The sequence below is a fragment of the Miscanthus floridulus genome, chromosome 7, assembly GCF_019320115.1.
Source record: "Miscanthus floridulus cultivar M001 chromosome 7, ASM1932011v1, whole genome shotgun sequence".
NCBI classification, from domain to species: Eukaryota; Viridiplantae; Streptophyta; class Magnoliopsida; order Poales; family Poaceae; genus Miscanthus; species Miscanthus floridulus.
The window spans coordinates 27,326,819-27,398,907 of record NC_089586.1 but is presented as its reverse complement, the minus strand read 5'-3'; the positions used below and the strand labels follow the sequence as shown (position 1 = coordinate 27,398,907).

Here is a 72,089-nt window from a genome sequence, read left to right as displayed (position 1 = left end):
AGCCACTGAGGGGGGCGGTAGAGGTCGATGGTAGGGACATCAAATTATACAATCTCCGAGCCCTGCGACGGCACATTGGACTAGTCAGCCAGGAGCCAACATTATTTGCAGGTACCATTAGAGAGAACATTATGTATGGAACAGAAAGAGCGAGTGAGGCGGAAATTGAGAATGCATCAATGTCCGCCAATGCACATGACTTTATTAGCAACCTAAAGGATGGATATGACACATGGTGTGGTGAGCGGGGTGTTCAGCTTTCAGGAGGTCAGAAGCAGCGCATTGCAATCGCCCGTGCAATCTTGAAGAACCCTGCTATCTTGCTACTGGATGAAGCTACAAGTGCACTGGACAGCCAGTCGGAGAAGGTGGTGCAAGAGGCGCTGGACCGAGTGTCAATTGGCAGGACTAGTGTAGTTGTGGCACATAGGCTAAGCACTATCCAGAACTGCGACCAGATCACTGTGCTTGAGAAAGGAATTGTTGTGGAGACAGGTACACATGCATCCCTCATGGCCAAGGGTCCTGCTGGAACATACTTTGGACTGGTTAATTTGCAACAAGGAAGCGGCCATCACTGAAATTTTGCAATTTGCATGATAACTAGGCACTATTTTCCAAATTTGTAGCCCCATTCAAATAAGTCGCTGATTTGGAATAACAGGCAAGCAAGAATGCTCAACAGACAACTGAAGAGCTTTTTTTCCCCTTTACCATCGTGATATCAGTAGTTCAGCACCTAGCAGTGTGTAAAACTTATAGTTCCTCAGTAGTGCTACTTGATATGTATTGCAGTGATGCAAAGATCAGATAATATGAGAGGAGATGTACAATAGGTTTTATTCTTATCATTCTGTGACTTTTGAAATTATAAAGCCTATTTGCCAAGCAAATAAGTAAATTTTTAAACCACAAACTGAGTATCGCAGGTAGCAGAGTGGATACCAACAAGAAAGATAACCACACAGAAAAACTGAGTATCGCAGGTAGCAGGTAGCAGGTAGCAGAGTATCGCAGTTATGAGTAAGATGTCTATGGCTCCATGCGTCTATCTACTTGAGGGAGTTTTTTACCAGTGGCATTTCTCAGGAGTTGGGATCGAAATATAAGTACATTCACTAAGGGGGCTGAAGGCTATATCATTAGGCAGGCACCATAGGTGAGCGAGTGAGGTAAGCTCCCACCCCCTTCCGCCGCTGCCAGCCACCCTGGCCCCGGCTTCCACCAGCCCTCGCCGCTGACCACTCCGATCGCGCCGACCACTCACGCATGGAGCGCGGCTTCCCCTCCCGCCGCTCCGGGGCGGACGAGGTTGAGGAGGAGGAGGAGGCTGCCCGGAGCTCGGTGAGATCCACCTTCCAGCACCTTCCTCTGCTTCCTGCCGCTGCCCACGCCACCCACGTCCTTCGGTCCAGCTCCCTTGACCCGAACGCGGAGCCTTTCTCCGCGTCTCCTGGGGGGGTCGGCGGGAGGGGGGTGGGGGGGGGGGGGGAGGCTGTGCTTCTCTCACTCCGAGGCATCCCTCGATGACTCCGACGCGTCGCCGCCCGTGGGTCGTGGGAAGGCTATCCGCCTTCTGAGGAAGCAGCGCAGGCGCCACCGTCTTCGCAACCACGCGAGTTTCATGGCCGACGCGGGTCGCGCCAACTCTAGGCCGCCATCTCCGCGTCCGCGCAAGTTGGTATCCATCGTCGTCCATCCTGCCCGCATGACCGCTGAGCCGAACTCGGGCGGCTTCAGGCAAGTCCACAGCCGCCGGAGTTGGCGGCGTGCTGTCGTGGCAAGTCGCGTCCGGTCCCCCTAGATCTGGTTATCGGTTGGTTGGTTCGTATCGTTGTTGGTTCGTGAAGAAGTACTGCTGGCTGGTTTGTGTGAGAGAAAAATATCGTTCCAGCTGAAAATTTACGATCATTTACGATAAGCCACAGCCAAACGAACAGGCTGTAAGTGCTTCAGCTGCCTGGCTTCTGATCACGTGCGCGCGGACTGCATGATGCCGTTGAAAGGTCATAATAGCTAAAGAGAGAGGGGGTGAATAGCCTATTAAAATTTCTACAATAACACTTAGCAAATATGTTAGACAATTAAACGGCGAAATAAGTGTTGCGCTAGCCTACTAAAAGAGCAAGCCACCTATCACAATTTTAGTGTTTATGATCTCTAAGCACACAATAGCTATGTCACTACACTAAGTTAGTGTGCTCTCAAAGACTAACTAAAGAGCTATACTAACCACTAGAACCGATACAAGCTTGCTCTCAAAACTAGTTATACTAAAGAGCGAAGCAACACTAGAAATGTAAATGTAAGATAGGGGATGTGATGATTATACCATCGTATAGAGGAATTGAGCCAATCACAATGATGAAGCCAATCAATCACAATGAATACCAAGAAATCATCGGACAAGATGACACAAGATTTTTTTACCAAGGTTCACTTGCTTGCCAGCAAGCTAGTCCTCATTGTGGCGATTCACTCACTTAGAGGTTCACACACTAATTGGCATCACATGCCAAACCCTCAATAGAGTGCCGCACAACCAACACGAGATAAGGATCACACAAGCCACGAGCAATCTACTAGAGTACCTTCTGACTCTCCGCCGGGAAAAGATCAAGAACCCCTCACAATCACCACAATCGGAACCATTGACAATCACTTTCATCCGCTCGATGATCCTCGCTATACCAAGTCGTCTAGGTAGCGGCAACCACCAAGAGTAACAAACGAATCCCACAGCGAAACACGAACACCAAGTGCCTCTAGATGCAATCACTCAAGCAATGCACTTGGATTCACTCCCAATCTCACAAAGATAATGAATCTATGATGGAGATGAGTGGGAAGGCTTTGGCTAAGCTCACAAAGTTGCTATGTCAATACAAATGGCCACGAGAAAGAGCTTGAGCCGGCCAAATACCTTTTATAGAGGCTCCATCGAAATAGAGTCGTTGGGCTCATAGAGCAGCCCAATTCGGGCTGTCGGACGCGCTGATCAGGTATGATCGGACATATGCCCCAGTGTCCGATCAACCATCGCTGTCCACGTGTCACCTCCATTCAACCTCGCGCATATGATTCCAATTGTCAAAATCAAACCCTCGCGCGTTAAGTTAAGACCGGATGCGCCGATCAGAAGCAAACCTCGCGCGCGCATGCCACGACCAAGACACGACTGGACGCACTGCTCCATATGGTAACCCAGCGTTAGGTCATTTCTAGAGATGATCCAGAGCCACCCAAACGTGATCAAATGTGTCAAATGCACCTCGACCGGACCTAGCCCAGCGTCCGGTCAGTTATTCTCCTCTACGTGCCAAACTGAGCGATTGACGTCAACGTACGTCACCTGTGACTGGACGCAGGCCCTGTGCGTCCGGTCACTTTTACTATGCTGCGTCCAGTCAACTAGTAGACTGAGCCCGAGCGCGCCAACAATTTTATAAATGACCGGACTCACCACCTCAACGTCTGGTCATCCCAAAGGCTGCGTTCGGTCACTGTTTTTCAGTGACAACCATCTCCTCCACTTCACCAACTTCTCCACCTTTGCTCAAATGTGTCAACCACCAAGTGTATCACCTTATGCATGTTTGTTAGCATATTTTCACAAAAATTTTCAAGAGTGTTATCTCTCCACTAGATCCTAAATGCATATACAATGAGTTAGAGCATCTAGTGGCACTTTGATAACCGTATTTCGATACGAGTTTCACCCCTCTTAATAGTATGGCTATCGATACTAAATGTGATCACACTCGCTAAGTGTCTCGATCACTAAACCAAAAAGTTTCTATCAAGTTTCACCTTTGCCTTGAACTTTTTGTTTTTCTCTTTCTTCTTTTTCAAGCCAAGCACTTGATCACCATGGTCACCACACCATCATCGTGATCTTCACCATTTCTCTACCACTTGGAATAGTGCTACCTATCTCATGATCACTTTGATAAACTAGGTTAGCACTTAGGATTTCATCAATTCACCAAAACCAAATTAGAGCTTTCAATCTCCCCTTTTTGGTAATTGATGACAACCCTTTCATAAACATATGAATTGAAATTCATTTGAATCCATGTTGCTTGCCCAAGCATATTTACCATGTGTAAAAGGATATGGACAAGTTTCATGAACCCCATTGGTAGCATTTGCTCCCCCGACATATGTGCTAAGAGTTTGGATTGAAGCTTGCACATATACATGGATTAGAAATGTGGGAAGGCAATATCGACCAAATGATGCTAAGGTATAAGAGATGAACCTTTGAAGCGTGATACCAATTGGAGTGCACCAAATATACCATCCTTAGCACCATTAATAACTAGACATGCACAAAAACTAGAATATCCCGTGAGATCAACATTAGAAGCAAGGGTCTAGTTTTTCACAATATAAACATAAGTCTAGTTACTCAACCTATTCATGCTAGTTTTTCATTTCATCAATCAAACATACAACTAGCATACACTACACAAGCATGGAATTTTAATTTAAAACTTGTACCATGCAAGCAAACATATGAAATGCACATTCAAATGCATCAATCAAGTTTATGAGCTTGCTCCCCCTACTTGTGTACTCCAAATTTTAATTGATCCCCTTACTTTTATATTTCATCCCTTATGTCAAAGTTCTCCCCCTTTGTCATCTTTTCACTATCTTTGTGTATTACTTCTCCTCCTTTATCATCAATGACCACAAAGGTTTAACTTTAGATAGGTTAAGATTATCAATGTCAATCAATGGGGTGAGGATCATTTTCCCAAATTTGGTTCAATCTATAATACTTGCCAAAGACATTTAACTCGGTTTGATTTAAGGACAAGCTTCTTCACACCTCCAAATAAGGTTATATTGTACCATGTTGAGTTAAATACTTATAGCTCATTTTCTAGATCAAACACTAGGTTTACAAGCACATAAACATGTCATATGCCACCACTAGATCAAGTCAAGCATAGAAGCAATAGCGATACCATACAAGTATCAAATTTATTTGATTTTCATGAATGAGCCTATTAATGTGAAAAATAACTAGATGCACTAAACATGTCCTTAGCAAAGGATGTATGCATGTCAATCAACTTTTACCTTGGATTGCTCAAAGGAGAGGCATGTCATATAAATGGGGGTGCATCAACACATATTTGAGAAATCTAATATGTTCAACTCATTTCTTAGCTTGCAAAACCTTTTCTCATCTAATGGCTTGGTGAATATATTGGCAAGTTGATCTTTGGTTCCTACACTCTCAATGCAAATGTCCCCTTTTTGTTGATGATCTGTAATGAAATGGTGGTGGACATCAATGTGCTTTGTTCTTGCATGTTGAACTGGATTATTGGTTAGCTTGTTTGCACTCTCATTGTCACAAAGCAATGGTGCTTTCTTGAACTTGATCCCAAAGTCATTCAAGGTGGCATTCATCCAAAGTATTTGTGCACAGCAACTATCAGTGGATATGTATTCGGCTTCAGCGGTTTATAATGCAACACTATTTTTCTTCTTTGATAACCATGAAACAAGTGATCTTCCCAACAATTGATATGTGCCTGAGGTGATCTTCCTTTCAACCTTGCATCCCACATAATCTGAGTCTGAGTAACCAACTAGCACGAACTTTGCTCCTTTGGGATACCACAAACTAACATTTTGTGTATGCTTATCTCAATATTCTCTTTGTAGCCTTCCAATGACTTTTTCTTGGTGAGGCTTGAAATCTTGAACACATGCACACACTAAACATGACATTTGGCCTTAATGCGGTCACATAGAGTAGGCTTCCAATCATAGAGCGATATAACTTTTGATCGACCATGTTACCACTTGCATCACTATCCAAATTGCCATTTGTTCCTATTGGTGTACTAATGGATTTGCTCTCATTCATGCCAAACTTTTTGAGCATATCTTTGATGTACTTGTCTTGACTCATAAATGTACCATTTTTCAATTGCTTGATTTGAAGACTAAGGAAGTAACTCAACTCTCCAATCATGGATATCTCAAACTCATTAGCCATCATCTTCCCAAACTCTTCACAAAAAGTCTTGATTGATTGATCCAAATATGATGTCATTAACATAGATTTGCAACACAAACAAGTCCTTACAAATCTTCTTGGTGAAAAGAGTGGTGTCAACCTTTCCCATAATAAACCCTTTAGAGAGTAGGAAGTCCCTCAACCTCTCATACCATGCTCTAGTTGCAAATACATCACTCTTGTCCACTAGAAAGAATGCCCAAGTGTATCTAGTGTAGTCATCCACTATCACAAAGCCATATTTGTTTCCACCAATGCTAGTGTATTGTGTTGGCCCAAACAAATCCATGTGCAATAACTCAAATGCCTTGCTAGTACTCATTATGCTCTTCTTAGGATGGGTATTTGTGGGGGAGGGGGCATGTCATATTAGTGAGGGTGCATCAACACATATTTAAGAAATCCAATATGTTCAACTCATTCCTTAGCTTGCAAAACCTCTTCTCATCAAGTGGCTTGGTGAATATGTCGGCAAGTTGATCTTCGGTGCCCACACTCTCAATGCAAATATCCCCTTTTTATTGATGATCTCTTATGAAATGGTGGCGGACATCAATGTGCTTTGTTCTTGCATGTTGAACCGGATTGTTGGTTAGCTTGATTGCACTCTCATTGTCACATAACAATGACACTTTATTAAACTTGATTCCAAAGTCATTCAAGGTAGCCTTCATCTAAAGTATTTGTTCACAATAACTATCGACGGATATGTATTCAGTTTCGGCGGTTGATAATGCAACATTATTTTGCTTCTTTGATGACAATGAAACAAGTGATCTTTCCAACAATTGACAAGTGTCCGAAGTGCTCTTCCTTTCAACCTTGCATCCCACATAATCGGAGTCTGAATATCCAACTAACTCAAACTTTGCTCCTTTAGGATACCATAAACCAACATTTTGTGTATACTTCCAGTATCTCAATATTCTCTTTGTAGCCTTTAAATAACTTTCTCTAGGTGAGGCTTAAAATTTTGCACACATGCACACACTAAACATGACATCCAGCCTTGATGTGGTCACATAGAGTAGGCTTCTAATCATAGAGCGATATAACTTTTGATCCACCATATTACCACTTGCATCGCTATCTAAATTTCCATTTGTTCCAGTGGTGTGCTAATGGCTTTGCTATCACTCATGCCAAACTTTTTGAGCATGTCTTTGATGTACTTGCCTTGACTCACAAATGTACTATTCTTTAATTTCTTGATTTGAAGACAAGGAAGTAACTCAACTCTCCAATCGTAGACATCTTAAATTCATTAGCCATCATATTTCCAAACTCTTCACAAAAATCTTGATTGGTTGATCCAAAGATAATGTCATCAACATAGATTGGTGAAAGGAGTGGTGTCAACCTTACCCATCAACCTTTGAGAGTAGGAAGTCCCTCAACCTTTTTATACCATGCTCTAGGTGCTTGCTTCAAGTCATACAATGCCTTCTTCAACTTGTATACATGGTCGGGTTTCTTGTTATCTTCAAAACCGGGAGGTTGTTCAACATATACTTCTTCATTGATGTAGTCATTTAGAAATGCACTCTTGACATCCATTTGATAGAGCTTGATGTTGTGGGCACAAGCATAGGCTAGTAAGATTCTAATTGCTTCCAATCTAGCAACCGGGATATATGTTTCTCTAAAGTCAAGACCTTTAACTTGAGTGTATCCTTGTGTTATCAATCTTGCTTTGTTTCTTACTACTATTCCATCTTGATCTTGCTTGTTTCTATAGACCCATTTGGTTTCAATCACATTGTGTCCCTTTGATCTCTCAACTAACTCACATACTTGATTTCTAGTGAAGTTATTCATTTCTTCATGCATAGCACTCATGCAATCAACATCCTTCAATGCTTCATAAAATGAGAAATACTCATAAAATGAAGCCAATCTTGATTTAGTTTGTACACCTCTAGAAATATCTTCAATTATAGTGTCTAATGGATGATCTCTTGCAATATTGGTTGGTTGGAATATTAGAACTTGGTTGCTTGCTCATTAGATTGAGATGATGTACTAGCCACTTGATCTTGCATATTGTCATGAGTCACTTGAACTTGCTTGATTAGTGTCAACTTGCACATTTGAGTTAGAGAGCACTTGCACTTGATCATCTTCTTCATCAATCACTTGCCTTGGCCTCAATTCACCAACATCCATGTTCTTCATGGCATTTGAAAGTTGAATGCCTCTAACATCTTCCAAGTTCTCATTCTCATCTTATGAACCCTTGGTTTCATCAAATTCAACATCATGTACTTCCTCAAGAGTACCACTCACCAAATTCCAACATCTATATGCTTTGCTTGTAGTGGAGTAACCAAGAAGGAATCCTTTATCACACTTCTTTTTAAACTTGTCCAATCTAGTGCCTTTCTTCAATATATAGCATTTGCAACCAAAGACCCGAAAATATGCAATGTTGGGCTTCCTACCATTCAAGAGTTCATATGGTGTCTTCTCTTTCAATGGGTGACAATACAAGCAGTTGCTACAATAGCAAGCCGTGTTGATAGCTTCGGCCCAAAAGAATTGACTCACATTGTACTCACTCAACATTGATATTGCCATATCAATCAAGGTTCTATTCTTCCTCTCAATAAGGCCATTTGATTGTGGAGTGTACTTGACCGAGAATTGATGTCTAATTCCAAACTCATCACATAACTCATCAATTCTAGTGTTCTTGAACTCACTATTATTGTCGCTTCTGACTCTCTTGATGGTTGTTTCAAATTCATTGTGCATGCCCTTGACAAATGATTTGAAAGTTGTAAATACATCACTCTTGTCCACTAGAAAGAATATCCAAGTGTATCTTGTATAGTTATCTACTATCATAAAGCCATATTTGTTTCCACCGATGCTAGTGTATTGTGTTGACCCAAATAAATCCATGTGCAATAACTCAAATGCCTTGCTAGTGCTCATTATGCTTTTCTTAGGATGGGTGTTTCCAACTTGTTTGCCAGCTTGACAAGAGCTACAAAGCTTATCCTTCTCAAACACAACATATTTCAAGCCTCTAACCAAGTCATACTTAACCAATCTATTCAATTGTTTCATTCTAACATGACCAAGCCTTCTATGCCATAACAAACCCATACTAGACTTAGTGAATAAGCATGTTGACAATTGAGCTTCACTAGCATTGAAATCAACAAAGTATAGATTCTCATATCTAAAGCATTTAAAGATTAAATTAGAGCCATCTACACTTATGATCTCTACATCATCTACCCCAGATATGCATTTTGAATCCAAGACCACACAATTGAGCCACGGATAGCAAATTAAAGTTCAAGCTCTCAACTAGCAAGTAGCAATACATTGGAAATGCTCATGTCATTTGATATTGTAATCTTACCAAGCCCTTTGACCTTGCCTTTGCCATTGTCACCAAATGTGATACTATCATAACCATCATTGCCATTGGTATTGAATATTGATTGAGTTGAACATTCTTGCATCATCGGTCATGTGTTGAGTGCACCCACTGTTAAGAACCCAATGCATTTCTCTGGTTTTGTAATTGACCTACAAAAGAAGATCAATTCTTTTTAGGTACCCAAACTTTCTTAGGTCCTTGAAGGTTAGTCACTAAGCTCTTTGGTATCCAAATGGCTTTCTTCTTTGAGCCCATCCATAGTGCACCAATGAACTTAGCCTTCACACCATTTGTACCCTTAGTAAGCACATAGAAAGAATCAAGCTTAATTGAGGATACATTGGCTTGAGGCTTCTTTTTCATACACTTTTTCTCTACATGAACAACTTGCTTACAACTAGTGCAAAACTAACCATTATTCTTCATAAAACTAGTCTTGTGAGGAGCAAAGGCCGCCTTGCCTTTCTTGGGGGTATATCCCAATCTCTCTTTGTAGAGAGAAGCTCTTTGGCTACCCAAGCACATAAGCAAGCGATCCTCACCACCATAGGCCTTAGCTAATGTGTGATTGAGCTCTTTTACCTCCTTCTTGAGTGTCTCATTCTCAACCATTAGTGAGGCATCACAAGTGAAACCATCACTATTAGATAAGATAGAAGTGGATGTGCTATAAGAAGGTTAGTGGGAGCAACAATGATAGACTTATAGAATGATTCATCAATTATATCACAAGTTAAGCATTTGTCACATGTTACAACATGCTTGTTCTTATTTTGCTCATCAAGTAGAGAGGAATGAGCTTTTTTAAGCTTCTTGTGAGCCTTGCCAAGCTTCTCATGGGCTTCCTCTAGCCTCTCATGAGATGCATTGAGCTCATCAAAGGCTTGCTTAAGGGCTTTTAGTTCCTTTTGCAAGTCTTTGCATTCCCTTCTCTTAATATCAAAATGTTCTTTAGCATATTCTAACATGTTAATTGGTCATCTTTAGTTGGTTTATTATCATTGTCACATTCACTTTCATTATCATGTTCCTCATCACTTCCATCATCACAAGTTTGTACCTTAGTGGCCTTAGTCATGAAGCATGATAGAGTGTCGAAGAGAGAAGACTTCTCATTGATACCAATGCTTGCAAGAGCTTTCTTCTTAGTGGTCTTGTCATCATCACTTGATGAAGCATCACTATCCCAAGTGACCACATATGAACCATCCTTCTTCTTCTTGAAGGTCATCTTATCCTTTTTTTCTTTCTTTTCCTTCTTGTCCTTCTTGCTCTTCTTGTTGTCGTCATCATTGTCGCTATTGTATGGGCATTGAGCAACAAGATGATCCTTGCTTTCATAATTGAAGCACCTTCTTGACTCTTCCTTGTTTTTGGATGAAGACTTCTTCCTTCTAGCATGGTAGCCCTTCTTCACCATGAACTTACCAAATCTCTTGACAAAGAGAGCCATCTTCTCATCATCCATCTCATCAAAGCTCAAGTCTTCATCTTCACTTGATGATTCTTGGTTTGCCTTGTCCTTGGATGATGTGGCCTTGAATGCTACACTCTTCTTCTTCTCATCCTTCTTCTCATCTTTCTTCTCCTTCTTTTATTCCTTATCATCATCATCTCTATATGTGTCTTTGGTCATGACATCTCCCAACACTTGGTTTGGTGTCATGGTGTCCAAACCACTCATTATAATAGTGACCAATGTGCCAAATCTCGAAGGTAAGCATCTCAAGAACTTATGGGAGAAGTCCTTGTCCTTCACTTCTTCTTCAAGTGCTTTAAGATTATTGACAAGCACTTGAAGCCTATGGAACATCTCCGACACACTCTCATCATCCTTCATCTTAAAACTAGCAAACTTCTCCTTGAGGATGTATGCCTTGGCACCCTTCATGGCTTGAGTGCCCTCAAATAATTTCTTCAACTTCTTCCATGCCTCATGAGCCATCTCAATGTTTTTAATTTGCTCAAATGTTCTCTCATCCAAAGCATCATAAATGGCACTAAGAGCAATATCATTGTTTTGGAGTAGCACTTCTTCGGCGGTGGTGGAAGCCTCTTCATTGGCAATCTCAATATTAGTGTCCATCACTTTCCACACTTTTCTATTGATTGACTTGATATATGTTGTCATCTTAGCCTTCCAATAAAGATAGTTGGAGCTATCAAATTAGGGTGGCTTCTTAGTATTGTTGATTTGAGCCATTTTGACACCGAAGGTTGCTAATCCTCAAATCATGGTGACCATAGCTCCAATACCACTTGAAAGGTCCTAATGGCTAGAGGGGGCTGAATAGCCTATTAAAAATTTCTACAACAACACTTAGCAAATATGTTAGGCAATTAAATGACGAAGCAAGTGTTGTGCCAGCCTACTAAAAGAGCAAGCCACCTACCACAATTCTAACGTCTATGATCTCTAAGCACACAATGGCTATGTCAGTACACTAAGTTAGTGTGCTCTCAAAGACTAACTAAAGAGCCACACTAACCACTAGACCTGGCACAAGCTTGCTCTTAAAACTAATTACACTAAAGAGCGAAGCAACACTAGAAATGTAAATGCAAGGTAGGGGATGCGATGACTATACCACCATGTAGAGGAATTGAGACAATCACCATGATGGAGCCAATCAATCACAATGAATACCAAGAAATCCATGGACAACATGACACAAGATTTTTTACCGAGGTTCACTTGCTTGTTGGCAAGTTAGTCCTTGTTGTGGCGATTCACTCATTTGGAGGTTCACGCGCTAATTGGCATCACACGCCAAACCCTCAATAGGGTGTCGTACAACCAACACAAGATGAGGATCATACAAGCCACGAGCAATCCACTAGAGTACTTTTTGGCTTCACCAGAGAAAGGTCAAGAACCCCTCACAATCACCACAATCGGAGCCAGAGACAAGCACCTTCCTCCGCTCGATGATCCTCGCTGCACCAAGCTATCTAGGTGGTGACAACCACCAAGAGTAACAAGTGAATCCCGTAGCAAAACATGAACACCAAGTGCCTCTAGATGTAATCACTCAAACAATGCACTTGGATTCACTCCCAATCTCACAAAGATGATGAATCTATGATGGAGATGAGTGTAAGGGCTTTGGCTAAGCTCAAAAGGTTACTATGTTAATGCAAATGGCCAAGAGAATGAGCTTGAGCCGGCCAAACACCTTTTATAGAGGTTCCATCGAAATAGAGTCGTTGGGCTCATAGAGTAGCCTAACTCGGGCTGACCGGACGCGCTGATTAGGTATGATTGGATGCATGCCCTAGCGTACATTCAACCATCACCGTCCACGTGTCACCTACGTTCAACCTTGCACGTATGATTCCAATGGTCCAATTCAAACCCTCGCGTGTTAAGACCAGACGCGCCCATCACATGACCGGACACACCGATCAGTAGCAGACCTCGCGTGCGCATGCCTTGGCCAAGACACGACCGGATGCGCTGCTCCCTATGGCAACCCAGCATTAGGTCATTTCTAGAGATGATCTAGAGCCACCCAAATGTGATCAGACGCATTAGATGCACCTCGACCGGACCCAGCACAGCGTCCGGTCAGTTCTTGTCCTCTGCACGCCAAACTAAGCAACTAACATCAGTGTACGTCATTTGTGACCGGACGCAGGCCCTGCACATCCGATCACTTTTACTATGCTGTGTCCGGTCAACTAGCAGACCGAGCCTGAGCGCGCCAATAATTTTATAAATGACCACACTCACCACCTCAGCGTCTGGTCATCCCGAAGGCTACGTTCGGTCACTGTTTTTCAATGACAACCATCTCCTCCGCTTCACCAACTTCTCCACCCTTGCTCAAATATGCCAACCACCAAGTGTATCACCTTGTGCACGTGTGTTAGCATATTTTCACAAACATTTTCAAGAGTGTTAGCTCTCCACTAGATCCTAAATGCATATACATTGAGTTAGAGCATCTAGTGGCACTTTGATAACCGTATTTTGATATGAGTTTCACGCCTCTTAATAGTATGGGTATCGATCCTAAATGTGATCACACTCGCTAAGTGTCTCAATCACCAAACCAAAAAGCTCCTATCAAGTTTTACTTTTGCCTTGAGCTTTTTGTTTTTCTCTTTCTTCTTTTCCAAGCCGAGCACTTGATCACCATGGTCACCATACCATCATCATGATCTTCACCATTGCTCCACCACTTGAAATAGTGCAACCTATCTCATGATCACTTTAATAAACTAGGTTAGCACTTAGGGTTTTATCAATTCACCAAAACCAAACTAGAGCTTTCAGCCATCCAAATGCTTCAACTGCAAGGAGGCCAACCATCAAGCCTGTGACTATCCACTGCCACCTATCGCCGAATGCGGCAAGGGCAAGCATGGTCACTCCCCTGTTCATGTCGTAGGGTTTGCTCGGGGCCCTTACCGTCGCCGGGCCTCACCCTCCTGTCGTCGAGCCTCGTCTGTGGACACTGCGTCTACCCGTTCGGTCTCCATCGGTCATGACCCCTCTATTTTGCCAGTCTACGAGCCACCGACGCCGGACCACCCCGGTGATGGGTTTGCGGATGCGTCGATAGTGGATGCTCGGGTGGAGCAGGGTGCCCACGGTGTGCCTGTGGATGCGTCGGGGTTGGGTGCCCATGCTACTCCCGACGGTGCTGGCATTGCGGTCGACAATGACACTGCAGGGGCTGCTACCGATGGTGCCCCTGATGCGGTGGATGCGGGGGCATCAGAGCGCCCACATCTTGTCCCACACTCCCTACCCTAGCAATTTCAGGCGCCATCGGCTTCGCCAAGGACGCATGCCAGGATGCTGCTTCTGGAGATGGTCATTGTCCCACATACACCGGCCATCTTAGCGGTGGAGGATGCTTTGTCTCTTGCCCTAGTTGCATTGGTGCTTGCCACTCGGTCGCTGGTGTCGCTGGCGATGGTGCAGGACCTGCTCGGGGAGTACTTCATCATTGTGGACAACCTGGTCACTGTGCATCGCACCAAGCCCAATGACTTCATCGTCCGCTTTAGCTGACCAGAAGATCTAGAGATGGTGCTAAGCACCCCGTGGCCGGTGGCCGCCATGTTTGCTCTCCGCTGGTGCCTGTGGAGTCATCTTTTCATGGCGTTGGTAGGGGCGTTCCGCTACCAGGTGCTCATCGGAATGAAGGGGATACCAACACATGCAAGATCCTCTGACACCGCTCAAACTATTCTTGGTTTTGTCCAGCACATGGGTGGAGATCGCAAACCCCGACGCGCTTGTGGATCCAGATGACGAGCGCAAGTTGTTCGTCGTAGCCTGGTGCACACAACCGGACATGGCCATCCCTAAACCTAAGGAGGAGCACGATGGGGGCTCACCTTGGTATCTCTGGTCGTGGGAAATCATCCATGATGAGGTGCTGGCATTGAGGTACCTACTGCGGCTTAGGATTGTGGAGTTCCAAGACTAGCACATGTTGCCGCCATTGTCGGACGATGAGATGTACAACGCCGGAGATGATGATGAAGACATCAACGATAACAACTATAATGGGTTCCACCTAGGATTCGGTGGCGACGACGGCCGATCGAGGCCAAGGACGACCCGCTTTGGCCACAACGACGACCCAGCGCTTGGGCCAGGGTTCGGGCCCGCCTTCTGAGCATTTGATTTGAGGAGGGCCATCCAGGTGGGTGAGGTGACCTGCCCAGTCGAGATGTCACACATGGCCATGCCCTATCGCCAACCTGGCAGCAAGATTCCTAGTGAGTTTGGGACGCGTGTCGTCCGACTCGTGGAGGCTCAAGTCAAGGCACCACTAGTGGCCATGCCCTATCGCCAGGCGGGTAGCATGATTCCTATCGAGTGTGGGACACATGTCGCACAACCCTTTGAAAAGCAAGTTGACTTGCCTCTCTGACACCCATGCTCACCCTCTCCTGTCAACCTATCAGCGGTAGACCCGATGCTCGTTGAAGCGGGCCTTTGCACACCAAGGGTTGCTACCTGTTCTGCTGTATGCTCCGTCAACTATTGTCCACATGGGAGTCACAGGTTCGGTAGTTGGTGTCGTGGGGGCCACCCTAGAGGAGGATCCATAGCTGCTGGTGGGCCACATAGCGCTCGACTTTTAGTCCTCTTGGGATGGGCTGGACCTAGTGCTTGGGCCATCCTTCGGCTGCATGGAGGACAGGGACAGAGAGGTGGACCATGCAGTTGATCTCTGCCTCTCTGGGCTAGAGGATTGCATCTCAGGGCAGAGCTCTCCTAGGCCCACCATCATCACGAAGCAGGCCGCATGTCTGTCCTCACCTTCCCGTCCCACAGAGATGGTCCATGAACTCGTGGTCGTAGTGGCGGATGATGACCATGTGACTGTCGATGCGCACAACGGCGACATGAACACATGCCGGTTCATGCCTTCATTGACTCCTTCAAGAAGACCCTGTCATAGCCTATTCTATCAACGCCGATCCTTTGGGTCACCAAGCTGGCAAGGGTGGTCGACGATGATGAGCTCATCCCTAAGAGAAGCGCAAGGCTAGAGGCGAAGAGCAAGTACAGGGAGATGTGCCCCGAAACGCAGGCAGGAAGGCAATGATGAAGCGATTGGGCTTTGAGATGGAGACCCAGCTCCTAGATGAGGCATCCTTTCAAGCGTTCTAAGAAGCCTTTACCCTACCACTTACTCCTTCAAAGCGAGAGGCGATGCAGGTCCTTTTCCCGGGAAGGAAGCAGCATACATCACCTGTCGTTCACGCCGCCTAGGTCACTGCTACTGGTCGCTCAATTTGTTGTCCCATGTTAGGTCCTAACATATTCATCTGGAATGTTCTTGGCCTCAATATGAGGTCCCGGTGTGCGGTTGTGCGTGAGTTCTTGTTGTAAGAACGTGTCTCTATGCTTTGTCTTGTCGAGACGAAGATTGATGTATTGTCCTCGGCTATGGCCAATGAATTAATGGGAATGTCCTTTGACTATGTTTGCTTGCCGGCCATGGGGGCCTCTGGGGAAATGTTGTAGCCTAATGTTGCAATGACTGGTCAGTGCACAGGCATGTCGCTCGACAGTTTTCCATGACCATCTGTCTAGTGCCGGCGGGCTCGTCTTCGGAGCCTTGGTCGTTAGCTACGGTTTATGGGCCAGTCGAGGAAAATCTGAAGCTAGAGTTCCTAAACGAACTCAGGGAGATATGCGTGGATTGTGATGGCCCCTTGTTGATCTATGGAGACTTCAAGTTGATTTACCAAGCAAAAGACAAAAACAATGACCGGTTAAACCTCAGGTCGATGTATCGCTTTCGTCGGGCTCTAGATGACATGCAAGTAGATGAGCTCTATCTCCATGTAAGGCTCTACACTTGGAGTAATGAGACAATGTCCTACTATGGAGCATATTGACCGTGCCTTCACCACTGTTCCATGGCTTGAAGCATACCCAAATCACCACCTCAGGTCGCTGTCGTCCGACTGCTTGGATCACGCTCCACTGTTGTTGCAGCTATAGTTGAACTCTTGGGCTAAGCTGAGGTTCTGTTTTGAGGGATTTTGGGTACACCTGGATGGCTTTGATGAGATCATCAAGCGCGCGTGGGTCTGTCCGCTTGTGAACATGGATGCTTGCCATGTCTTAGACTACAAATTGAGGCAAACAGCCAAGGCGCTGAAGAGTTGGAGCCAGCACAGCGTGGGAAGCGTGCTCGGGACCTATGAGACCAGTCACCCCTACAAATAGAACAGCAGAGGCGGCTGGTGATACAAGCCGACCCTACGAATGGGTCAGATTTGTAGGGGTGGCTCACTCACCAGCCGCCCCCGGTGTTTCTATTTGTAAGGATGGCTGGTGATTGAGCCGCCCCTACAAATTCCCCACGTATAAATACCTGCGATTTGTAGGGGCGACTCAATCACCAGCCACCCTTAAAAATGACCCACCTATAAAAAAACTGCAGCACATTCTTTCTCCTCGGGTCACTCACTCCAACCTGTGAAAGAAAGGTGGGGAGGCCTTGGGCACCTCCCAAAAATTGCTCTACTAAGGGGGAAGGTTTTGGTCTCAAATCCTTTGGTGGAGAGGTTGTAGAAGGTAAGAAAATACTATTCCACACTTTTTTTGAAGTTTTAATGGTTGGTTAGTGAGTAATTAGAGTTTTGCTTTTTTCTCTCTTCTATGGTGCTTGAGCTACTTATGAAGCAAATTAGACTCAAGTTTTGAATGTACTTGGGTAAATTAGGTAGGGAAACAAGATCATACCCTTATTTGGTCCATGTTTCTTGATTTTAGTGAACAATTAGTTAATTTTATGGATGTTTCATGTGCATGTAGATCTAGATCTAGGGTTTGGTTTTGTTATTAATTTCGTTTTTGTAAATTTATGTTTGATGAAATTGGACTAGGGTTTGCATGAAAGATATTGGGTAAAATATAATTGTTGCTAATTGTTGTCTTTGAAATTGTTTATTGTAATCAACAAATATGTATTTTAATTATTTATGGATAAATGGGTCATTAATTAATTTTTCTCTACCATGGTGTGTTTGTATGCTTCATGTAATTATATTTGATTTATATTCATATATATCTGAAGTATATACAATTATTCTCAAGTAATTATTAATTTGATTCATTTATATATATATATATATGAATAAGTAGTACTTTAATGTTTGTTTTGTTGTTGTTGTAAAAGATGGAGTACAGGAACTCTTGGATGTATGGTTCATTAAGGTTCAAGGCAGGTTTTCGTGAAGAGGTGGATAAATTTATTGAAGCCACAAAGAAGCATGCAACGACATTGATAGAGAATAAGGATATAATTATTTATCCCTGTAAAGATTACAAGAACCCTATGGCATGGACAGATGTGACTATCATCAGATCACATTTAATTATGTGAGGATTTTTTTGAGGACTACATAGTGTAGATTCATCATGGAGAAACGGTTATTGTTAACGACGAGGATGAGGAGGAATATAACGACGAAACCCTAGAATACATGTCCCAATATTCAGCAGAGCTTGATGCATGAATGGATCCCGAGTTTGGCAATGAACAAGGAGGTGATGCTGGTGGTTGGGATGGTAACAACGAAAGTGGTGCCAATAATGATGGTGGAGCATGTGTTGGGAATGAAGATGATTTGGAGGACATAATTTGAGCCTTTGGACTACAGATTTTACTAAAGAGCCCAAAAGATCTAGAAAATTTAGAAAGGGTGACAAAAGCATCAAAGGAGACTATGTATGGTATTGAAAAGGGTTGTCCGACACATTGGACATTGCTATGTTTTGTGCTTGAGCTACTCATCCTAAAGGCTAAGTACAGCTGGTTAGACTATAGTTTCAATGATCTATTGCGTCTCTTGTCATGGGTGCTGCCACAACCAAACTTAGTTCCCGCCAACACATACTAAGCGAAGAAGGTCATAAGTCCACTGACAATGGGGCTTTTAATTTGTTATATATATGGGGATGAAGTGTGTGTGTTGTATTTTAGAACTGTAGTCTAGCTTCTTTCACAATTTTTTTTAAAAAACGCCGTGTGCTAGGAGATGCTGAAACTTTGTAACAATAATAATGGACAACCATACATCATATCTTGTGGATGTAGAGCGTGATTGGTTGCCTGAACCAGGCCGTCATATGGCCCATCCCGCATCCTTTGGTGCATTCGCCTATGTTTGGTTGCCCTACACGCATCATTTGGTCGATGATGCAAACTATAGCAATTTAAGGTGGCTGTGGGTATTCTTCATGTTGGTGCTTTTTTGTCTTCTTGTGTTTTCTCATGTCTGTCATCAAACCGTGGGATACGTCCATTCCCAAGCAACTATTGTAGGCATGCCTACCTGATGGCTAGGATGGACGTGTCTCATGCTTCCATGGGAGCCATGAATTTGCCTCAGCAATTTGTGTTCTTATTTGCCATCTAGGATGATTGTAGTTAGCTGGCAAGATGATCATAAGTTAGTTTGCAGTTAGTTGAGGCCTATATTATTTTTGTGCCTATGATGTCAACCATTTTTTTGACTGAGGCTGATACAATTGTGAGATCCTTTTCATACCTATGAAGATAACAATGCCAGTTGAGTAATGGATTATGCACATTGATGATCTTGGACTTGTGAGGTACTGGAGCATTATGTCTTCTATCTTCTTTTTATGCTTCTCATGGCTATCATCAAACCATGTGAGACATCCATGCCTAAGCAATAGCTGGGCAGTTGTGATAATTTGATGGCTGGGCTAGATGTCTCTCATGGTTTCATGCCTATCATGATCTTGGTTTTTTACTATCTGTTTGAGGTTTGTTGCTATCTATGTTTCTTAAGCTCCAAGTTCAAGGTCAAATGAAAATGCAATTAAATCTTAGGCAAATCAAGCCCTAAATCTGAGGCAAATCAATCCATAATGCTCAAAATACCATGGCTTGGTATGTTGTCTATCGAGGAAACAAGCCTAGGGTCTATGCCCTAAAATGCCTCCTTGCAGTGCTTTGGGCAACCAATCAAGCCCTAAAATACCTTGTGAGAAACTATGACTTTTATTGTTCATGATTTGTTGGGGCCTTAATTTCTTTTGCCTATGATGAAGAACTGTTATTTGAGGCCAATATGTTAACCATTGTCTGTCGATACATGGGTGGCTTTCCCTCTGTTATCTGAGCTCATCTTTTACATTGTTAAATGTGGGAAGAACCGCCTCTTACCATTGCTGTTGTAAAATTGATCTGAGGCACCGACTGTGTTTTCTTGCTTGCCTGCTTGTTGCTTCACCTGCAAGCACCGACTGTGTTTGCTTGCTTGCTTGCCTACTTGTTGCTTCATTCATACACACTGCAATCCAGAGCTGCTAGCTTCTACGGCTTCTGAACATGAGTACTAGTAGTGTCAAATTTTAACTTTAATGATCTTTGTGAGACGTCATTTGCTCTAAAGCAACCCCGGGCTGCAGTTTCTTGGTATATGACTAATTCTTTAGTTTAGTAGGCAGTAGCTTCATGTGTCTATTTTTCTTTACTTGGCAGTATACATGATATTATTTGCTTACAATATAAATTTTTCTATACTTGGCAGTATGCATGCCATATATTCACATAACTTTGGTTACCCATATTATTTTTTTGTTGAATATATAGAATCAATAATTTTTCTATACTTGGCAGTATACATGATATTTTTCTATACTTGGCAGTATACATAGCATATATTCACATAACTTTAGTTACCCATATTATTTCTATACTTGGCAGTATACCATTGTTTAGTAGATTGTTTAATATACATATATATTTCAGCTGTCTGTGCTAATCTTGTGTTTAGTAGATGTTAGTTGTCTTTTGCTAAACACCGACCCCTCTTATACCATGTCATTTGCAGCTAAAATAGATGTTAGCTGTCTTTTGCTAAACACTGACCCCTCTTATACCATGTCATTTGCTTGCTTACCTGCTTGTTGCTTCACCTGCAAGCATCGACTGTGTTTGCTTGCTTGCCTGCTTGTTGCTTCATTCATACACACTGCAATCCATAGCAGCTAGCTTCTATGGCTTCTGAACATGAGTACTAGTAGTGTCAAATTTTAACTTTGATGATCTTTGTGAGACGTCATTTGCTCTAAAGCAACCCCGGGCTGTAGTTTCTTGGTATATGATTGATTCTTTAGTTTAGTAGGCAGTAGCTTCATGTGTCTATTTTTCTATACTTAGCCGTATACATGATATTATTTGCTTACATTATAAATTTTTCTATACTTGGCAGTATACATGGCATATATTCACATAACTTTGGTTACCCATATTATTTTTTTGTTGGATTTATAGAATCAATATTTTTTCTATACTCGGCAGTATACATGATATTTTTCTATACTTGGCGGTATACATGGCATATATTCACATAACTTTGGTTACCCATATTATTTCTATACTTAGCAGTATACCATTGTTTAGTAGATTGTTTAATATACATATATATTTCAGTTGTCTATGCAAATCTTGTGTTTTCTAGATGTTAGTTGTCTTTTGCTAAACACTGACCCCTCTTATACCATGTCATTTGCAGCTGAAATAGATGTTAGATGTCTTTTGTCATCAGCTGCTGCTCTATGTTTGCTAAGCAGCTGTTGCTTTTTTTTGCCAAATTTCCCCTCTCCTCTCCTCTCCTTTGTTTTGCCGATGATGAAATTGTCCAAGTCCATATATTATATAGAATATGAGCTGATGATCAAGAACTTATGAGGAACTTGGCATCATTAGCGGCTGCCCCTACATTACCTTCTTCTCTCTTCTCTGTTATGATGCCTTGATGCTCTAAGTTTATGATCAAATGATAATTGACATGTTTCAGAGACCTCTACTACTGCTACTACTTATTTTTTTTATAAATTATTGTTTTATAGGACTACTTTGGTTTATAGACCTTTTTTATTTCTTATACCTTCTCGCGTACCTAAAGCATACTTTCTTGCATCTATTAGAACAAAGCATGAAATAATGTCGTGGACACCAGACAGTGTAGCCCGATGCCCTGAGCATGATGAGCAGCCAACCTATGAGGAGCAAGCACTAGAGGACCAGCTTACTTAGGAGCAGTTCGATAACGAATTAGAAAAGGATGTAGAAGTGATGCTTACTCAGGAGCAGTGTGACGAGGAGGAAGAGAGAGCAGAAGGAAGAGCAGGAGAGGCTGCTGAAGGCAAAGAAGAAGAGGACGAGGCCTCAGAAGAGGGATATGTAAGTCCCATGGATCCTTTCCCACGTGAAGCTAGAAGGAGGCCAATGGAGTAAGATTTGGACAAGGATTTTGACCTGAGCGAGGAGGTATAAAAAACTTTAGCTTGTAAATTTTGCTAAAGCTTTGGTTGTGTTACCTCTGCTAACACTTTGACCTGTCATATATACAGGTCCCTCCTAAAACTCAGAAAAGTCGATGTTGATGTCCGCGACATCTCATCGTACAAGACGAAGTAGAGGAAAGGAGAGCAGAGGCAACAGCCACAGAGATGGACATTGAGGCCTCTGCTCCACAACCTCAAGACATAACCACGACTACCAAGCCTAAGAGGAAATGGGGGGATAGAAAAGCAAATCAATATCCAGCTAAGACATACTATGTGATAATGGGGGTTGGGCCAACAGGGGAGATGCCCACGCGCGTGATAGATTGATTGATTAGCCGATCTCGAATTATATGTGCATGTGTGTGTGTGTGTGTTCTGTAAATTTAAATTTGAATTGTAAATTTGAATTTTTTTATGGAAAAAATGTACTATAAGGGTGGTTCTAGACTGAACCACCTCTACAAACAGGTATTATAGGGGTGGCTGGTACTACAACCGCCCACCCCTATAATCGATTTGTAGGGGCGGTTTAGAAACCGCCCCTACAAATGCATGATTTGTAGACACACTTGGGTAGGGGCGGCTGGGCAAACCACCCCTACAAAACCTTCAGAGCCACACCTACAAAAGGTTTATGTAGTAGTGGATGTTCATGTCTAGGGAAATCATTGCCCAGTTTGACGTCGCTCAAGAGCACCGTGAGCTGATCACAGAGGAACTGACGTTGCACGGCAAACTCAAACATCATAGCCTTGCACTTGCATCCATGGCTCGGACCATCGCTAAACACCGTTCCAGTATACCATTCCTAGGAGAAGGAGATGCCAACACAAAGTTCTTCGATCTCTAGGCATGCCACAGGAGTCGCAAGAACTTCATTATGGCAGTAGAGCACAAAGGGCAGTGGTTTTCCTAGGAGGAAGCTAAGGCTGATCTTATCTTCGAGTACTACAATAACATATTGGGGAAGTCATTCCAACGACAACATGCCCTGCACCTCAGTGAGCTTCTCCCATAGCATGACATGAATGGCATGGATGCTTGTTTCTCGAAAGACAAAATTTGGGCAACGGTCAGGACCTGCCATGCGACCGCGCCCTAGGTCTCGATAGCTTCATTGGGTTATTTTACAAGGTAGCCAGGGAAATGATCAATGCGGACATTATCAATGCTTTCAATGCATTATGGTCACTCGATGCAAGAAGCTTCAATGTGGTCAATGACGTTGTCAAGGACATCGATGCTCAAGGTAGCAGGCCCTTGACTATGAAACTCGTAGCATGGGTTGGTAATGGCGTGGGGTTTATCCCCTGGATGCCCTATGTTGAAGGGGATGAGATTAAGATGAAGGGGATGAGATTAAGAGCAGCAGAGGTAGATTAGGAGATAACTTGTTTCTTGATTGCCTTCTCATAAGCTGATTATAGCGTATATATAGGACTAGCCAGCCCCTAGGCGCCAGCCACAAGCTCCTTGGTTCTCTCCCCATTAATCATCCTTAATCTCTCATTAATTCTATCCTTTCCCCAGACTACTAATTGTCATTAACTACAGCTGGTGCCCTTGAAGACTGCCCTGGCTGCGTCTCAAGCCTTGGAGCGCCTTTGATGTTGATGCCCCCACATGATATCTACCCCTCCCTTGACGAGTAGCTCGTCCTCGAGCAGGAAGCTTGGGTAATGCTTGGTGAAGCTATCAATGTCCTCCTAGGTAGCGGAGGCTGAGGGCTCGCCTTGCTAATGTATCAGGACTTGGCGGACGCCTCGGGCCAGCCTGGTGCATGAGGTGTGTTCTGGAACCAGCTGTGTGGCGCCATGATGCATAGGTGGTAGAGTCGGGGGGATGGCCGGGGGAGTGCCCACAAACTTCTTTAGGAGCCCGACGTGGAAGACATCGTATAGCCGGGCACGAGGAGAGAACTCGAGGCGGTAGGTGATATCGTTGATGATGGTAGAGATGCGCTATGGCCCATAGTACCAGGGCCGCAACTTCCCTTTAGTGACACTATGGAGGGAGTCCGGGGCACGATGGCAGAGATGAAGCCAGAGCCAATCCCCCATGCTGTAGTGAACATCGTGGTGATGCTTGTTGTAGAACCGCTTGTAGACGTCCTGAGCTTGCTCCAGCCGGGCCTGGGCATCAGCCAGCATATCATCGTGTTTCGCCATGGTCTTGGCCACTGCAACCACCCTGGTTTCGCCTGGCTCATAGGAGCAAATGGAGGGTGGCCCATGGCCATAGACAAGCTAGAATGGTGTGGTCTTGAGCGCGGACTGAAAGGTGGTGTTGTAGATGTATTCCGCCCATGGCAGCCTACACAACCACTAACAGGGGCGATCATCCAGCAGGGCTAGCAGGAGATCAGCCACACTGTATGTCCAGCACACCCTATGATCTTGGTGCCAGAAGGACATAGTGAGTGCACCAAAATCCCAGAGGATCGGGCCAAGGGAGGCTAGCCACTCGGTGCCGAGGATGACGTCGTAATCAGCACTACAAGATTTGTGGGTTTGTATGACAAACAGAAACTGTCACATAAACTATAGAGTTGGTCACAAAAAGTATGTTATGATGAAATGTCACCGTCACAACGGTCGTCATATAACGGCCGTCGCTAAATGTACCGCGTGACGAAAATATGGTGGACCGTCACAAAATGTGGCACCTTTTGTGATGGTATACACTGTTGTCACGTATTGTTCTTTTTTTATGATGCTCACTTGTGTCACATAGTGTTCAGTCAACGTGTCACAGAATGTTGCTGCTGACCCGTGCGAGCCCTATTTAAGATAGTTTTTGTGACGCTTGTTTGGCATCATATAATTCGTCACATATTGTTGACCTCTGCTGATGATTTTTTGTGTCATATATTGTCGAGTTTGGGTGTCATGTAATACCTAAACGATCGTCACAAAATGTCTCTAAGAACCTGGTTGAAACACTTTTTGTGACACATTTTGTGATGATACAATCCCATCATATATAATCATGGATATTTTATGACAGCATTGCTGTGTCATGCTACCTAAAGCAGTCCCAGACCATTCAATGACGACCCTTTCATTCAATGACGACCCATATATATGACCAATATCAGACAGATATGATCAACAATCTCATCATAGCATACACTCCATCATCAACAATCTCATCATAGCATACACTCCATCATCAACAATCTCATCACAGCAACCATCTCACAAGTTCAAATCCATGATAAGGTAAACACATCAGTACATCACACAAGTTCCAGGTTCCATCACACAGGTTTGAATCCATCATACATGTTCTAACATGAAATAGATGCAAATAAGTTCTATCACACACAGGTTCCATCACACAGTGCATGGAATTCTGACAAGATCACAACATAGAGTTTGGTACCCTGGCAAGGGGTTAAGCTCAGGCAAAAGGCATCAGCAACACAAACTGCATGCTCACCTACCTCAATCTTTCTGGAGTTTGAGCATAGCTCGCAGCAGTGCATTAGTTTCTTCAAACTTGCTATTCATCCCCTTCACTTCCTCTTGGGTCTGCCGTAGCAAAACTTGGTTTTCTTCAAGAGCTTGCTGCTGAGCTTGAAGCTGTGCTTGCAGCTCTTCCTGCTTCCTAGCAGCTTCATGTCTTTCTACTTCTATTGTTGCTTGAAACTGAGCCTGCAGGTGGGCCTCGGTAGCTATCAATGTGGACACCGTAGTCTTTGACCCTCGAGCGACACCAATGTTTGGAAGGAAGGTGGATGAACGGCTGACCTGGCTGAGACTATCAGCAACAATCTTGGAGGGAGACTTCTGTTCTTGTCCTTCTTCTAGTTCTTTTCCCTTCTCTGCAACCATATGTTCCTACATAGAATGAATTTAGTTAGTAACAAGGCCATACATCATTATTCAATGAGTCATTTCAACATGTACAGTTCAAGTATACAATCAGTATGTAACTTACATAGATTTCATCTGCAAGAGGAGTACGACCAGTTAGTGGACTATTCATGCACTCCCCAAAGAACTCAACAGGATCTGGTTCCATGTTGTTATACTTAGGCCTCTGTAGCCAGCAAAAAAGTAGGATTAAAATGATATCTTTGAAAGCCAAAAAGAGGGCTGGACAAGCATGGGATATAAGTTACTCCATAAATTATTAATTTCCAAGACAACAACAAGATGCCAAAATTACTGCTTCCAGAACAGAACATAGAATTATATGCCTCCATTGAATTCAGTGCAACAATCTACAGAACATAGAATTATATGCCTCCAACAGCCTATACAATCTACAAGCAGCAGCAACATGCACAGTCCATGCACCAGCAGCCTTCTATGTAGCAAACTCAGCCAACACAACAGCCCAACATTCCTTTGCAACAGCAGCCACAACAATTAATGGGCCAGCAGTCAAATTTACAGCAAAATCAGTTAATGAATCAATAGAGTGGTGCTGTGGAGATGCAACAGCAACAAAGGCTACCAGTTCAGTCAAATAATCTTTTCAATATGCAGCAAACACAGCAGTTGATGAACTAGCAATATGTATCAAAGCAACCTGGACAGAGATCAAGAACTATAACACTGATAAGATGCATGAATGCATCAATGCAACCTATACATCAGGCAATCAGGTTTGTCTCCAAACATTTCACATTTCAGTGGCACACAACTCCTTACAATTGGAATACACATACAGGTAGTCTACTTACCAGGCTATATTGATGAGCAATATAGGACCTAGATCCAGTCCTTTGGTGAAGCTACACATTGGCTCGGTTTCTTTTATTCTTAGCAAATTTTTCCTGCACCACAAATGCAACAGAGAGGTTTCATTCACATGTACAAGCTGAATTGCATATTAATTAAGTAACCAGATAGTGAAGAGGCATGGACCTGATTATCTGGGTCATACCAGTACTCAACCAACTTGGTCCAATCCTCTTTCTTCATTTTTCCTAGAGGATCTCTGGCCAGCAGCTGTTCTTTTGTTAGTGGGCTATCATAGTACTTCCTTTTAAGGTGATACCTCTGTTGCCGTAGTCCCTTCTTGATGATATCAGTGCATGCAGCTTTGCTTGGTCCCTCATTCTTAACATCCACATCCAACCATGACTACAACCACACCATTGAAATATTAGACATTGCACTTGGAAGTATAGTAAAGCATGGAAACTTAGGAAGAATGAAATAACTAACTCACCACCACTACAGTTAGCTCTTTTGATACTTCTTCTTTTGCCTCTTTAGTATCATAATCTTTCCAAGAAGTGTAGATAGGCAGGCTATCTCTAAGGGCCATACCACATTCTGATGCCAGCTTTGTAGCCTGAAGTGGGACCTTAGGTCTTTTCTTCCCTTCAGGCACCTCTATGGTGAGCTTGTTTCCTCTATTAATGTACTTCTCTAAGCCATAACCCATGGTCTTGTTGCGAACATTCTTTTTTGGAGCTAGATTAACAAAAAATAATATAAATGTGTTATTATAGCTATTGCAATTGTAGATATTGAAATTCAAGAAATAGTGCTTTGAAACCCATGGTTTACCTGCAATAGACTGATCGACCATATATCCTTGACATGTAGGTTCCTATGAATTACCAGCATCAACCATCTCATTGACATCATTGCTTTGTCTAGAGCTTTGGCCACCCGGAGAGTTGTCAGTTGGAATTGGTTGGGTAACACTCTATGTGGGAGTAGGTAGTGATTGGGATCTAGGTGTGGATATGGCTGCACTAGGTGGAGTGAAGCTGCCAGGACTAGGCTCTATGTTTGGGCCAGGAGAAGAGTTGGCTGGAGTAGCCCTGTTCAACTGAGGAGTACTAGGTAGTGGGTTGGTAGTTTATGTTGTGGTGTGGCTGGTGCTTGTATTGATACTACATTGCATCTGGCTGGTACTAGAAATGGCCTTATGAATAGCTTTGGTTTTTGAAGCTTTCCTACTAGCCATGCTTGTTCTAGTTGGCCTAGGTGGTGGACGGCGTGCATAACAGTTTGCCCCTGGCGACAACATGGCAGCCATACCCCTGGTCAATCTTGTTGGCATTTGCGGTGGCTGTTGGCTGGCAGCTGGCATTGCCTTCTTGTTGGTAGGGCGAGTGCCTAGAACCATATTTCCTTCCTGGCAAGAGAAACAGGCATCATCATTAGTACTAACCTTAGTAGAAAACATGAAATAAGTACAATGTGCTATTACTCAATGAAGCTTCAACTTGGCCTATGAATCCATCTCACCTCAGTAGTCACCTCAGCAATGAGGTCATGATCATCATCATCAGTGTTAGATTGTTTATCATTGTCAACAGTTGGATCATAATCAATAATAGATTCAGGGTTTTCATATTCTAGGCTATTTGCTTTGCCCTTTTTCCCCCTTTTGAGCAAGCATCCCTAAGATTCAATGCTAAGACTTGAATACCCATAGACAAAAAAACTTCGCGGTTTTGCTTAACCTACTCGTCCCTTTCCAGCTCATAGTTTGTTTTTTCCATTTCCTCTAATAGTTATTATGATGAAACATAGGAAGTGCAAAAACTGGATTCAGTTTTTGTGGAAAAAGTTAGAGAACGTCAAAACCCCAGGTGAAAGAGAAACAAAAATAGTAATAGTGAAAGAAAAGCATTACTGCACACAAGCATAAGGTAATGTTCATGATAAAGATAAATATATGCCACTTAGCAAGGAACTAATTTGGTTCATGATCAAACATAAGGTAACCATGTGATAATGTAATTTAGTTAACATTTTCAACCTGACAGCATAGAACTGACTAAGAACAACTTACACTAAGAGAGACGAGGGAAGGGCGGCTCCGACGTTGACATGACCGAGGGAAGGGCGACCGACGGCAGTGTGTCGGTGCCTCCAAGCCCCGTCAGATCAATGGCGCCGAGATGGGAGGCTGTGGCTTCCAGGGACGTCGTTGCGGCGGGATGGGCATAGGCCGGCCCCAGCGGAGGTGTGGCGGCAGGATGCGAGAGTCCGGCCCCGGCGGAGGTGTGGTGGCGGGATGGGCGAGTCCGGCCCCGGCGGAGGTGTGGTGGTAGGATGGGCGCGTCCAGCCCTAGCGGAGGTGTGGTGGCGGGTTGCGCGGGGTTGTGGCGGCGCTAGGTGGAGGGGAGGTGGGATGAGGGCATGGCATCGAGGGCGGCGGGAGGGTTTGGGCTGAGCGGATAAGGTTTTGGCCGAGTGGGGATTTGGGGTTGGAGAGCGGGATCCAGGTGGGGCCCAGAAGTCAGTGACCAAAGCAGCGTGGGACTTCAGCAGATGTTGGTGCCAAATTTTTGGTCTACCTTGTGGGTCCGGGTTGTCATTGACCTTAATAGTAGTACTATGATCTGCTTTGAAATTTAGGGCTAATAAATGACAGAAAATGGAAAAGGTTTCATAAACAAAGTTGTGTAAATCAATGAGATCTTCACTCTATATTAAGATCATTTTTTCATTTGACTTTGTTTGGATACTTTGAAACTTGAATTTGAAAATATTTGAACTAGGACCAAAATTTAGGGGTACAAAAATTGTTCAAATGAAAAAGTCATGAACATGAAGATTTCTCAACTCATCAAGATCTTCACTCTATATTAAGATCATTTTTTCATTTGACTTGGTTTGGATACTTTGAAACTTGAATTTGAAAATATTGGAACTAGGACCAAAATTTAGGGGTGCAAAATTTGTCCAAATGAATAAGTCATGAACATGAAGAATTCTCAACTCATCGAGATCTTCATTCTTTGTTAATTTGACAAAGTTATACAAACCTTGTTCACAAATTTTATGTATCACTCTCATGGTTCCATGAACTATGAGAATGATCTATAAAATTTGTGAACAAGGTTAAGATAACTTTGTCAGATGAAAAAATGATCCTAATAAGGTTTGAAGATCTTGTTGAGTTGACACTTTTGTATTCATGAGTTTTCATTTGAAAAATTTTGGCCCTTCAAATTTTAGTGAGAAATTAGCATTTTTTGAAAATTGAAACGATGAACTGTGCATACTCTGTCAAATTATTAAATGACCTTAATGACCTGCATGCATTGATAGAGCATGATTTTAGAAAAAAATCATCAAATTTGGACTATGTATGAGGGAGATTAACAAGTTTGAACATTTTACCATGGATTAAAAAAGAAACACAGTTCTACGATGAACTCATGTCCAGAATGGCTTAGTACCATGCAGGGCCCACTTGTCATTGAAACAACCTGCTTGGCCCCACTTGTCATTCAAACAACCAGCATTTCTTTCTTGTTGTAAACTAAAGAACAGCAAGTCTGACCACTGGCCGCCCACTCTACCTCGAGCTGCCACTCTGGCCGGCCCCATCGACGGCGACCCAAGCTTGCTGCCTCGCAGTGACAGCACCCCCCTACCCCCGACCCCTCCCCGACAACCAGCCTCCCATCCACCCAAGCTGTAGGGCACCCCTAGTGGGGCCTCGGTGGCCTCCCCTACCGGCCTCCCTAGAGTGGTGGCTCGCCGGCCACCAGGCAGCAGGTTCGTCGGGCAACCTGCCTCTCGGGGCGCTAGAAGGTGAGTTTTTTTCCCTTTTTAAACTTTGCACAAGCTGATGGATAGAACCTCGATTTGCACAAGCTTTAGGTTGTAATAAGGTGATGGATTTGTAACATTGTAGCACTAAAATTTATCCAGGTAGTAGATGGACAGAAGCTGGATTTATAAGGGCTTACCATTTGATCCGGTCTATATTGCTGGTGTTGACCAATTTATGCAACATGTGAGAAGTAGATTTCGTGCAGATGACAAAATCAAGTGCCCATGCCGTCAATGCCTGAACCGAAAAGAAAAAAGTCAAGCTGATGTAGAGGAGGATATCCACATCAATGGTTTTTGTAGGTGGTATACAAGTTGGATTCACCATGGATAGGTAGATGGTGAAATACAAGATGAAAATGACCAGCCCCCCTTGATGAAGATTTGTTATGGGATGAAAATGACCAGCTACATGATGAAAATGAGCAGCCCCCCTTCATGATGAAGGACTAGCGCAAGATGTCATAGAAGATAGTGAAAGAGGAGTTGCGGGGTTGGTTCAAGATTTGCACACCGTAGCAAGCCATGGCTTCGGTGGTAATTTATATAAACAAATCCTAGAGGAGGCAAAGCGTGAGCTTTATCCAGGTTGCACCGAGGAGTCTAGGCTAAGTTTCATTATTAAACTGCTGCATATAAAAGTGTACAATCGGATCACAAATTCTGGGTTCGATGCATTCCTTGAGTTGTTGTCAAATGCATTGAAAAATGTGCCTAGTCTCCCTAAGTCCTATAGCGAAGTGAAAGCTCTACTCCAGAAGCTTGGTTTTGGTTATGAGAAAATTGATGCGTGCAAGTATGATTGTGCCTTGTTTTGGGATGACCATGCAAAGGATCAACATTGCCCAGTTTGTGGCTTCACAAGATGGAAAGTAAACAAGGAGGGTAGAAACAAAGTTCCTCACAAGGTCCTGTGTTACTTTCCAATAATTCCTCGCTTTCAAAGGTTCTTTTTGTCAAAGCAGCGTGCACAGTATGCAAGATGGCACAAGGAAAAGAGGGTACCAATTCCGAATGAAATGAGACATCCTGCTGATGGAGAAGCTTGGAAAGAATTTGATGATACTTTCAAGTCTTTTGCGGATGATCCCCGCAGTTTGATGTTAGCCATTGCTACTGATGGATTTAACCCATTTGGTCAGATGACCAATTCATATAGCATCTGGCTAGTGATAGTGGTTCCCTACAATTGGCCACCATGGATGTGTATGGACCAATCGAATTATATGCTTGCTTTACTAATTCCAGGCAAAAAATCACCAGGCAAAGATTTCCATGTGTACATATAGCCTTTGATAAAAGACATGCTTAGTCTTTGGGACGGTGTCCGTACTTATGATGCATATGAAGGCAAAGATTTCGATCTGCGTGCAGCAATTCTATGGGGAATCCACGACTACCCTGCTTTAGGTACCATGTCAGGTAGAACCACTAGGGGTTACTTCGCATGTGTTAACTGTGATGAGAATCCATGCTCCTGTGGTCTTAGAAACAAAATTGGTTTCATAGACCATAGACGTTTCCTCCCTAGCGACCATGAATGGAGGACAAATAGATCTTTTGGCAGGTATGAAAAAAGAGAGCAGCTAAGGAAATTTAGTGCAAACGAGGTCATGGCCAGGTTGGATGAAGTTTGCTATGTTCCAGGCAAGAATCCAGATAAGCAGCAATCAAGGAAATGGCGCCGTGAAGGAGAACCAATTTGGCATGTGAAGGCTAGCATGTATGATTTGCCATACTGGTCACATCTAAAGCTACAATACAACCTTGATGTTATGCACATAGAGAAAAACATATGTGAAAACATTTTGCACACTATACTTAATACTCCAAATAAGACCAAGGACACAGTTGCTGCTAGACTAGGTTTGGAAGACAGAGGTATAAGAAAAGAGCTTCATTTGGTAGGAGACTCAAATAAGCCCAGAGCTTGTTATGTTCTAAAACCTGAAGACAAGAAGTTCTTGTAGTTTGTCAGCAATGTTAAATTTCTAGATGGTTATGCTTCCAATATATCAAGATGTGTCAATATGGAGGGAGGAGGATCAATGCATGGGCTGAAACACATGACTGTCATATATTGTTGCAACGTATTTTACTTGTTGGCCTTCGTGGTTTGGTGTGCAAAGACGTATATGAAGTACTTGCTAAATTGGGTAGATTTTTTAGACAACCTTGCTCGAGAACACTAAAGGTAGATGCACTACACCAGATGAAGAAAGACATTGTACTCATCCTTTGCAAGCTGGAGAAAATTTATCCTCCAGCATTCTTTGATGTTATGGTTCACCTAGCAGTACACTTACCTGATGAGGCACTCCTTAGGGGACCGGTTCACTATGGATGGATGTATCCCATTGAGAGAAGATTAGGCACCTTTAAGTGTTTCATCCGCAATCAAGCAAGACCTGAAGGCTCTATTGCAGAGGCATACACTGCCTATGAGTGTATGACCCAGTGCTCAACATATTTCAGTGACATTATTAATAGGTTCACTAGGCCTGAAAGAAACTTAGATGCTGACCAGCACATCTCACCCAATGGTTTCTGTATTTTTGGCCATGGTATTAACCTATTCGGTGCTTCGAATCTTCAGTATCAAGATAAGGACTATGACTCTATGGTTTGGTTTGTTCTGAATAACTATGAAGAGGTTGATGAATACAAAGAGTGAGTAATTGTCATTTTAGTCAACTATATTCAATATTAGTGTCACAATAAACTGATTAACTTCTACCTTTATTATTGCAGCAAGTTTAGGGAGGAATTAGAACAACAAGGGGTGAACGATATTGATACAATGATGTCAACACACTTCGCTGCATGGTTCGAGGATCATGTGTGTGCAACTTCAACAACATGACTGTATAATTTATGATTCAATACATTTTTGAACTCACTAATTGTCTTTCTTTTGAACCTACAGATTACCAAATTGAAATGTGAAGGCTCAACAGATGTTGATGAAGACCTATACTCACTCGCATGTCGCCCAATTAGGCGTATGCGTTCATACACAGCCTGCATAATCAATGGGGTATGATACCACACTTTGGCTCGTGAGGAACATAGGAAGACACAAAACTCCACCATCAAATGTGCAGGTACTCACAATGATGACACTATTGACATCTATGGGACAATCATAGACATTATCGAGTTGACTTATGCAAGGAACAGCAGAGGAGATAGAACTGTTATATTATTACAATGTGAATGGTACCATCTTGATGGAAGGACATACAGGATGAAATATGATGGTTACTTCAAGAGCATTAACATCCAGGGCCGATGGTATAAGACTGATCCTTTTATTGTAGCCACGGAATCTTCACAAGTATTTTTCTTGGAAGATACAAAGTTAGGTCCAAGTTGGCGAGTGGTACAAGAATTTGGCCACCGACATATATTTGATGTTGAAGAGTCCGACGGAAAGCAACCAATTCATGAACAAATACAAATGAGATGTCAGGAGGCATACCAAGAGAAGAGTACTTCATTGGAAAATGGTACATTGGGAGACATAGATCCTGGTATGGATTTGTTGAACATGGACAATGATCTAGGCAGCCCTATTAGTAGAGACATTGTCGAGACCATCCATTGACGACAACATAGAGCTCAAGGTGAAGAAATAGACAACAATGATGAAGATGAAACCTTCCTTGAGTACCATAGTCCAGATGAAGGCAACATGTCAGAAGACAGTGATGATGACTAACTATTGCATTTCTGGAACTATTTGTGAACTATGAACTTGTATGAGTGATGATGAGTAACTTTTGCATTTATAGAACTATGCAGTGATTCTGTTTTCAGTGCATACTTGATGTATGAGGATGTTACAGTGCCCAGAATTCATTCACATGATGTTTATATATGTAGTCCAAAGTTTTTGTGTTTTCATGACACGTGACAATGTCATGGAATGCCCAGAATTTGTCATGGAAAGTACAGAATGTGTCACAATAGATATATGCTGAAAGTTACATACAAGCTGCCATAATTTGCTCCCAAGATACATCACATGCACAGAACATATGTCCAAGAATTTCACAAATATGCTGCAAAAATTTTAACCCACAACATTTTCACATCCAAGCAAGGGATCTTTATTTCAAACATAACATGTCCAAGAGCACAAAGGCCCATATTCCACCACAACAGGTTTAGTACTACATGTTCTTCAACACTACAACATGTTCTTCAACAGCATTGCCTACTTCAACAGAAAAGCTACAACTTGCCTACTTCAACAGAAAAGCTACAACCATGAAGATGGCCAACACTAAGAATAGTGTTACATTCACACATCCACACACAAGACAAATGCAGCTTCCAATGCCTTCCCTGTTCTTACCAACCATTTCCTTCACCTTTTTCAGATTTTTCTCTAAGCTATCAATTTTTCCCACCACCTCAGGGACTTTAGTTGTCAAAGCTTCTACGATGGTCGACCCAGCTGCAAGTAGATAACCATTATCATGAAGGTACACCACATATTCTTCCTCAAACCAATAGCTCTTACATTTCCCCTGCATCCAAACGACAACAACGGGCAATGAAATTGGAGCAAACATAAATGAAATTGGGGCAAAATGCAAATTGAACCACTGCACTAACATTTGAAAAGTTCTTCCTGGGACACTTGAAATATCTCTTTCCATTGTTACACTTAGATTGCGTCATTGTGGCAGCAAACACCCTGACGTCCCTGCAATCTAGGCACATTATCAACGGCAACCCGGTGACATCATCCTCCATTGGCTCCACATTGGCAGCAGTGGGCAGAGGGGGCTACAGCACGAACAACAGTAAGGGGGGCAACCCTAGCTGACCATCGAGTGCGAGCAGTAGATGACGACGCCTGCAACATGATGCCTGAATGAGAGACAGGGGATTCATTAGGTCATCGAAGGAGCAAATTTCTAATTAGCAAAGTGTAGCAGCCAAGCCAATTCTATCCATTCAACATTTCTTCCAAGTCCACCAAAACATAAAAATATAAATCTACATATATGTCTTTTAGTTTCATATCATCAATTCATTTCAGGGGACTAAACCATTCAGTTTTTGTAATTTGCAAAAGTTACTCCAACAGAAGCACGGAGTTCTAGCCTTCTAGCCTTCTGGAGAATGGATACTCCAACAGAAGCACAAAGTTGCTCCAACCTGGATAATGGATACATATCCATAGAGTTCTAGCCATTCAATCAGGAATTCGAACTAAAAAACAAACAAACATCAAGCACCACACACTCTGCACCTTCTCTACCTCTGTGGCTCGCTACTAGCCGCTAGAGTTAGCCGCGTTGAGAGAAGAAGGCAGGCAGCGCTCAAAGACAAATGGGGAGGGGATGAGGGCATCAATGTAGACCACCAAATGGTGGGGGCGGGGAGGGGAATGTCGGTGGCAGTAGCCACCATCAGCACCTTGGGGGAGAAGGAGCACTTGGGGAAGAGGCCGCCACGCTGTCAATTGGGGGGGGGGAGGGGCGACCAGCCTCCGCCCTGATCCTCGTCGTGCTCGCTGCAATGCAGCCCTACCACTCGCCGCCCTTCGCTCCGCCAGGCACCAGCGCCACCGCTTGCTTCGTGCTCACCGCCCTCTGCTTCAGTTCGGGTCGGGGAGAAGGGGATAATGATAGTGGTCAACCGACAGGGGTAAGGTCCACCTATAGGGGTATATTGATGCTTCAAACGGTCATTTTTTAATGTGACGCCGCCAGATCGTCACACAAAAATAGGTCACAGTGTCATATAAACCAAACCGACGACGGGCACCCGGTGTGGGACATTTTGTGACGAAACTACGTACCTTTATGTGACACAATAAGGGGGGTCATCACAAATAATTATGGGGCTCATAAGTTTGTGACCACACAAAAAAATCATCACAAAAAGTGACATTATATGACAAAAACTATCCCCATCATGAGTCATTTTGTCACAAAAAGTTAGATTTCTTGTAGTGCGGCCAGTGGTAGTGCGAAGAAGTCAGTGGAGAATGGTTTGTCGGTGAGGGAGAAGGACACAACACGGTAGACGCCGGGGCATGACACCCGTTCCCCATTCGCCACCGTGACCTTCATGTTGCCGTGGGGTCGGAGCTTGAGGGACTTGTGTGCCGCTGCTTCCTCAGAGATGAAGTTGTGGGTGGAGCCCGAGTCTAGAAGGGCCAGTAAGGACACCCCGCCTAGCTGGATGCGGACCTGCATGGTCTTGCTGGAGCAGACGCCTACCATGGCGAGTAGTGAGATGAGCGGGCTGGCAACCGCAGTGTCGGTCTGCTCAGGATCGTCGTCGCCATTGGCCTCGGCCAGATCAAGGAGGAAGATGTGCTGGCTGACGCGGTTGTGACCCCTGCCAAACTTCTCGTTGCAGTTAAAATAGAGGCCCAAGTGGCGTCGCTCCTCCATCTTTGATTGGGACAGCCGCTTCACCTAGCGGCCCTTGACGGTGAGAGAAGGGGCCGCTACACAGGGTGGGGGCTAGCAGGGCCAGCTGTGGTGGTGGCCCTAGCAAGAGGCCATGCGTGGCCTGCTGTGGCGTAGGTGGAGCTGGAACAGTGACAGGGTAGTACTGCTCGCGCAGCTTTAGCTTGCGCGTGAGGCTCATGGCGATGAGGAGGGACTGTGGGTTGTGGACTTCCACTTCGACATTGAGTGGCGGTTGCAATCCTACCGTGAACGCTTGTACGCGCTGCACCACCGTGAGCGTGCCGACGCGAGGAAGCAGCGCCTCGAAGCGGTTCTGGTACTCCGCTACCGAGCTCATCCGCTTGCACACCATTAGCTCACCAAGGGGGTTGGAGCGAATCGGCGACCCAAAGCGGAGGTTGAGGAGCTCAGAGAAGCGGCGCCAAGACGGCATACCCTCGTCCTGCTGCACTTGGAGGAACCACATCTGGGCGCCGTCTTCAAGGTTGTATGACGCCATCCAAACTTGCTCCTCGGCTGCAATACGTTGTTGATGAAAATACGACTCACATCAGTTAAGGAAGGCCAACGGATCGGATTTCCCGTCGAACTTGGGGAAGTCCAGCTTCTAGAACCGAGGTGGGTGGTCCCTGTGGTGGTCACCATGGCCTGAGCCTCGCGATCCTAAGCTAGAGAACGCTGGTGGCTGCGCCTGCTGAAGAGTGGCGACCTGCTGTTGAAGGTCGCTGATGGTGGCTGTCGACAGAATATGCTCGGCAGTCCACCGAGGGGTATCCCACGATGGTAGATTGATCGGTAGAGGAGCGCGTGATCAGGAACCGGATGGTGACACAAGGCGCAGAGATAACGATTTAGACAGGTTCGGGCCGTCTGATCGACGTAATACCCTATCGATCAATCTACCATCATGGGATACCCCTCGGTGGACTACCGAGCATATTCTGTCGACAGTTGGTGCACCAGGTAGTCCGAAAGCTTGCCGACGTCGTCTGACATACGCGTATCAAGACCCCAGATGTGCTGCCCAAGATCAGCACCCTGATCTGAACAGCATGGAGCAACTTGATAGCACACCGACGAGACGTAGCAAGATCCGAGCAGCAAGGGAGTCCCCGGCGTCGCTGGCGATGACCAAGCACCGAGGAGCGAGGAGTCCCCGGCGTCGCTGTCGATGACCGAGCACCGAGGAGCGAGGAGTCCTCGGCGTAGGCGGCGATGTCCGAGCACCGAGTCCCCAACATCGCTGTCGATGACCGAGCACCGAGGAGCGAGGAGTCCCCAGCATAGGCAGCGATGTCCGAGCACCGAAGAGTCCCCGACGTCGCTAGCGATGACCAAGCACCGAGGAGCGAGGAGTCCCCAGCGTCGCTGGCGATGACCAAGCACCGAGGAGTGAGGAGTCCCCGGCGTCGCTGGCGATGACCGAGCACCGAGGAGCGAGGAGTCCCCAGCGTCGTTGGCGATGACCGAGCATCGAGGAGCGAGGAGTCCCCGGCATCGCTGTCGATGACCGAGCACCAAGGAGCGAGGAGTCCCCAACGTAGGCGGCGATGTCTGAGCACCGAGGAGTCCCCGACGTCGCTGGCGATGACCGAGCACCAAGGAGCGAGGAGTCCCTAGCGTCGCTGGCGATGACTGAGCACCGAGGAGCGAGGAGTCCCTGGCGTCGCTGTCGATGACCGAGCACCGAGGAGCGAGGAGTCCCCGGTGTAGCTGGCGATGACCGAGCACCGAGGAGCGTGGAGTCCCCGGTGTCGCTGGCGACGACCGAGCACCGAGGAGCAAGGAGTCTCCGACGTTGATATCGATGACCGAGCACCGAGGAGTCCCCGGCGTCGCTGGCGATGACCGAGCACCAAGGAGCGAGGAGTCCCCGATGTTGCTGTCAATGACCGAGCACCAAGGAGCGAGGAGTCCCCGGCATAGGCGGCGAGGTCCGAGCACCGAGGAGTCCCCGGTGTAGGCGGCGATGTCCGAGCATCGAGGAGTCCTTGGCGTAGGCGGCGAGGTCCGAGCACCGAGGAGTGCCTGGCGTAGGCGGCGAGGTCTGAGCACCGACGTAGCTGACGACGTCCGTGCGGTGAAGAGTGCCCACTTAGTCCTCGAGCACGAATAATCCGAGGGCCGAGGAGTAACCGGCGTAGCTAGCGATGAAGCACGAGCGACGAACAGTCCGATCAACTGGTCGGTGACGGAGTCCATGAACCAAGCGGTCCGACCAGTTGATCGGTGGAGAAGTCTGAGCACCAGGTGGTCCGATCACTTGGACGATGATCCTGCAATACAAACATGTAGAACGGGTAGTACATGATGTAAAAATAAACTCCGGAGAAAAATCAGCAATGGTGATGAAACGACATATGCAGTTCGGCGATCAGTTAGCGTGAAAATATATTTATGTTTAATATAAACCGCCCGAACAGTTAGTGTGTAGCTGAGTCTCCAGCCCTAGCTAGCCCATAATCCATAACGTCGAGCGCGGAGCCCGTGCACATGTAGGAGGAACAGGCGTGACCAAGGAGCTGCTGCCGATCACCCATAACGCAAAGCGCGGAGCCCGTAGCACGTGTAGGGAGGAGCCGGAGACAGGGCCATCTCTGGAGGCGTCCAAGCATCAACAGGACTGTTCGGGGGTTCGGAAAATCGTTTGGAGAGCAAACATGGAGAAAATAGTTCGAAAAAACATTATGACGATATACGGAGATTGGAGAATATTTAGAAGAATATTTAAAATGTTACTTAGCTTTAGATAGAGTGTCTGGTTAGCAGTGTATAGTGTTATCTGGTCGGTGACGCAGGCAGCTTGCTTGCAGCTCGGCGGCAACGAGGGATGTCGGTGAGGGCCGCCGAGTAATGACGATGAGACAACGGCGAGGGCCGTCGGCGAAGGATGTCGGCGAGGACCGCCGAGCGGTGACGATGAGTCGACGGCGAGGGACGTCGGCGAAAGATGTTGGCGAAGGCCGCCGAGCGGTGACGACGAGTCGACGAACGTCGGCGAAGGCCGCCGAGCAGTGACGACGAGTCGACGGCGAGGGACGTCGGCGAAAGATGTCGGCGAAGGCCGCCGAGCGGTGATGACGAGTCGACGGATGTCAGCGAAGGCCACCGAGCAGTGACGACGAGTCGACGGCGAGGGACGTCGGTGAAAGATGTCGGCGAAGGCTGCCGAGCGGTGACGACGAGTCAATGGACATCGGCGAAAGATGTCGGCGAAGGCCGCCGAGCGGTGACGACGAGACGACGGCGAGGGACGTCAGCGAAGGCCGCCGAGGGCAGCGGTGGTGAGTCGTCGACGAGGGCTGATGAGGGCCGCGGCGGCGAGTGGTCGGCGAGGGCTGACGAGAGCAGCAATGGCGAGTCGTTGACGAGGGCCAACCAGAGCAGCGGCGGCTAGTCGTCGACGAGGGCTGACGAGAGCAGCAACGACGAGTCGTCGACGAGGGCCAACCAGAGCAGCGGCGGCTAGTCGTCGACGAGGGCTGACGAGAGCAGTGGCAGCGAGTTGTTGGTGAAGACGACCTCGAAGGTGGTTCCGAGATCGGATCTGCTGTCGTAGGGGTTGGTGTAGCAGCGATGAATCGTCGTCGTGGACCGGGATGGATCTCCACAAGATTGACGACGAGAACGTGTTGTTGATTTGAGATCCATCTGGCTCGCCATGGATCAAGCGCACACCCCTACCTGGCGCGCCAACTGTCGACAGAATATCGTCGGCAGTCCACCGAGGGGCACCCCGCGATGGTAGATTGATCGGTAGAGGAGCGTATAATCGAGAACAAGAAGGCAACAGAGACACACGAGTTATACAGGTTCAGGCCGTCGGTACGACGTAATACCTTACTCCTGTGGTCTGTTGGTTTGCATTAGCTATCGTATGATTTGCCGTGAATTCGTAGGGGGTCCCTGCCCGCCTTATATAGTCTGGGGGGCAAGGTTACAAGTCGGTTAGATCTGAGAGATAACCGGAAAGTAATAACAGATTACAAGAAACATGGGATCGTACATATCCTATCAGATCTCGTAACATCCTCAGGATATCCTCTCCGTGCCTTGCGGGGGCCGCCGAGCAGAATCGTGCCCCTCAAGTCTCCTTGCAGGCTGGGCCGCCCCTGGAGGCATAGCCCATGTGACCTGTCGTGGGTATCCGGGGTCGTACCCCCCACAGTGGCGTTCATGGTGGTGGTGAGGGCCTGGATCATCTTGGCCAGGTCGGCGGTGGACGGCTCAGCCATTGGCAAGGATGTGGAGGCTGCTAAGGCGGTGGGTGAAGCAGGGGTTGATGGCGAGGTGGCTGCAGGGTTGGAGTGCGGGGCGGAGGTGTAAGAAGATCGTCGGCTCGCTGATACCAAGTTATCAAGGACGTCGGGGCTCAAGGTAGCAGGCCCTTGACTACGAAGCTCGTAGCTTGGTTTGGTAATGGCGTGGGGTTTATCCCCTGGACGCCCTATGTGGAAGGGGATGAGATTAAGAGCAGCAGAGGTAGATTAGGAGATAACTTGTTTCTTGATTGCCTTCTCATAAGCTGATTATAGGGTATATATAGGACTGGCCAGCCCCTAGACGCAGGCCACAAGCTCCTTGGTTCTCTCCCCATTAATCATCCTTAATCTCTCATTAATTCTATCCTTTCCCCAGACTACTAATTGTCATTAACTACAGCTGGTGCCCTTGAAGACTGCCATGGCTGCGTCTTGAGCCTTACAGCGCCTTTGATATTGGCGCCCCCACATGACAGACGCACTCATGATTTTGTTGAGAAAGACAGAGGCTCCAACAAGATTGAGAGACTACAGGCCAATTAGTCTCATGCATAGTTTCAGCAAACTGTTTGCAAAATGTCTGGCTAGGAGATTGGCTCCCAGACTGAAGGAGATCGTGGCCATGAACCAGAGCGCGTTCATCACAGAGCGATCAATTCATGACAATTTCAGGGCTGTGCAGTTGGCATGTCGCTGGTTACACTGCAAGAGGTTCCCATCAGTGCTGATAAAAGTTAACATTGTCAAAGCGTTCGACTTGGTCGCTTGGCCCTTCCTCCTGGAGGTCCTGCAGCACATTGGTTTCTCGAGGCGATGGACAAACTGGATCTCAATCCTTCTATCAACAGCTAGCACGAAGGTGCTGCTCAACGGCACACCGGGTAGGCGGATCGCTCACGCGCGTGGCCTCAGGCAGGGGGACCCGATCTCCCCGATGCTTTTCGTGATTGTCATGGAGGCGCTAAACTCGCTAATCAGAGAAGCTGACCACCGAAGGGTGCTATCACCGCTGCCGGGGGCGTGATCGCCCACCGTGCCTCCCTCTACGCCGACGATCTCGTTGTGCTGCTGTCACCAAAGGTGGAGAATCTAAATTGTTTGCATCAGATTCTACAGCTTTTCGCTGGAGCGTCAGGCCTTGTGACCAATGTCGACAAATGTTTGGCGACGCCCATTCGGTGCACCGACGAGATGGTCACGGAGGTCCAGCAAGTCTTCCCCTGCGTGCTCGCACCATTTCCATTCAAGTACCTTGGTATCCCTCTATCCCTCACAAGACTTAGGAGGGCTGATGAGCATCTGCTGGTCGACTCCATCTCCTCCAGAATCCCAACCTGTAAATCGGGGCTACTCATGAACGCTGGTCACACGCTGCTGACAAAGGTGACTCTATCCACGATCCCGGTGCACATCAGCGTCGCCTGCTGCCTATCCGAGTGGGCCATCTCACAGAATGACAAGCGCATCCGTGCTTTCCTTTGGACTGGCTTAGAGACAGTTTTGGGAGGAAAATGCAGGGTCACTTGGACAAGAGTATGTAGGCCGACATGTTTGGGAGGCCTTGGCGTCGTGGATCTGTGCTTCTTTGGATATGCTCTTCGCCTGCGGTGGGAATGGTTACGCAAGTCAGAGCCGGAGCGTTGCTGGGTGAAGCTACCCGCCAGGCTCGAAAAGCCGGTCGCTGCCATGGCCGTGGTTAGCATGTCGGTGGTCCACGATGATGGCGGCGCAGCACTGTTTTGGACAGACAATTGGTCGTCGGTTGGACCGCCGTTACGCCCCGCAGCTCTTTGCAGCAATTTCCAGAATGGGTCGCAAGAGGAAGCTCAAGGATGGATTTGATCACAACCGATGGGCATGGGACATTGTTGGTGCGCTCAACCCAAGTCCTATGCCAGTACCTGCAGGTCTAGGAGCTGCTTCGCGGGGTGACGCTAAACCCGCTGCAGTCGGATCGTTTCATCTAGAAGTGGTCAAAAGATGGGAAGTACTCTGCCTCATCGACCTACAGAGCGTTCTTCGCAGGCTCCACATCTTTGATCAGGGCCAGGGAGCTATGAAAAAAACCAAGGCACCGCCGCGCATAAAGTTCTTTTGCTGGCTCGCTCTTCGTAATTGGCTATGGACTGCTGAGAGGCGGAAGAGGCATGGGTTGCAGGAGGTTGACGACTGCGCCCTCTGTGCTCAGGCGCCAGAGACTTAGGGATACTTGTTCTTGGGATGCGTCTTCGCAAGAGAGCTATGGTTCTCGTTGTTGTCGCCAATCGGCCTGGTTATGATCATTCCGGAGCACGACGAAAACATCGGGGAATGGTGGCTAAGCCAGCGGCAACGTCTTGACTCGTCTGCTCGTCCGGTACTCAATTCCATGTTCCTGCTCGTCACTTGGAACCTATGGAAGGAAAGGAACAACAGGACCTTTGGGAGAGCAGCCGCGGATGTCAACGTACTACGACAAGCCGTCGCGCGGGAGGCAGAAGACTGGGTCGCGGCGGGATTCACGTCGCTCGCTGTTCCATCTGCAGCTTGGTCGCCATAGCCGGGGCCAATGTAACAACGACTTGAAACTCCAGTAGATAGGTCCTAGTCGCTCGATGTTGGCTTCTCGCCACTATCAGTGATTGCTCTGTAACACTTGGTTACTTTCTAAACGGGTTGAACACCCGATCGAGAAAAAAAATAAGGGGGCTGATGAAACATGATGCTGATCTGAATCTACCAGCGCAGGAACCGAAGACACGTAGTACGCTACTCTACTTGTTAGCGTAGTACGGGTGGAGCCTGCACCTGTGCATCTCATGGGCGGAGCAAGAGAGGAGCCGGTGTGGCGCCGATGGACGACGGTGGCGGTAGCCGAATCGAGAGGGGACTGGCTCACGCGCGTTGGTGTCGACCGTCGAGAGATGGCGAAGCACAATGGCAACCCTAGGGCCGACATCGACACGACGTGCCACGTTGGTTCGTGGCAGCGACGGTTAGCGGCGGCGGCGGCGGACTGACGTGGTGGAAGTCGGCATTAAACGACTCCGACGCCGTCCGCGCCGCGTTGGTTTGCGGTCCGAAGCCGTTTAGGATTCTAAATTTCTAATTTTTGGGCTCTTGTGGAAGAGAGGCATGGTAAGGCCCATGGAAATTTGGCCCGATGGTGTATGTTTGAATGATCTAGCAATCGTAGCATCACGAATTTTATTTTTTTCCTAAAAAATGAATTATATTTTTATTTTAGTAAAACAATACTAATATTTTTTATAATAGTTCCTAAACTAAATTCTAGAAACTCTCTCTTTTAGCCGCACCAAAGGCGAGCTCGCCACTTTGGTCGCGCTACATACATTGACATGACTTATTGAACATGCTAGCATCCTCACAAGAACTTTTCTTGTAAGTTGTTGATATGGAGGTGAGACTGGCAAACTGCTGAGTCACATCATCCTACTTGGCATGACTTTATAGAAGTGTGACTTATTTGTGTACATTTTTTCGATAGAGAGTCCTCCAAAAAATCTTAAATTTTTTTACATAGATACTAAAAATCAAAGGTGGCCCATTTTATTTGGAATAGGTGTCATATCTTTGTAGTTTTAAAACTATTTTTTTTCTAAAATTCTGTATTTGAGTTTCTGTTAAGCTATTATCTTCTTATCAATCCAAAACAAAGGGCTAAGGGCCTCCAAAAATATTGTCATTTTTCAGATAGATGCTAAAACAAGCGTGGTTGTTTTGCTTGTATATATCTGGCATTATAGCTTCTGTTGTTTTGAAATTAAATTTCTTTTTGGAATGCGATATTTGAGTTTTTGGTAAAACAGCTTAGCACCAAAATGGCAAAATGGTTCCCAAAAATCCTAAAAAATCATCTAAATTCTTGGTCCTGAAAATAGTATTTTGTTCGTGCTTAAGAAGCTTTGGATTTCCCGGCACGGCTTCGCTTGAACTTTGTTGTAACCATTGTCGTTGTTCTAGACACCTCTATTGTGCCTCACAACCAAGCTACATTCAAGGCTCAAGCCCACGCGCCGGGTTGACAGGGTTTGTGGTAGGCCCATCATCAAGACCATCGGCGTCAGGCAACCATGAACCCCACTGGCGCAGATCCGGCCCAAGAAAGTCTACATTCGGCCCGTGGCATAGTAGGATCTACCACCTTCGCCATCAGCAAGAGTGCTGCCGCCAGAAGCTCCATACCGTTGATGCACCAAATATATATATAAAAAAAGCACGAATATTTATTATACCAAATAAATATCATTAGATAATTATATTATATATTTTTATAAGAATCTGTTTGGATGCATAAATGTTCATACTATTTTCTACAAATATAATCAAATTTAAAATCAGTGAACCCCTAAAATGTAAGACGTGTATCTATTTTGGGACGAACAGAAAATAAACCAGTATTCCGGTGCCCTGCCATCAGCCACGGTTTGAGTTTGCTTGTCATGTTGTCGTCAATAGTCAAAATATATCTTATATATAATTTAAAATAGGAAGAGTAGTTGTCAGTTGGGACTTATGAGGAATAGTACTGCAAACCGCAAAACAAACAGCTTGGTTTCAGCTAGGACTTATCACCTAGCCAATAGTATTTTTCTCTTAAGATAAATCAGCACCAGCCAAACTTATCAATGCATAAACCAATCTAAGAACAGACTGAAAATTAGGTGCATGTTTGTTGGAATCCATAATATCTCGCGCAGTTGGGCCGCCGTGGAGGACCACGCCATCATCATATGGGCATTTGGGAGGAGGGTCGTCGGCTCGTCGGCTGGCTGTTATGCTGGCTCATCATGTCGCTCCCAGCGCAAGGAAGAAGGGTGCGCCGTGCGAGTGCGACGGCGCCACGGCCGGCCGCGCGCGCGCGTCCGCCGGCTCATCATGACCACGCGCTAGATCGCGGGCGTGTCGCATCATCGCCCATCACACGCGCGGGCGGTACATACAAGCGTTTATGACGATCCATCGAGACCTAACCTACCAACCTACTTTGCGTGGGCGTGGCTGCGTGCATCACTCACCCGCGCTGTACCGTGCACGTAAGTTATTTGGGCCTGTTTAGTTCGCTCTAAAACGTCAAATTTTTCAAGATTTTCTGTCACATCGAATACGAAAACGCATGCATGAAGCATTAAATATAAATAAAAAATAAAATTAATTACACAGTTTAGACAAAATCCACGAGACGAATCTTTTAAGCCTAATTAGACTATGATTGGACACTAATTTTTCAAATAACAACGAAAACGCTACAGTGCTCATTTTGCTAAATTTTTCGGATCTAAACTGGGCCTTGGGCATGTTTGTTCCTCGGCATCAGAGACCAGGGACTACACGTACTGTTTGGTTCAAGAGACTAATCTGCTACATAAAGATCATGATATCCCTATTCAATACACAAATCAGCGGGGGCTATACCCCTGTTCCCACGCTACTTTTTCTAGCCACGCAGCTTTGCTTTGCTTTGCCTTGCCGCGCTGCCGGCAGGCTTTTCTCCCCCAAATCATTCATATATTCAAAATAGTATTCGTGCAGTTCATAAATATTCAATATTACAAATCATTAGATCTACAATCTCCGAAATAAACCATAAGTTATCCAATCCCGAAATTGATTCATATTTCGATCTTCGTCCCCTTGACGAATGCGTCGTCTATTTCCTTGAGAAAACGACGATGCTTCGGCCATTGGAACGTAGTTTTCATCCTGATCGCACATATCAAAGTACGTATCCGCTAAAGCACTCTCTCGAATGAAATTATGAACGGCCATGCAAGCCATAATTATTTTGACTTTGCTTTGCCATTGGATAACTCGGCTAATCTAAGAATATCCTCCACTTCATTTTCAAAATCCAAAAGACCGCTCGATGACATTTCGAAGTGAAGAATGTGAATAATTAAAGAGCTTCTTTTTACCTCTTGCATTGGTCCTTGCCGAAACTCCTGAAGATGATACTTTGTTCCCTTGTACGATGCAAGATAACTTATTCGGTTTGGGTAACCCGAGTCTATAAGATAAAACTTTCCTACATAACATGGAATTAAGACATAAATGCAGTTGCAGACTTGCAGCATGAAAATTGACGTGCACAGCTACCTGAAGCACCCACCGGTATATATAAGATAAACTAAAAATTATTAACAATTATCTGACATCAAGCATACTAGAATGCTATGCCCGCAGATGTGGATCCACGGCCAACGCGGAGGGGCACCCTTCCCCTGCGGCCACCACCGCCGATTCCGGCCATTAGAAGCCCCTGCGGACTGGATCGTGATGGCCGCCCGCCGAATCTAGCTCCAAATCGGCTATGAGAGGTCGGGCGTGGAGGGTGAAAGTGGCTGAGACTGCCTTTGCCGCCAAGGCGAAGTGGAGGAAGGCCATGGCCGCCACGACCTCCATCCGCTTTGCAGCTACTCCTGGTTGGGGAAGACGTCGAGGTGAGGGAAGGCGTCGGCCTGGGAATTTAAATCCAGGTTCTCCATGCGCATGTGGGGAGTAGACTGACTGCTGCCGGCGAAGGGAGAAGGCAGGGCCTAGGAATAGAAGCCGAACTCGGTGGCAGCGGGGAAGGCAGGATAAGCAGAGGAGCCAGATGCGGCGTAGGAAGAAACCGATGCCTGAGTGAAGAAATCCCGGTAGTGGTTGTATTGGCCGTCCATGGCGGATGCATCGTGTGGAGGAGTGGGAGGGGCGGCGTCGATGAGGGGAGGAACGGAGGCGGTGTTGTGCGGGCGAGCGAGGCGGCGGCGGGGAGGAGTGTGAGCGAGACGATAGGTTTGGGGGGAGTTTGAGCGGGTGTGACCGATGGAGCGAAATTGAGGGGCATGGGCTAGAAAGTTGGGCCACTAGTCCCAATTAACATCTCTCAAGGGACTAGTGTGTAACAGAACCAACCAATTATACGAAATTAAGTAAGAAAATCATCCGCCAGAGCAGACGATTTAGCAAACTTAAGCCCGTATAACCCGGTAGTCCGTGAAATCACGAAGGATTTCAAACCAACTTCCATTCCAGCCAAGATCGTAATAAGTTTAGCGGTCACCATCACATATTACATAAAAGTTCACAATCTCAGATACATCAGAGTTTCAACATAGTTATTACAAACCAGTTCGAATAAAAGTAGCGGAAGTCATTTATTCAAACCACACACACTCACGCGGAGTTTAAATATAGTGCCAGCGAATGATCATCTCCAACAAAAGCATCAGATGAGACGTAAGGAATGACCATGCCCATGATCTTAAGCATCACCCATCGCAGGATAAAGGCAGTTGATACAGTAGCCGTAATACATCTGCCCATCTGCAACAAGTGGGAATAAAACCCTGAGTACGAGAAGGTACTCAGCTAGACTTACCCGACATAACCAAAAATAAATGACACCAAGGATTATGAAGGGCTTTATAGTAGGGTAGCTGACTCATTTGCAGAAAGAAGCATTTTTAGCATTTCAAGAACTTTTCGAAAAGCATTATTGCCAAGTTAATTATTATTAACCTGTCGACTAGATTTGCACCTATACTAGAGTAAACATGTGATTAAGCAGATAATGATAACCAATGATCATTAAACAACTTTCATACTGTCATATTCATTATAACTGTCCAAGTGTTCCATAACATTTTCTACGATGAAGTAACTCAAGTCAAGTGCTCACTATCCAGGAGCGATGGCGATTCGAATCGATTTCTAACCAGCTGGTGATTTGTTCCTTACACAAACCTCACTCACCTGCTAAAGTGAGATATTGATCACCGAGTCAACTTTCCAAGAATCTCGAGTTTGCCAGGAACCACATGTACCTGGGGGCCGACCGACCGCACTTTGGTCTTATCATCCCGCCCCCGTGTCCTACCACACCTGCTCCGGCACAGTGCGTTGCGGGCAATCTACTCGGTCCGAAAAATCTCCCAGCTTCGTGGTCGGAAGGTACTTTATCCGGCCAGCTAAATGTAAGGCATGCGTTCAATATGACTCGAGGCCCAACAACGGTCGGTCCTTAATCGACACAGACGGAAAGCACTACAGTCCAAAACTCTGCAAGTCTCCGTCCGGTCTCAACTTCATTTAACACTTAGTTATACCATGACTTCATAGTCATCCAAGCAGATCCAGGTAACCACCTATAGCTCGCAGGTGACAGGAAATCACCCAACTTCTACCGGTCTAAGCCAGCTAAGCATTGACTCGACTGCGGATACCCGGGTAACAAGGATATAGTATAACAAAGGTAGACAAGGTATAATGCAGCAACGGTTTCAAACAACTCCTGAACGTAATGCATCAATTAAAGTAAAGCATTTAATTAAATAATTGCAAACCGGGAGAAAAATGCTCCGGGGCTTGCCTCTCTCGAAGGAGCTCGGACGGTGATCGGGGCACTCCGGATGTTCCTCAACGTCCTCCTCGTCGGCTTCTGGCACTTCCTGCGGCTGCACCTCGAACTGCTCCTCGGGCTCCTCGGGTATGACGACCGGGTTCTTGGTTTGCGATCCTGTATAATGCAATGCGCGTAAGTGCTTATGCAAACGGTGCATCGAAGGAGATGAATGCAATGGATATATTTAAATGCAAGGTAGTCAACATCATCCAAGAAAATATACTACAAACACATGTCATCTACTGCATTCTCTTCTACTACTAATATGTTTAAGTCAACACACCTTATCAAATGCTTCAAAGATACATCAAAGCTATTATTATTAACTAACCTTGTATTAAAGAGGATTATTTTATTTCCTTTTTAATTAGGGCTACAACATCAATCTATATTTCTGGTGCTTATAAAAATCTGAGAAAATTACAGTAGCATGGTACTACTCTAATTAGACTACCATCAGATTTTCATGGTGTTTGAATGAATGGATTAGCCTACACAAAAATAACATGCTATGACATGATTTTGTACATGAAAATACTTTGTACTGTGAAAAGTGTCAAACAACAGAATTAATATTTTTCCTAGGTTCTTCATAGCATACAATGACTGTACAAAAATTATCACATGCATGTTTTATACAAAGTTTGTTTTCTAGCAAAAATAACAAAAATCAGCCATTAAAGGTACTTGAACTACACCTCCAAAGTTTTCCACAGCACATGCATGAAACATATTTTTCCTAGGAAGTACATGACATAAGAAGATTAACAAACTTGAAATCATATTTTTCTGCAGACTATAGATTTTTCTACATATTTTTCAATTTATCAGCAATATCCATGATTAAATAAAATCCTACAGAAAAGTATCCCAAAAATGACATGCAATAATTTTCCCAAGTAGATCTGGTGATAAGGAACCTAGCAAAATTTGTTTCAACAAATTTAGAGCAAATTTGAGTACCCAAATATTTTCCAAACTATTTCTATTTTCAAATAATAAAGAGAAATTGAAAACGAATTATTTCTACTCCTACTGGGCCGGCCCGTGGAAACGAACTGGCCCACGACCACAACCGGCCTGCTCAGTCCGAGCGAAGGGGCGAGCGGCGGCCTGGTAGGGGCTTCGGCCCACGGTCGCTTTGGCCCAGCTCGGCCGAAGCGAAGGGGCCACGCCGGCGCCGAGGCTTCGCGGCGACGCGGCTCGGCCAGCGGCCGGCGGCCATTGTCGGCTGGGTCAGGACAAGCGAGCGAGCGCAGGAGGTTCGTGAGACATAGACGAATGCAAGCAGGCAGCTAAGCAGGGTGGAGAAGGTGAGGAAGAGGGAGTTCCACGACGACCGAGCACGGCGGCGCCATGGCCGTCGGTGGCGAGGCTTGGGGAGGCTCAACCTGTGCTCGGAAGGCGGCGCAAGCGCGAGCGCGACTTGAAGGAGGGCGAGGCAGAGTTGCGGGCGGGAGGAATCGGGGAATGGCGCGGTGGTGCGGGAGCTCGACGCCGGCGGAGCGCGTCGGCGAGCTCGGCAGCACGGGCGCGCGCTGCTGCTGTTGCTGCGCCTGAGAGAGCGGGAGTGCGAAATGAGGTGCGCAGCGAGGGCAGCAGATGTAGGCGGGCGCGTGGGAGCGGCCGCAGGCCGTGGCTGCCGCGCGGCGTGCGTCGCCAGCACAAGGCGGACACGCGGCGGGCGTCGCCTGATGCAGTCGGGAGCGTGGCGCGGCGAACGGCGCGACGCGCGGAGGCAGGCCGGGCTGGCACGGCACGGGGCTGGGCCGGGCCAAGGCAAGGCGCGTGGCGCTGCGGAAGGCTCGCTGGGCCGGCTTTGGCAGGCGGGCCAGAAGCGAGGCAGCGGCCCGCGAAGGAGGAAAAAATCCTTTTCCAAATAAAATTTTCAAGGAATTTTTAAATGCCATCTTTCAAATATTATTTTGAGCAAGAAAATGACCTCTTTTGAAAATATACCAAAAATGAAAGTTGTTTAGAATTTAATTCTCAACAACTTTGCTTTTATGACCAAAGCCAAATTCTTTCTAGATTTTGAATTGTAACATCAAAGTCCACGTTTAGCTCAAAACCCTAATTTTTAGAATTTATTTTTGAAGCCAAATTTTGAATTAATTTGAATACAAACATTGCTCCAAAAATTGAACTAAACATTGCTAGAGGATTTACAATAGTAGCCAAACATGTTTTACTAACCTAGCAAGAAAAAAAAATTCAGGGCAAAACAATTCTTAAACAGGTGTATGCAACATTCAGGTTTCACGCATGTTTCAGATGTTTCAAAGCAATGTTTCAATTGTTATTCATATGATTAGGCATGTATGATTTGGATGCTTGATGATGCATGATATGCGTGATTTGCAGTGCCTAAATGCAGGTATAACACCGGGGTGTTACATAGTAGACTATGGACTACTAGTCCCTCTTTTAGTCCCCTTGTTTAACAATTTAGGGACTAAAAGAGGCTACAATCTAGTCTCTAGTCCCTAGTCACAAGGAACCAAACATGGCCTTATCGTGGACCCAGCTAGCTAGTCACGATTGACGGTTCAAACTTTAACCTTGATGATGATTATGGTAGCACCGGCTACTGTTTTAACGTGAGGATGAGGTTATATAATTATTTATCAACTAGCAAAGATGTCCGAGCGTTTCAAAGGAAGAAAAGAAACAATAGTATCTCTAGGCCAATAGATTTGATTCAACTCAAATCCGTACCTCACCTTACACCGTTGATTACTACAGCTCAAATCCAGAGTACGTGTTTCTCTCCCATCACAATAATGTTAATTTGGTGTCATAATAGTTATACTCTTTTCTAAAAATATGGTTAAAACAAAATTAGTTTTAATTAATATAATTCTAAAAGTTGATTTCATTTGCAGCGGAGTGAGTATAATAAGAAAGAGTCTTCTAAATAATAGTAGTAGTTACATGCACATTATTTTCCACTACTATGCAATATCTATTTTAGGTAATAGTATATCACGCGCTCATATATATATATATATATATATATATATATATATATATATATATATATATATATATATATATATATATATATATATATATTATCATGGTATTATTTGTTTTAGTTGCAGCATGGACATTTACCTAGTGATAGGAAAAATACCCGTGTGTTGCTAGAAAAAGATATAGCAAACTTATATATGACTCAACTCTAATATATTGCAAAAAGTAAATATGGCACAAAGTTAATATTTGAGATTTTTTTTCCTGGAACATGAATCTTGTCGTCATGCTGTGAAAGAATTACGAAAAGGACTGTCGCACAACTTACTTGAAGGTCTTTTTGTTTGGACGGTCTCAAGCAAAGTTTTTATAGTCACGAGAACTTCGAGAACCATGAACTAAATATGATATGTAATTAGGAAAAGAAACATATGTTCAGTTAAGGGCGTTTTACGGACATAGACAGGCAACAACACCTGATTCCAACCCAGCAGCAAAATGCCCGAGGTGTGGGCTACATTTTTACATATGGAATCCTTGAATTTCTCAAATTCAATTTAGACCATCCTACCTTTTCTTTCTTTCTTGCACTTATCCACCTGGAACCCTTTCTTATCTTCTATTTCTTTTTCTCATCCTTTCCCCGAAACCGCGCCCAATATCGAGCTGAACCCTGCCGGCGGCAGCCTAATCGGCTGTGAGGAAATAGTGGTAGAAATTTTGCAGAGAGAGGCCCGGTCTGGGGTCTAGGACCATCGCCTTGCTCGCCCGCCTCCTGTGCCGAGCCGAGACTAGGATGGAAACCGAAATGCAGACGCAAATCAAGGTAAAACGTGAACCGTACAAACACGGAAAGCAGAAAAAAAATAGTGATAGAAATTTTACCTCTTTATTATTAGGGATAGAAATAGTGTGGGAAAATGTACCATTTCGTTACACGTTGCTTTTTCTAGTGTTGTGTTCAAATAGGACGAAACGAGTGACAAAGTGCTTACATTAAGTTAACTTTCTTGTGGTGAAATATGTCTAGTAGGATTTGAATTGCTTTTTTCCTTTGCCAATTCTATTTTTGACAGTTGACGGCATGGCTCCTAACAATAAGACGACGTCTATAATCATTTTATCAATAGCAACATCCATCAATCTTTGTTTTAGAGATATGCTCGTAGAAGTAAGGTACATATTATGGGGTATACACACGTGTATGTACCACCTCCGCTCTAAGTGCGTGATTGGTTGCCCGTTTTCATCTGAGCCTGGCCCGTCGCATGCACCTAGCACTCGTTTGGTTGGCTGAAGGACAGGGCGGATCAAGCGTGGAACTCTATAGAGTTAACATAGAGAGAGGAGAGAGGAGAAGACCGAGGAAAAAGGAGACAAGGAAGAAGAGGGAGGCTAGAGCAAGAAGAAGGGAGATGAGCCCCCACCTAAGGTTGGTACCTGTATTTGCCACTACCGAAGGAGGCACCGAGCGTGTCCGACGCGATGCAAAAAAAGGCAGCGAGCCTGGCTCCCCGGGTACGTGAATGGTAGTGGTTGTGTGCCGGACGAGAGAGCATTCGTGCAGGGTGAAAGAACAACAGAACACCGTTTCGTGTGGCTTGGCTTGACAGAAGCGAGAACCAAACAAAGACGGTTGTATCTGATATAAGACTAATTGGGCAGAGCATGGATCTTGAGATATACGAGCCAAGTCTCTCTCGCCAGCAAACCAATCACGTCTAAAATAATGCACATATCATTTTTCAAAGACTCAAGCTTTTTAAGTTTAGCCAAATATATGTAAAAAATACCAAATATTAATTTATAATATGTAATAAGTATCATTAGATTAATAGTGAAATGTACTTTTATAATGAAATTATTTGGAGACATAAATTTGAGTCTCATCACGCGACAAAATTGATGAGACTTAAATTTCAAAAAATAGAAAACCCTTCGATACGATGTCGGATGAAGATAATTTTTATATGTAAATTGTATACCTCAATGAGATCTACAACTTTATAGTTTTAATTTTTTTTCATTTGAGGACAGTAAGATACTCGAAAAAATAATATAAAATTTCAGCATCATAATAGCGCTTGCCGCATTAGAGCACTAATATATTATTTGTATGGAGTTAAATGAAAATACTTTTTATACCAAAGTTGTAGCTTTCAATGAGATATACAACTTTGTAGTTTCGAGTTTTTTCATTTGAGGACATTAAGATGCTTAAAAAATAATATACAATTTCGGCGCCTCTAAAAATATCAAAAGGTACTGTTCATCACCAAAACGCCTAGAAGGTTGAAAGTTGAACTTTTTCAAGAGTTGGAGGACCAAAGTTATCTGGTTTTGAAGTTCGAGGTTGAAATCCGGACTTTGGCGAAAGTTGGAGGGTGTAAATTAGACTTTACCCTAATTTATAATATGTAATAAGTATCATTAGATTAATAGCGAAATGTACTTTTATAATGAAATTATTTGGAGACATAAATTTTCATACGTGTTTTTTATAAATCTATTTAAATTAAAAATGTTTAGCTTCCGGAGAAACGAGATGAGTATTTTTTTTCTTTTAGGACAGAGGAATGGACGTGTTGCGTTGGATGCTATGTTTTGCCAGAGGAGAAAGAAATACGCAACAAAACTAGGGGCAAAATAGATATTTAATTTCCGGCCTGGTTTTTGACTCACGTCATCAGTTTAGCACGGTGAACATATGCTGCAGTACTGTAGGCAGGGGTGTAATAAACAGGTCAGATTCAGATGGATACTTATAAATACGAATATAGGTATATTTTTCTCAGATTCAAATTTGATTGTTAATGACAACTGTATCGAATATAAGATCTAAATCAATGTGACATCATATTTATTCGAATTTGAATATTCAAATGCAGATATGGTTTGTATATTGAATGTTCTATTTAGGCCCAGTTTAGTTGCCGAAAATTTTGACAAACGACACTGTAGCATTTTCGTTGTTATTTGGCAATTAGTGCCCAATCATAGTCTCGTGGATTTCGTCTAAACTGTGTAATTAGTTTTATTTTTTATTTATATTTAATGCTTCATGCATGTGTCCAAAGATTCGATGTGACGGAAAATTTTGAAAAATTTGACGTTTTGGAGGGAAACTAAACAGGCCCTTAGTACCTGAAACCCCCCCTATGAGTCATAGGTTAGAAAATATCGGTATGATTTTACCCTTCATTCTTAGATTTGTATTTTTTTTTGCGAGACATTCTTAGGCCCTGTTTGGTTTTCTCTTGCTAAACTTTAGTACCTAAACTATAAACTAAACTTTAGTCACGGGATGTTTGGTTTGAGTGACTAAAAGATGTATTTTAGTCAGGGTGTTTGGCTCTAAAATGACTAAATAGTGAGGTTTAATCCTATCTAGTAACGTCTTGGTGACTAGTTGGCTAAAACCGATTTAGTTCCATTTAATCATAGTATTTAGGTGAAAAGTAACTAAATAGAATTAGATTTAGCTAACTAAAGTTTAGCAGGAAAAATCAAACACCCCTTAGCTTCGTATTGTGGGTGATAATCACCCACAGTGTGATGTACTATATAGCAATTATAATAAACCAGGAGACAAGACGTGTTTGGGTTGCCATTGATTTTGATCTGCTGGTGGGTGGCTACTGGCTTGGACACTGTGGCTGAACCGGTTCATCATCAAATCAAGGCCTCGATTAGGTTGGCGAAATTTGGGAATTTGGTTACTGTAGCATTTTCGTTTTTATTTGACAATTAATATTCAATCATGGACTAATTAGGCTTAAAACGTTCGTCTCGCGATTTCCAACCAAACTGTGCAATTAGTTTTTTTTCGTCCACATTTAATGCTATATACACGTATCGTAAGATTCAATAGGATAGCTACTATAGCATTTTTTAGAAAAACTTTTTGAACTAAACGAGGAAAAAAAAAAAAAAAAAAACTCCAAGAGCTCGCCACGGTCCACGGGTGCAACTCCAGGTTGGCGTGATCCAATTAAATAGCCTGCACAGAAAAGCCATGAAGCGCGGCGAGCTGTCAGCGGAGCGGCGATCGAGCGCCTGCCCTCTGTGGCTCTGTGGCTGGCTCTGTCCTCTGCCGCGGCTCACATCTTCTTCCTCCTCTTGCTCTCCCAGGGGCAGCGTCAGGAGTCGGGACCCATGCACGCATGCACGAGCAGGCGAGCAGGCGACCACGATGCCGTCCATTGCCACCCAGGATCGTGCGCGCGCGCGGCTTACGATGATGCCCAGTTGCCCACACGGAACGGGACAGCGGCGCGCCGCTAGCTAGCGCACATGGCGCGCCAGTCGCCCAGGCTACCACCCACTAAAGATGGCAACAGGCCTCGTGCCGTGGGCACGGGACCTGGTGGGCGTGGATATGGGCGTGAACCTGTGCCCGTGGCCGCGGACACGGGTATAGAATTGGATCCAATGGGCAAAGCTCTACGGGTAAGAAAATAGCATGTCCGCACCCGCAAACCCGCCAAACCCACGCTCACATATGGGGCCATTGTAGAAGAGGTATATATTCTTCATCCTAGGGTTTCATTGGTCCCAAATTCACAATCCAATTCCCACCAGCGGCTGCCACCAGCCCGTCACCCACGACCCCGCCTCCCCATTCCCCCACTCGCAGTCGCGCGCGGCTCCTCCACTCGCGGCGTCGGCGTGGCTCCTCTACACGGGGCGTCGTGCCTCCCCCACTCGCGCCACCCCGACGCCGGCCTCCGTCCTCCCTACTCCGACAGCTAGCGGACGCCGGCCTTCCCGCTCTAAGGTTCCCACTTGCCGTCGCGGCGCCTCCCCTCACTCGCGTGACTCCTCTGAGATCCAGTGCACTCCGACGGCCTCGCACGCCTCCTCTCTAGTCTCCACGCGTGACTCCTCTCTAGATCCGGCACACTCCGACGCCGATCGCCATCCTCCGAGCCTCCAACGCCGGCCGCCGACCGCCAGCCTCCCCGCTCCGAGCCTCCGAGGCTCCGACCTAGGCCGACGTCCCCGCCGTGCAGGTCACTGTCCCACCGCACTGGCGGCCATACGGGCATGCCCGCGAGCAAGACATGCCCACCGATAGCGGGTGCGGGCACATAATGCTACCCATGGCGGGCGGCGGGCGCGGGTGCGGGCGCACAATTTCTCTCGCGGGTGTGGGTCTGTGAGGCTTGTATCCGCGGGTAACATACCCGTTGCCATATTTACCACCCACCCATAGCCGTAGGCCGCTGCACCTCACCCGCACCTGCACGCACGCCACCGCCGTTGGCGCGGCAGCTGCTGGATTCATTGTGAATGAATGAATGGACACTGTACGCAATAAACAAATCGGTCTCTCTTTGCGGATAATATTTTTCAACGAACAGCTCATCTTATAACAAATCAGCATAAGCATTAGCATAAGTCAAATTTTAGCGAAATGAACGGAGTCACCTCCCCCTGCCCAACCCACCGGCCGGACGACGCCTCTTCGCGACCTCGCCGGCCGCACTCGTTTCAGCCACCATCAGAAGCAAAGTAGAAGCGGAGAGGCCGACCACGACCAGACGCTCACGGAGCCCCGTGTGCAGTTTTTTAGGCCTCCTATGTGCAGTGGCAGACTGGCATCCCTCTCACCCTCAGGCTGCCCTGCACAGCGCCACAGCGTGGGCTGGCGAGGGTGGAGTGGAGGCCACGAAGTCATGAACGAAGGCCACGAGCCGAGTGTCCACATGAATGGAGGGGGGGGGGGGGGGGGGGGGGGGGGGGGGGGGGGGGGGGGGGGATGAAACAGGAAAGTGGAAGCAAAGAGGAAAAGTGAGAGTGAAACAGTACAATGCAATGCGAGATTAAAGGAGGAGCAAATCGTGCTGCTTTGTGTGTGTATGGTCGGTGATTGCTTAACAGCCTTAACTTAATTTGCGGTGCAATCGTGGATATCGCTAATACTGATGAGTGATGATAAGAAAGTGTTACCATCTCTCGATTGATGGCTATACGAAGCCTGCAACTGCTACAGTATACATATTCGTTTTGCTGAAATTTGGATTATGCAGATTTATTGTGAGAGGTAAATACTATTCGTTCGCTGAAAAATACTCCTGAAATAGTTTAAGCTCGTCTAAGATACTTTGTGCTACTGTATCCAACGATAATATCCAAAACACCTTGTAGTTAACTCGCCTAATGTCTGTCACTAAAATCTAGAAAAAAATAGGATCACTCACATTAAGTCAAGAATTTGGTTCCAAAAACCAGCTAAACTATTCTTAGTTTGTGAGTAGTTATCTTGTTTACTCGCCACTAAGAAAGAGTACTTTGTTTAGCTCCCGAGTGGGTGTTAGCAATAGACTTTCAGTCTGTTTGCTTGGTCGTAAACGATCATAAATTTTCAGCTAGAGTAGTATTTTTCTCTCACACCAACCAACCAACAATAATAATTCACGATATACGATCGCATCAGCGCCAGCCGAGCACACTGTTTGCCGTGCATTGCCAGAGTCTCTTCTGTTTCGAGTTAAGTGAATGTTAAAGCCTTAAAGGGGTGGTTGAGCTCCAGCTCTGACAAAACACCACCACAGAGCAGCTCTGGCGTGGATCTGGGCTCCCACCGTGGAGCCGAGGAAACATGTTTGAGACAACATCTCCAGATCCAGAAATAGAGACTTTTGTTGGATTGCCCACTTATGCCCTTGACGTTTGGTGTTTTCTTTTTTTTTCCCTGTACGTCATATGCATGGACGCTGTAGGTGGTGTTTAATTTTTTTTATACCTTCTGTATGGCTGTCGTACGTTACGTGCCTATGTTTTTTTTTGGAATTTCTCAGTACAAGATCACCTTGTTTAGGACATAGAAAATAAATTAAACTAGAGTTAAATACACTGACGGTCATTAAACTTATGGCTCTGTGCTACTTAGGTCCACAAGCTCGAAATCTAGGCCCCGGTACTTGTTAAGTCGTGCACCGCAGGTCCATACCGCTTCACGTAGCTGCTGACTAGGATAAAGTTTAGTAAAAAAACACCCTCGCATAGTCATCTCCGACCTTCAGCCGACGAGCTCATGGACAAGGGCTAGAATGGCAACTACGCCTAACTCATTCGCATGCAGGAGCAGGCGCACGAGGTGGCGCTCGTCAACACCCGCCCCAGCAGCGCCAGGCCCTCCAGTGCCTGCAACTCCGTCATCCTGCTGCTGGACGAGGCCACCAACGCGCTCCACTCTGAGTCGGAGAAGCTCATGCGGGGCGCGCGACTCGGGGACGCGCGGTTGGCCAGCATGACCTCACCGAGCTCGGCGGGACTGAGGCGGGCACCGGCGGCGTGGAAGCCCTCCTCCACCTGCGGGTACAGCTTGTGGTGCTTGGGCCTCAGGTAGTTGCTGGCCAGCGCCTTGAACGCTTCGAAGTCGCAGAGCGTGAACTGGTTGTGGACGTCCAGCTAGCCGGCGGTCATGGCGGCGCACGTGTAGCAGCAGCACCAGGCGCTCGCCGCGCCCTCCGCCGGCGCTGGCGCTGCCACCGCCCACGCTGGTCACGCGAGGCGAGCGCCCAGGATATTGCCGAGTTGAGCTACTGGTGCTTCTGCTTGTGCGCGGAGGCGGGGAGCCAACCACCTAAGCAGCAGCTGCTTTTCCTCCGGTGGTCGAGCCCGCCGACCTGGACGCGGCGCCGGTGCTGGAGCGTCCTAGGGGCGAGGTGGAGCTGAAGGACATGGTCTTCTCGTTCCCGTCGAGGCTGGACATCTAGGTGTAACTTTAGCAGATAACTATGCGAGGGTGTTTTTATAAAATTGTATCCTAGTCAGCAGCTATATGAAGGGGTATGGACCTACGGTGCACGACTTAATGAGTTCCGGGGCCTAGATTTTGACTTTGAGAGTTCGTGGACCTAAGTGGCACAGAGCCATAAGTTTAAGGACCGCTAGTGTATTTAACTAATTAAACTATAATTAACCTTGTTCATGACAATATCCGAACATAAATTAATGGTCCATAATAGAAAATAAATTTGAAAATTCACTACTCTGCTACATTCTACCTCCTAGAAAGAGCAAGATTGGTGGCCAGCTCATTGCGAAAATTATCCATTGTAGTGGCACTGCCTTCTGGAGTAGATCCATCTGATGGAACCACAAATCGATTGTACCATTGCGGTATTGTAGGGACAAAATTAGGATCACGATCAAACCGAGCAAAGTCTGCATCCTCAGTATTATGCTCACGAATGAAATTGTGGAGGACCATACAAGCAACAACTACCATTTTTTGCTTCCACATCGGGTAGTTCGGCATCTTGTATAAAATTTGCCACTTCATTTTCAATACGCCAAAAGATCGCTCAATCACATTTCGAATAGAAGAATGAATGCGATTGAATTTTTCCTTTGGGGTTTTCGGTTCCATACCTCTATGCCACTCAGGCATATGATACCTCTCACCCTTATATGGAGCAAGATAACCTGGGTGATTGGGATACCCCGCATCCACAACGTAGTATTTACCTACAAATGATGAAAAAAACTAAATTTATTTGCAGTCACATATAATGGTAATAAAGTAATTATTCAAATAAATTTTACCTTGCGGTGGATGTGGAAAGAATTTCTCGTCCACAGTCAATGCATTGTATGCATAGCTCCCGGTTGGCCCGTTGACACATGTGAACCGCATGTCGAAATCACAAACTGCTAAAACATTTTGGGTGGCTATCCCTGTCTTCTCAATATACCTCACTTGCTCGTCTGGTGGAAGGGAAACACGAATATGGGTGCCATCAAGCGCTCCAATGCAATCTTTGAAATGTGGATATGCTCGCCTATCATCTCTTATTCTCCTATGAACAGTATGAAAATTTGGATCTTTTGGCCTAATGAAATGCTTTGCCATGGCCATCAAACAATTCAGAACATCCTCGAATTTGCGACTAATAGTTTCACCAGAGTGCTTGAATCGATTTTGACCTTTTTTATTAGACTCATTTCCCGCACAGATAAATAAGAAAATTCCTAGGCTCTCTTTTGTTGACATGTGCAAGGATGGTTCTAGCCCATACCTCTGTACCAATAAACCATGAAGGTCAAAGAAGATTTCTCTGCTCATACGCAGTTGGCTATGGCATTCGCCCGGAGTGCGTAAAGTCTCCAACATAAAACCCATTCCACTGGTGGCAGACGTCCTTGTAGGGTTTTTAGTAAGGAACATATCAACATATATTTGAGCAAGCATAGCACCTCCTAAGATAGTTTTCATAAATTCCTGATTCTCATCACTAGAATCATCACTAGACAGCTGCAAGATTAAATATGACATGTCGATATGAGACGAAAAAATTACAATATAAGACGAATAAAAATGACAACAAATTGACAATCACAAATTGTCCACACGACATTAACATTAATTAAAACTGACATGTCCAAATAAACTCATTGACCATCACATATATGTCCACACGACATTAAAAGATGAATAAAAATGGCATGTCTAAATAAAAGAGATGACAAATATACAGCGTGTTCGGCTGGCCGTATATGGCTGGCTGGCCCCTTTTTTTCCAGCCGGAGCAGTATTTTTCTCTCACAGAAAATCAGCATGAACAGTAAAAATCAGCATGAACAGTGCCAGATTTAGTCCAGCCGAACACTATCATAACTTATCCACATAACATAAGATTACTCGGCCATTACTTTCCAAACATCACATCGTACTTCCTCTTAAGCCAATTCAACCTAGCCTCATTGGTGGACATAGTCATGAACATTTCCCTATGCTCTTTCTTGACAAAAAGCTCAGTTGCCACAAAATGCTCATCGCTGCCATACTTAGCCCCACATGCGACAGCACGGCCCATTACTTGATCAATAGTAATCCCAGCTTGCTTACTTGCCACCAAAGAGGCAGCATTGTCTGATATCTTGGAGATGTGCTCTTGTATAACTAATGTTGTACTGGTCTTAGGTTTCTTGTTAGTTTTTTCAAGTATCACATGGGCTTTTTTCTTAGGATTGGCAACGTTAGGAGAAACCTCCTGCACCTCATCACCATTGTCTAAGTCATTGTGAGCACCTGTCTCATTCTCATCCTCAGCATCAATGGTAGGATTGGGTGCTTCTTGGCTGGGGGGTATGATGGGGTTGGAACTCATAGGATTCCAATGATCTTGCTCTTCATTAATGATGTTCCCAAACATCACCTTCAAGTCATCTTCATTTTGGAGAGGCCTATTCTTAAATTTCCCCATGCTAGGAATTTCCTAATTTTTTTTGACAAAGGTAAGAAATTGAAAGTATACAAGACTAATAAAACTACAAGTGAACAAAATAACATGTGAGAATGCTCACTTGTTTGGTTTTTTTCCACCACTCGCCATCCATGTTGATAGTTCCCTTGTCCCAGTTCTAACCAGTACCAGTTTGCTTTCTCATTAATTTTTTTCCATGCACTCAAATTAGCCCTCAACTTATCCCACTTGTTCTTAAGTTGACTTTTTTTCAACATGATACCGGTGCTCTGAAAAAACCTTTCATTCACCTCGGCGTAGCCCATATTGTTCAAATGAGTGTTTGGTCGATTTCCTTTTCTAACTTGTTCAGCAAACAACTTGCAAACAATGGCGGTATAGCCATCATTCCAATCCATTTGATCACCCTAATAGTGATTTCCCCAAATCATTGTTCAAATTACAAATGAAAGATCCCACATCTACCATTAGAATGGAAGAGAAATATATACCTCATCATCCCTTGCCCTTTTGTTGGCTGCTGCAGCACGTCGCCTAGCCTGCGCACCCGACGAAGCAGATGCCTATGCCACCATCATAAACTCATCGCCGATCTTCGAAGTGGGTGCTGGGGCCGCGCCTAGTTGAAAGGTCCTAATATGGCTAGAGGGGAGGTGAATAGCCTATTTAAAAATCTATAAATCAACTAGAGCAATTTGATTAGTATGACAAATAGCGTAATGCAAACTTGCTCTAGCTCTACAAGGGTTACAAGCCACCTATCCAACAATTCTAGTTGCAATGATTACTAAGGCACCCAAACTTGCTATGTAACTACTCACTAAGAGCTCTCAATCTTGCTACTCTAAAGAGCTCAACTAGATGAATGTAAATGATAAAGCAAGCTCTCAATTCTAATTACATTAAAGAGCTTGTATCAACTAGTTTGCAAGAATGTAAATAGGTGAGTAGGGTGATTGTACCGCCATGTAGGGGATGAACCAATCACAAGATGAAGATTAAGCCAATCATCGAGAGAATATAAATGACAAGAGACAATCGATTTTCTCCCGAGGTTCACGTGCTTGCCAACACGCTACGTCCCCGTTGTGTCGACCAACACTTGGTGGTTCAACGGCTAAGAGGTGTTTCACAAACCACGTCCACACGATAGGACACCGCAAGAACTGACCCACAAGTGAGGTAACTCAAAGACATGAGCAATTTACTAGAGTTACCTTTCGGCACTCCGCCAGGGAAGGTACAACTCCCCTTACAATCACTGAAGGCGGCCACGAACAATCACCACCTCATGCCGATCCTCCACTGCTGCACCGAGCCGTCTAGGTGGTGGCAACCACCAAGAGTAACAAGCGAAATCCGCAGTGCAACATAAATACCAAGTGCCTCTAGATGCAATCACTCAAGCAATGCACTTGGATTCTCTCCCAATCTCACAAAGATGATGAATCAATGATGGAGACGAGTGGGAGGACTTTGGCTAAGCTCACAAGGTTGCTATGTCAATGAAAATGTGCAAGGATTGGAGCTACAACCGGCCATGGGGCTTAAATAGAAGCCCCCATGGAATAGAGCCGTTATACCCCTTCACTGGGCAAAACACGCTCTGACCGGACACTCCGATCATACTGACCGGACCCTAAACTCAGTGTCTGGTCCATTGATTTATGCCATGTGTCACTCTGAGTTAAAACTGAACCGTCAGATCACAACAGCTAAGTGCTGACCGGACGCTCTGGCTAAACTGACCGGACGCTAGAGCCTCAGTGTCCGGTCGAGTACAGTAAGGGTCCAAATCCGTTTTTCTTCGATCGGACGTGTCCGGTTCACCTCGACCAGACACAGCCCAGCGTCCGATGGTATACCCTAGCTACTGTACCGCCAAGTCAGCGCGACCGGACGCAGGCAGTCAACGTCCGGTGCATTTAGATCCAGCGTCTGGTCACTTGATCAACGCTGGCATCTCCTCTGTCTTCTTCACCCTTGCTTAAATGTGCTAATCACCAAGTGTATCACCTTGTGTACATGTGTTAGCATATTTTCTCAAACATTTTTAAGGGTGTTAGCACTCCACTAGATCCTAAATGCATATGCAATGAATTAGAGCATCTAGTGGCACTTTGATAACCGTATTTCGATACGAGTTTCACTCCCCTTAATAGTACGGCTATCTATCCTAAATGTAATCACACTCACTAAGTGTCTTGATCACTAAAACAAAATGGCTCCTATATTTTATACCTTTGCCTTGAGCCTTTTGTTTTTCTCTTTCTTCTTTTCCAAGTTTAAGCATTTGACCATCACCATGCCATCACCATTGTCATGATCTTCGTCATTGCTTCATCACTTGGAGTAGTGCTACCTATCTCATAATCATCTTGATAAACTAGGTTAGCACTTAGGGTTTCATCAATTAACCAAAACCAAACTAGAGCTTTCAATCTCTCCCTTTTTGGTAATTGATGACAACCCTTATACAAAGATATGAATTAAAGTTTATTTGAATCCATGTTGCTTGCCCAAGCATATTTACCATGTGTAAAGGATATGGACAAGTTTCATGAAATCCATATGATAGCAATTGCTCTCCCTACATATGTGCTAAGAGTTTGGATTGAAGCTTTGCACATATGATTAGATAGGAAATATAGGAGACAATTTCTACCAAATGATGCTAAGGTATAAGAGATGGACCTTTGAAGCGTGATACCAATCGGAGTGCACCATTATACCATCCTTAGCACCATTAGTAACTAGACATATACAAAAACTAGAATACCCTGTGAGATCAATATTACATACAAGGGTCTAGTTTCCATAGAACGAACATAAGTCTAGTTACTTTAGCCTATACATGCTAGTTTTTCATTTCATCATGCAAACGTATAACTAGCATACACCACACAAACATGGATATTTGAAATTAAAACTTATGCCATGCAAGCAAACATATGTAATGCACATTCAAATTTACCATACAAGTTCATGAGCTTGCTCCCCCTATTTGTATGCTCCAAATTTTAATTGATCCCCTTCCTTTGTCATAAAATTTTAATTGATCCCCTTCCTTTGTCATATATTATTCCTCCCCCTTTGTTTCACTATCTTTGTACACTATTTTCCCCCCTTTGTCATCAATGACCACAAAGGCTTAAAGTATAAATAGGGTAGGATTATTAATGTCAATAATTTGCCCAAAAGGTGGCCTCAAATTATGGATATGTTGGGGTAAAACCATGTGAAATGAGGATCATTTTTCTAATTTGGTTCAATCTAGATTACTTGCAAAAGATATTTAACTCGGTTTGATCCAAGGACAAGCTTCTTCACACCTCTAAATAAGGGTTATCTTGTACCATGTTGAGTTAAACACTTATAGCTCATTTTCTAAATCAAATACTAGGTTTACAAGCCCACAAATATGTCATATGCGACCACTAGATCATTTCAAACATACAAGCAATAGTGGTACCATATAAGCATCAAATTCATTTAATTTTTATGAATGAGCCTAGGACATGATAGGAATGACTAAATGCACTAAACAAGTCCTTAGCAATGGATGGATGATATGTCAATCAACTTTACCTTGCTTTGCTCGAAGGAGAGGCATGTCATATAGTGGGGGTGCATCAGCACATATTGGAGAAGTCAAGTATGTTCAATTCATTCCTTAGCTTGCAAAACCTTTTTTCATCAAGTGGCTTGGTGAATATGTCGGTAAGTTGATCTTCGGTGCCCACACTCTCTATGCAAATGTCCCCTTTTTGTCAGTGATCTCTTATGAAGTGATGATGAACATCTATATGCTTTGTTCTTGAGTGTTGAACCGGGTTGTTGGTGAGCTTTATGATACTTTCATTGTCACATAGCAATGGCACTTGCTTGAACTTGATTCTAAAGTCACTCAAGGTAGCCTTCATCCAAAGTAATTGAGCACAACAACTACTGTGGGGGTATTAACCCCTATACCCTTACGGCTAAGCTTGGGCTGGCCCGGATCGATGGGTTCAGTCCACCCGAAAAACGACGTGCGGCTCGGTCCACCTGATCGGAGTCCCGCACAAGGAATCAAGACGGATTTGGCGACCAAGCAGGATCCTGGTCGATTAGAATAGGAATCCTTGTCCGGCCACATATGGCAATTGTAACTGACTAGGATTAGTTTCCAGATCTGTAACCCTGCCCCCCGGACTATATAAGGTGGGCAGGGGACCCCTCTAAAAAACATCTCTCATTGACATACAGCAATACAAATCAGACGCAGGACGTAGGTATTACGCCTTCTTGGCGGCCGAACCTGGATAAAACCTCGTGTCTGTCTTGCGTCACCGTCTTGTTTGGGACTTGCGCATCTGTCTGCCGATAATCTACTACCTTGGGCATACCCCTAGGTAGACTGCCGACCATATTTCGTCGACAGTGGCGCGCCAGGTAGGGGGTGTGCGTACTGCTCTCCAAGCAAACAAGATGGTCATCATCTCCGGCTCCATGGCTACGCCCAACGGCCTCACGTTCACCGTCGGCCAGATCACCTGGACCACCGGCCCCGACGTTTCCATCGCCATGACCACGGAGGAGGCGTGGATTCAACCCGCGCCGACGACTACTTCACCTGCATCGGCTACGGCTCCGACCACGGTGGACACGGCTCCGACCACGACGAACGTGGCTCCGACCACGATGGATCTGGCTCCGACCACGGTGGACACGGCTCCGACCACGACGAACGTGGCTCCGACCACGATGGATCTGGCTCCGACCACGGTACATCTGGCTCCGACCACGATTACAGCCACGCCGACAACCCGTCGTCCGCTTCCCCGCTACAAAGGAAAGCAGATCGACGACACCGACTTGCTCGACTCCATCGATCGGGTCGGCATCAAACTCGCTGAAACCCTAGCTCTGGTAAGTACGATTCAAAGTCAACCTAATGAGCAGGTAACATCTCCCCGCAACAGATCTATCCGACCAGCTCGGACCAGTCGTCCTGCACGACTTGGAACAGATCTTGTGGTCGTATCTACCCCTGAGGGGCGCTCCGCTCGTCGCCAGCCAGCCTTCGCGACGGGTCTCCGACTCTGCGAGTACGAGGTCCCGAAGGAGAACCACCAGGTCCAGCCCTACGGCCTGCGAAACGCTGCCTCCAGCTACGCGTACAACCTACGACGCCGCTCGGATCTGTGTCCTATACATCGATCTCGGCCGAAGCCATGCAACATCGTCAACATGGTCCGGATCGAAGATTATCAAGAAGGATCCATCCACACAGTCCGAGAGGGTGATTCCAGCTCCTCATCCGGCATTGCTTCCAACGCATCGGTCCACACCGAGCTTCAGCGTCACGAAGATGAAGGCGTCAAATACGATCTGGATCTACCAGACCACGCCCCGGGTTTCCCCCAATTTCCGTCTTTCCCGCCAAGACGAGGGGATTTAATCCATGTTGTCAGCAACGACGAGCCGCCAGCGGTTGGCGAAACAGAACAAGAAAAGACTGCACGCGAAGCACGCAATATTGACCGGTTTAATCGCCGGCAAGCCGAAGCTGGAGCAGACCAGGAGGCACGACGCATAAGGGTCCAGCCACGTGACCTCAACAATGCTTTCGACAGGGTGGGGGACAAACAAGTCTTCAAGACCCCAAGCGCCAACGTAGCCGTCGCCATGGCGACAATGCAGCGGCTGCCCAACACTCCCGAGACTCAAGTAATCCATGATGACATACAAGCTTATCTGACGGCTGCTATGGCTCAGACCGCAGAGATGAACCAAGCCCGGGCTCCATCCGTTTCTGTCGAATCAAGCCACAGCCGCCAATACTCAAGTCGCTCACAGCCACTCAACCAACGTGGCTCGCGCAATAATGACCCATCAGACAACCGTCAAGGCGGAAACGGTGGTCGTGATGGTGGTCGGGACGACAACCGCCGCCGGGAGGATAACCGCCACGACGTTCGAGGCGACAACCGCCGAGATAACCGCGACAATCGCCGTGATAACCACGGTCGCAGGGCCAACCCAGATGGCAATCGAGATCGCCGCGATGGCAATAACGATCTCCGCCATCACCTCGGTGGACGTGATCTACGTGCTCGCATCAACCAGAGAGCCGACGATCGTGCATCCCATGAAAGCTATCGCCGTATGGAGTATGACACCGCCCACGGTCCGCCGGGCCTGAAGCAGTTCACTCCACACCTGCGCCAAGTCATATGGCCCAAGAATTTCAAGCTCGAGAAGCTTCAGAAGTACGACGGCAAGGAAAACCCCGAATTATGGGTCATGCTCTACGAAACTGCGTGCCGCTCAGCCATGGCCGACGAGCACGTCATGTCTAACTACTTCCCAGTCGCTGTTGGTCATGCAGGTCACCAATGGCTGGTTAGCTTGCCAGCGAACTATTTTGACTCTTGGCAGGAGCTCAGGCAGGCCTTCATCGACAACTTCATCGCTACTTGTGAACAACCCGGCAACAAGTACGATCTGCAGCGGATCCGAGATCGAAAGGATGAACCACTGCGCGAGTACGTTCGGCGTTTCTCGGAGATGCGCATCAAGGTCCCATCAATATCCGACAACGAAGCAATCGAGGCTTTCGTCACCGGCCTCCGTTTCCACGACGCCCTAAGAGACAAGCTCCTCCGGAAGAGACCCGAATCGGTCACAGCGCTTTTGGCCACCGCTAAGAAATATGCGGACGCTGACGACGCTAAAAAGATAATCGTTGAAGAAGCAGCAAGGGTTCCACGCTCCGACCACCCTCCACACCGCGACGATTACCGCAGTAATCGTGGTCGGAACGACAATTTTGACCGCCGCAACCAGCGCAACGACTCCCGCGACCACCGTGATCAACGTAATCAGTGGCGCAACCGCCGTGGCGATTACAGAAACAAGCGCGCTCGGGAAGACGACGGCGAGGTCAATACCGTGAAAAAGGGCGGCGGACGTCGTAACTACGAGGACGACTACGCCAAAGCATTGAAGGGGCCCTGCCAACTCCATCCTAAGTCGAACCACACCATGGAGAATTGCCGCGTCCTCAAGACTATCTACACGCGTCAACAGGCTCCGGATACGTCCGACAAGCCTAACGACGCGGGGGGAACAGCGCAACGAGGACAACGACGACGACGATGCAGACCCTCGTCACAAATACGTCAAGCCGACTGATCGCGTACACACCATCATCGGCGGCAAGGTGTCCATCGAAACCAAACGAGAACGCAAGCTGCTCGCCCGCGCTTGCATGAACGTGGCAAACACCGACAACCTTCTCACCGATCCACGGCTTCCTCCGTGGTCTCACCGTGAAATCTACTTCAGCAGGAAGGACCAATGGGCCGCCATACCCGAGCCAGGGCGTTTTCCCCTGGTCCTCGATCCTTGTATCAACAAGGTTCAATTCGACAGGGTACTGATCGACGGCGGTAGCTCCATTGATATACTGTTCAAGAACAGCCTGCCCGCTCTGAAAATAGCCCAGGCAGACCTGAAGCCGTACGAGGCACAGTTCTGGGGCGTTCTCCCCGGACAGAGCTCCACACCTCTCGGGCAGATCACGCTACCTGTGCAGTTTGGGACTCCGGACCACTTCCGCACCGACTACGTCAACTTCGTGGTCGCTGACTTCGACGGCACCTACCATGCTATTCTTGGTCGACCGTCGCTCACCAAGTTCATGGCCATACCTCATTACAGGTATCTGGTGCTCAAGATGCCTACTGAGAAAGGAGTTTTAACCCTCAGGGGCAACGTATACGCAGCTTATACCTACGAGGACGACAGCTTCAAAATCGCAGAGGCCCACGACCTCTCTATTCGCATGGCCGAGACCATGCTCGACGCTAAGAAGACCCCGGCCGACCACCTGGAGATCCCAGAGCTCGAGGCTCCGCGCAAGAACATCAGATCCAAGGAGCACAAGACGATCCAGCTGGTCGAAGGCGATCCCAGCAAAACGGCCCTTATCGGGGCCGACCTGGATCCCAAATAGGAAGACGCGCTCGTCAGGTTCTTGAGGGGCAACGTGGATGTGTTTGCATGGAAACCTTCCGACATGCCCGGTGTACCTCGGGACTTGATCGAGCACTCCTTAAATGTCAACAGCAAGGCCAAACCAATCAAGCAGAAGCTACGACGGTTCGCTCGCGACAAAAAGGAGGCGATTAGGGTAGAAGTTACGCGGCTTTTGGCAGCCGGATTTATCAAAGAAGTGTATCATCCGGAATGGTTAGCCAACCCGGTTCTTGTACGCAAAAAGAATAATGAATGGAGAATGTGCGTTGATTACACTGATCTCAACAAACACTGCCCTAAGGACCCCTTTGGTTTACCTCGCATAGACGAGGTCGTAGATTCAACCGCCGGTTGCGAGCTGCTTTCCTTTCTCGATTGCTACTCTGGTTATCACCAGATCGCTCTCAAAAAAGACGACCAGATCAAGACATCTTTCATCACGCCTTTCGGCGCCTACTGCTACACGACTATGTCGTTCGGGCTCAAAAACGCCGGTGCTACCTACCAACGCGCTGTACAGGCCTGCCTCAACGACGAGATAAAAGACGGCCTCGTCGAGGCTTATGTCGACGACGTAGTTGTCAAAACCAAGGAAGCTCATACCCTTGTTGACAATCTAGAACGCACCTTCGCAGCCCTTAATACGTTCCAATGGAAATTAAACCCAAAGAAGTGCATCTTTGGTGTCCCTTCTGGCATATTGCTTGGCAACGTCGTCAGTTACGACGGCATACGCCCTAACCCGGAGAAAGTCAAAGCTGTCTTAGACATGAAGCCCCCGAGAAAGGTGAAGGATGTCCAGAAGCTTACCGGCTGCATGGCTGCTCTAAGCCGTTTCATATCAAGGTTAGGAGAAAAAGGACTACCGTTCTTCAAACTGCTCAAAGCGTCCGAGAAGTTTGAGTGGTCGGAGGAAGCAGACGCTGCCTTCACGCAGCTGAAGCAATACCTCACGTCACCTCCGGTACTTACTGCTCCCAGAGAAGACG

At 45.8% G+C, this 72,089-nt stretch overlaps 1 protein-coding gene and 1 pseudogene across 1 annotated transcript in view; one reads left to right on the top strand and one right to left on the bottom strand.

The window, feature by feature from the left end:
• Positions 1–722, top strand: part of LOC136462919 (putative multidrug resistance protein) — a 9,819-nt gene extending 9,097 nt beyond the window's left edge. The window contains exon 8 of the mRNA XM_066461969.1: positions 1–722. This exon is cut by the window's left edge and continues 790 nt beyond it. Within this exon, the coding sequence (XP_066318066.1) occupies positions 1–581 (581 nt within the window). The 3' untranslated portion in view covers positions 582–722.
• Positions 723–60,869: 60,147 nt separating this feature from the next.
• On the bottom strand, positions 60,870–62,144 carry LOC136465265 (protein ANTAGONIST OF LIKE HETEROCHROMATIN PROTEIN 1-like; annotated as a pseudogene).
• Positions 62,145–72,089: the final 9,945 nt, after the last annotated feature.